Here is a 61,632-nt window from a genome sequence, read left to right as displayed (position 1 = left end):
TGGAAAAACATTGCCGCCTCTGATGACTTTTGATTTCTGCTGAGACATTTGGATGGTAGGGGGAAGAATTTAGCATCAAGAACATGAAAGCATGGATCCACTCTGCCATGGTTAGGGGATATTTTCTTGGCACATTGGACCTCTTAGTACCAGCTGAACATTTAAACACCACAGCCTATTTGAGTATTATGAATGACACATCTATCCTGTTATGACCACAGTGTCCCCATCTTCTGATGGCCACTTCCAGCGGGATAACGCACTGTGCCACAAAGCTCAAATCATCTCAAACTGGTTTCTTGAACATGACATTGAGTTCGCTGTACTCAAATGGAGTACACAGTCACCAGATCTCAATCCAGCACAGCACCTTTGGGATGTGGTGGAACAGGAGATTCACATCTTGGATATGTAGCTGACAAATCTGCAGCAACTGTGTGATGCTATCATGTCAGTATGGACCAAAATCGCAGGAATGTTTACAGCATTATGCCATGAAGAATTAAGACACCTCTAAAGATAAAAGGGGGTCCAACCATGTACCAACAAGGTGTACCTAATAAATTATTCAGTGAATGTATTCTGCAGCAGTAAATCCAATTTTTGCCACTTTGTTACAATTTATGTTGATTTCTAGCTGTCTTCAAAATTGAAACTAAAAGTTAAACCTTGAAAATGCAATACAAAAACAGCTTACTGATTTTTGAGGAAGTAAAAGCTCATCCTCTTCCCACAAGTGTTAGTGCTGTTGGTCATATTTTTAAAACCACAAAGGGGAAACTAAATTGACTAATTCTTTCTGATGAAAAGCATTTTCTTAGCACGTGATCTGGACGTCACCCATCAGTATCCAAATTTTTCAGAGAAGCGATGTGAAGATTCTCTGGAAAGCAAAGCAAAAAGAGCTTTCCGAGAATGACTTATCAATACAGTGATGACTTAACAATGATCAGTCACCACATTAAAATCACTTACAAGTGAAATTAATTAACATTAATCATGTTCCAGTGAAATGTTTGGCATCATTACAGAAGTTACTTTGGCATATACTGCTCACCTACATATTACTACAGACCAGCATAACCTTCACAGCTGGCTCCCCGTACAGAATGACCTGCCACACCACAAAAACTGCCCAAGGGACGTGACAAAGTGCCTGAGGTGCTGATCTGGTTAAGTGTGCAGACAGAAAAATACTGACAAACTTGCAGTCAGCTCCAGCTTCCCCTCAAGCAGCTGCAACGTTGAAGGGGACCTCTTTTGTTATGCCTAAAATTCAATTTACCAGCAATGGAGGCTAAAACTCTCTGTATTATTGTAGGGTCTTTACCCACAATACAAAGCGCCTTGAGGCGACTGTTTGTTGTGATTTGGCACTATATAAATAAAATTGAATTGAATTAAAACATGTGACAGTGGCTCTGGAGTCAGGTGGTCCACATAATGCAAATGCTGAGTTCTAGACTTCCAAAGCTGTTAACCCTTCTACATCAACACAGTCTTAGTGCCCAGTCTAGAAAGAGTTCCACATATTTCCACCAAAAAAAAGGAAACAAAAAGACTGCTAACTGTGCCAAAATGCTGGTACAAATATATCACCACAAAATTTGTCGCCCTGAACCCAGAACTGCTGAGATCACTGGTTATGGGAAGGTGCTACCACAAGACTGGTAGATACATCCCACTGTCCACCATGATTTTTGCTAGTAATATTCAATGATAATCTGTGGTCAAACCTGTTGAAATGTGGGCTGGTTCTCACAAGGCACTGAGGCATAACAGGCTCAGCACCATGCAGGTGGAAAACAGGTAACTGTTTCCACCAGTAAGGTGGAAACTGGCTCTGTTCTGCAAATGTGAAAGTAGCTCTCTGTACATCAGGGAAAGACAAGTAAGATTATAGTTTAAAGTATTTAGCATCTAAAATTTAATTCAACAGCATTATATGAGCCAGTTCTGGAAATTCAACAATCACAGATGACTACGTGAAAGACAAATTGAACAAATATTTTATTCGGACACATTTTTCATTGCTTATTTTCTCCCACGAATGAGATGGAGCTGCTGCTAATGTTGTGATGGTTTGTGCTTACTATAATACTCTGATTTTGTAGTTTCCAGACGAAGCATCTGTCAGGTTTTGTTCCAGACCAGAACCAGATCCGTGCTGTGAAAAAGCCCCTAAATCCACAGAGATGCCTGGCAATTAGGCTTGTTGTGCTGTTGTCAGTGAGAAAATCAAATCACAAACCAGTTTCTCTTTGTAAGCATAAAAACAATTTGTTTGACAGCAATCATTGGATTGGCCCATACTTAGAACAATGGGAAAGTCTAAGGACCTCTAAGCAACTGCAGATTCCAAGATCATCAGTTCAAACAATTGTATATAAGTACAACTTATTTGGATGTGTCACCATTTTACCAAGGTCTGGAAGAAGACCCAAACTGTCACCCTCAGTTGAGAAGAATATGGTTAGGATGTTCATGAACAATCCAGGAACCATCAAGGTTCAAGGCTGTCATGAACTGAAAACTGCTAGAACACCAGTGATATTGACTGCAGAAAAGCGAAATTTACATCTCCATGGACTGAGAGGGTGCTGACCAAGAAAGAAGCCCCGGCTCCAAAATCAACCTTCAAGCCCAACTGAAATTTGTAGCTTCCCACTTGGACAAGCCAAAAAAAAAAAGTTTTATGGTCAGATGAGACAAAGGCTAGGCTATTTTGCCACAAATAAAGATATGTTTGGAGGAATAAAGGTGAGGCTTTCAAACCTAAGAACACTGCACCATCTGTTAAGCATGGTGACGGAAGCATCATGCTCTGTTTTGCTAAGAACTACCTCCAATTTCTTCAACTTCATTTCAAATCAAGAACTAGATGGTTGAACTAGGAAGACACAGTTGGGTGTTCCAACAGGACTATTATCCCAACCACAGATCAGAGCTGGTTTTGAAACAGATGAAGCAGGCTAACATTAAGCTTCTGGAATGGCCTTCCCAAAGCCCTGACGTTACACTGTTGGAAATTTGTGGACTACGGTACACTCGAAATCCAGGTCCATGCCAGGAAACCAAAGAATAGTCAAATATCCAACCAGAATTATGCCAGAAGCTGTCTGGTCAAGGTGCAACTTGCTAAGGGACATTACCAATATTATTGGGGGTGTACTGCATATATCTGAGCCTGCATGCATATTTTTGACCCTGTGTGGATTAGAGAAAATTCAAAATAAATTCAAACTTGTACACCTAATTCTTGATTTTTTATTTTTTTTAAGTCATTAAATATGTATGCTGTACAGTCATTCCACCCTGGGAAAATAACAGTTCATTAACTCATTAAAAGCCCAAAATTACCATGACATTCACACATATGATGAGTGTCTGTAAACTTCTGACCACAATTGTAAGTAAACTTACAGAAACAGTAAATGAAAATGACACTGCTACACGGCTTCTTTGCCACTTTAAATGAATTATGGCAGTAGAGGTAGGTCACTTACTACTCACTAATCAGGAAAGCAGACCCACGGCTCCTGCAGCAGGTGAGCTCGCAGGAACCCAAGGTCATCTTGAATGAGTGAAGTGAATCACACTTGGCACCAGTCTGGCGGTACGTGTAGGAGCTGGTATTTTAATGAGAGTCCACCAACTTTTTGGAAGTGTGGTGCCAGTTTGTTGAAGTAACCCTTTAAAATACTGTTCACATATTTGATGCAGTAACAGCTAAGCACACAGAAAGAAGACTGCCTGTTTTCTCATCACTGACATCCTCTTGTTTGGACTCTGATGTTTCATTTAAGAACTAAATGTCCAGCAGAGGCCTGTACGATGTGACCTGACCCAAATGTTTACCTCTCACCCCAACTATGTGACCGGAGGAGTTATGGAGTGGGTGTGCCCCCATGATGATGTGTTCACAAAGTCCACACTGTCCAGACAGTCCTTCACACACCTAGTTCCACCCACTAGCTCTCTCTCTCTCTCCCCTCAGCTGCCTACCTTTCTCCCTCCTGCACTCCCCTGTACTCTTCTCCTGCTTCCCTCATAGAATCAGCTACTCGTTTGGAGCCTCTGCTTGAGGAGCTTTTGGAGACACTCATCATTTGCAGCCGCCATGGTTCACAGCAGCAGCAGCATCTGCAGACTTCTCCTGCTAGTACTCTTCAGCCTCTTGGTAGTCTTTGTCCATGCAGGTAAACCTCCTGTTGTGTATGATTGATATTTCTGTGGATGGTTTAACACATATATAAATAAGTTCACCTGTGTGTGCTGGAGCTAATCAAGGTGAAACACATGCAAAACCACAATTTGTCAAATTTGAAATGTGGGCAAATTAATTTTTCAACAAAGTAAGTTGAGGCAATTTTTTTCCTAGCTATTAAGACGTTACACTAAAGAATAAAGTAGTTTTTATTAATTACAGCTCAGTTTTTTTCATATATGAGCAAATTTTTTAGGGTTTTAGACATTGTTCCCCACATTTCTCACAACTATCAAACAAAAACTTTGTATATTCATGCCATCTTTCCCACAAAGGCACATCAAGGGCCTGATGTGTGTGTTGGCAGCCTGATGTAAATGATGAAGTTGTGAGAACTGTGAGAGCTGTGAAAGCTGCTCTTTGAAAAACAGGATGACTCAGTTGCTGAGCCTGATGTTCGTATGAAACTCAAACTCACCGCCCTCTCACTCGAGCTAAGCTGAAGTGATTCAGTGTAGTACTGCTTTGGATTTTGGTGCTCTGGAGTGCATTTCATGTGTGTGAAGAGATTTTAGAGATGGTAAGAAGAACATTTCACACAAAACCTATTAGTTCTCTGAATAAGTGCTATTTCAGCTTGTCAGACTGCCACATCATTGCTCATTGTTTCACTTTCTCTTACTTCTGTCAGTTTTTCTTTGGAATATACATGTATGTATCTTATATCCATTTGAGAAAATCTCTGGAGTCTGTAGGTCAATTCTCAGGCCTAGAGGTCAGAGTAGCTGTCAAGAGGGCAGTGGGACAACAAGGTCCTCCCTGTCCTGTATTGAAAAGAGGAGGGTGTGTGTGTGTGTGTGTGTGTGTGTGTGTGTGTGTGTGTGTGTGTGTGTGTGTGTGTGTGTGTGTGTGTGTGTGTGTGAGTGAACTGTCACTGTTTATATAACACCTACATATACTATGACAGAAAAGTCTGCAGGAGTTATGGTCCTAAAACAGTTTTCTAAATTTTGTGGGATTTCTCAAACTCTGGAGTGTGCAGTTGTAAGGTGTAAACAAATTTTCTATGCCTCCCAACACTGAGGAGACATTTTTTGTTGGATCACAGAAAAAAACGAGCAGTTTCACCAGCGAACAGAAGTGTGAATAAGTCCAGGTCTTTGCAGTGCTACGGTTGCAGTGTCATTGTTGTCAAATGTTGTCACAAGCCTTGACCACAACATCATCCAAATGAGCGTGACAGGCAATTGGTTGACTCAGCATTGGAAACAAACTGAGAAATCTCAAACAAGAAGTTTAAACAATGCAGTGTGATAATTCCTCACACACCCACACTCTCCTTGATCTTGAGAATCATGGCGTTGTCGTACAAGGAAGGGTTAGCAGTGTAGTTGTGTAAGTGCAAAATGGACACCAGTTCTAGGAAAGAAAGTCTCTTTATGCTGTCCTTGTTTCAGAGTAAAATCCAAAACACACACCAATTATTTCTCAAATATTTTACTGTGGAAAATGTGTCCACCACCCGTGGTATTTAAAGAGGGGGAAGCAAGGGTACACAACACCAAACATGTCATGTCTGGACTGCATTACTTGTGGTTTTCAACGCTTTGCCAGGTTGCTTTTCATACACACTCGTCTGCGTGCTTTGTCACCTGTCTGGCTGGTGTGAAATCCCGCGTAAGGAGGCCTGAGGCCCCAACAAATGGCTTTCTGTGTTTTTAGTGTCTGAAATCAGCCCTCCCTGCAGCCAGCCAAAACCGTAATGAGTCTGTGCTGGATAAGAAAGGCTGGCATCTAGAGTTATAGTATGTCTTAATTCAATCAGAGAAACAAAACTGACATTTTCTATATCCAGTATATACAGTAACACACACGCTATCACAACTTAAAGCTGCTGGTTTAACCCCTTAACTGGCAGCAAAAAAATCACCTGACAAAAACTACATAACACCCTCTGGTTATTATTGGCTCTGAACAACCCATTTCATAGCCTATTAACTGGCTGCGTCTGGTCCGCCGGCCGAATGAAGTGCATTTATATGGCAGGCTAGACCCGCCCATTTTGACTGACACCTCATTCGGCCAATCATGTTAAGAAATGGGTTTCCCAGAGCCAATAATACTCAGAGGGCGTCACGTAGCTTTGTCAGGTGATTTGTTGCAGCCAGTTACATGATTGGCCGAATGACGTGTCAATAAAAATGGGAGGGTCTAGCCTGCCATATAAAAGGGACTACAAACGGCCCGTCACCGGGCCCTTGCCAGTTAAGGGGTTAAGGCCCAATAAATTTGACTAGTTGAATGTTTGTTAGTTGAGTATTCTGAGGGCTTAAAATCAAATTCAGAAAATAACTTCTTTCTTAAACTCATATTTTTATTCTTAGAAATGAAAGCTCTTCCATGCAGGAACATTTATTTCAGACACTGGTGTGTACTACTCCTTCACAGAACAAAGCAAATTTGCTCTAACAAAAAGGACAACAACAAATAGGAGGCCCAAGTTCAGAAGTGAAGTACATTTGAGAAACACACACCTCACTTGTCTTTAACAGGCATCTTTATTAAATGGTATCCATATGAGCCAGACTGTGCTGGTTTGTGAAGGGAGCAGTACACATTGTGGTAAGGAATTGTTGGAGGAGGGTTGGCAGTTTCTCTTATGGAATAGTTTGAGTTTTTTGAAGGATATCTTGAGACCATAACTGATTAATTTATAACCAAGGATCCAGACACGCTACCATCCAAATGAATTACTTCTTTAATCAACAACATGTTTTTGTTTTGTTTTTTTTAGCTGTGCTAAAAGTATTATTTATCCTTTTAACATGAAAGCATGCATTAGATAATATGATGTGCTGTTGTAGTGAAGCTGGCTGGAACCGAGACTGTGTAGACATTCCTTAAAAATCAGAAATGCTTTATGATGAATTATTCAATTAAGCATTAACTAACTTTGTTGCATTGATGTATTGCAGTATAAGGCTAAATGTTGTGCATAAATGGTTACAATCTCCAACATTTCTCTAGTATAAATGCAACCTTGACTGAAGCCACCTAAATATCCAGACTTATAATTGTCATGTATGGAAAAAATACTATAACAATCACCACTTTTATATGATTAATAGAAATTTTTGGAGGGGTCATGTGAAAGGACTGTGGGTCAAAATATGCTGGGGTACAGACATAGTGGATAAGATTAATCTTTGTTTCTAGAGACTCAAACTCCTCCTCATGGAAACAAACCCAACAGAAAAACATCATGTTATTATTTTCTTTTTTACCTTCTTATTAAATCACGCTATCCAGAAGGCACAGCCTTTCACATACAGAGAATATTTAATAAACAAGTTTGTTTGACATCCAGTGCCCAGTCAGTGCTTGGTTAGAGCCTGTCCGGTTGCTACTGGTTGCAGCCTGCTGCCCTGCGTGACCGCACAAGCTGCCTTTTGTGCCCTCAGCTGAAGGCCTCATTGATGCATGAGCTGGCCACAGCCCCAGGCCTCCAAACTTTCAGCCAGCTACTTTCGCACAACTCCGAGTCAATACTCACATCAGACTGCATATCAGAATTTTCTGAGATACCACTGCTAACAAGATATGATATGATGTGCACTGGTTTTAGTAATTACGTCATGCCAATGCCCCCACCCCCCTGTTAGCAACTAAATAAGGCATGTTTAGTAAGCCTGAAACAGGGTGAAGACCTTTCCTGAGGGCATCAAAGACTACAAAGTAAATACGTAGTGTTAAATAGCTGAGTGCAAATATGTTTGCGTTACAGTTTTGTTGGTATGCGCAGAGTTGAGGACAGAATAATTGAATCCGTGAGGGTCTGAATGGGTGGGCTTGTCTATGACGAGTTTGTTTTTTAAGGAGAGATGACGATCAGTTTTTCCCCCTTGGATTTTTAAAGAACAGCTTTACAGCTGTTCAATTGCCAGAGTGATGGAGGCAACCACAATCACCGAGCCTTTAAAGTGGTTTAAACTCTCCAACTAAGCATCTTAAGAACTCTAAAAATTGGTTAAGAAACATAAAAATGAAGCCCAGTTAGACACCTTGTGTTTCTGGCTACCGTAGCGGTGTGAAAAGTCTCAGGGTGACTAGATGCTCAGAGCAGAGGAATGCCAGACAAAAAAGATTTGGGCTGGAAGGAGAACAGATGAGTGAAGTTGAGAGCAGAGTCAGTAAATTGCTTCCTCTCTTCCAGGATGTTTGTTTGTTTGCTCTGTTTACGTTTGGTTGAACCCTTTTGGGAAAAAAAAAAAAAGAGAAACATGTTGAGAGGCTACCTGGAGCTCAAACGGACAAAATGTTCATCCCCTACAAAGACATCTTTATACCCAGACCTGAGCTGTTAACCCAGTTAGACAAGAGAGACGCTGTTGGAGTCATTACAGAAGGCCCCATGCATGCAGCTCTGTATCCCACCTAACAAAAAGACAAGCCGGTCCATTAGCAAATCTGGCGCCTCATCATTAAAGGAAAAAAAAAAGACTGCTTCAAGAAAAACATGCAAAACATGCAATATATATATATATATATATATATATATATATATATATATATATATATATATATATATATATATTATTTATTTATTTATTTATTTTTTAAAGAGTTGGCTTTGTTGTTCTTGTGCTTCAGACACAGTTTCAGACACCATCTCAGCAACCAGAGACAACCAGGACACCCTGTCTGGAGAAGAGCCACCGAGTGACATCACCACCAAACCCCCCATTTTATCAGAGTTGCCCTTCACCTCTGGCTATGAGGATCCCACACAGGTCTTCAATGAAGAGGAAGGTAAAACCGTCTCTTTGATTGCTCAAGAGTGCACGACCACCAAATATGTTCACTTTCCTGACTGTGCGTGTATGTGTGTGCGCAGGGGCTCTGGGGCCGGGGGCCATCACAGCCATAGTTATAGCAGTCTTCCTGGGAGCATCTGTCCTCCTCGCTCTCATTGTCATCACGCTCAGGAAGTTGACCGCCTCCTAGAGAAAACACATCAATTTTTATGAGTGTATGCATGTGTGTGTGTTTGTAATGCATGACTGTTTGTGCATTAGCGCTTCTCTTCCGATTCTCAGCTCGATCTATCAACTCCCAGCTCGACCCATGTGTAAAACATGTTTTTTTTTGCTTTGCTTTATAGGCTGAAAATTGTGGCAGGTCCCTTATCTGACGATTTGCAGATACATGTAGAAACACTCAAGTTGTTGCTCAACACGTCCACTTGTTGCGCAAGGAACAATCTTAGAAACTGGCTGGCTCTTCCAGTACAATACCGTTGGTGTCATTTGTAGTTTTGTTTTTTTTTTTGGTTAAAAACAAATGGCTGTGAGCCATTTGTTTTCCAGTCGTCTCATTTTTGTCTTTTTTTCTTCAGTACATGCTCTTGCTTCTTTGTTAACAGGAAGTGTTTGTGGTTTTGTTTGTCTGTGTTTTAATTTTCCAATCAGTGAGACATGTATTTGAGCTTTTCAGCCCTACATGTGAGGTTTTTTTTTTTTCAGTCAGGTGACTGTGCCTAAATCATTTCTAAAATATTCTGTTGGTGTCACCGTGCAGAAGTTTTTAAAGTTTGTATTACACCATTAACAAACATTTGTAGAGTCAAATTAAGAAGAGAACATTTTTAAAAGGGCCTCTTTAATGAATGTAAATAGCAGGGTTGTTTGTACCTGCAGAGCAAATACGCAGCTAGTGCTTGGATGAATGTGTCTTTGCATGTTTGTGTGGTTTTGTTTTGTGTCTTTTTCTTTTTTGCAGGGGGGAAAATTACTATAACAGTATTATGAGATATTTTTCTGTACAACCCAGAGTCCTCAGTCATACAGCTGGATGGTGCCATTGTATTATCACATTAAATGAATGAATCTGATCTTAACAGTCTGTGACTAACTCTGTCTTTGTTTGCATAGGATTATTGAGTCAGCTGTGATATTTTTCGAGATTATGCATTTTTGTGTATAGTCTTAGACCATATGCAAAGGATGGGCATCTAGGTTTGAATATTTAAGCCAGTTCAGTTGGGTCTTAAAGTGGTATTCTTCCTTTTCATTCTTCCATTTCAATCACTAATTTTCACTCATATTTACTAGAAGATGGTTTTCATTTTGTGAATTATGGTTCCATTTAGATTAATAAACGTGATGAAGCATGGTATGGTTTATGTCATGGCTACCTTGTGAATGACAAGTCACTACCATGTGGGCAAGCAATGTCCTTCAGTTCTTATTCATCCTTTGCTCATCATGTTCGGTTTCACAAAATAAAGAAGCGACAGTCTTTCCTCGAGGCGTTTCATAAACCACAGTGAGTCACATCATCAGAGAAGATTTATTTAATTTTTAACTTTTTGCTATATATCAAAAACCTTTATAAATTCTAAATATTAATTTTTAAAAAATGTGATATGTGTCTTTAATAACTATAGTTTTGATAAAGAAAGTATATCCTCTTTCATTTCTGATGTTTTATATATTAGTACACAATAAATGAATTAAGAGGCTAAGTACAAACCAGGTGCTGCAAATCAAATACACTTGATTACCTGGTCATCTGCAAGTGTGAGCACCTTTATAAAAGCAGAGGGTTTGGAGGTTTGCTGATCTGCTGCGTGTTAACACAATGCCATGGAGGAACAATATCAGCAATGATCTTAGGAAACAATCGTTGCTGCCCATCAGTCAGGGGAGGCTTATAAGGCCATTTTGAAATAATCTGAAGTCCATCATTCTGCATTGAGAAAGATTATTCACAGCTGCCAGTCTTCCCAGGAGTGGACATTCCAACAAATACACCCCAACGTTAGACTGTGCAACATTCAGAGAAACCGCAAAAAAAACCCCAAGAGCTACACCCCAGACTCTACAGGCCTCAGTTAGCATGATAAATATTAAAGTTCATAATGGTATAATCAGAAAAAGAATGAATAAGTATGGCTTGCTTAGAAAGGTTGCCAAGAGAAAGCCTCTTCTCTCTAAAAAGAACATGACAGCACAGCTTAGCACAGCATGGCAAAGTTGCAATTTCAGCAACTTTGCAGCACAAACAGTTCATACCAGCTGTTAAGCACGGTGGTGGAGAGGTGATGATTTGGGTTTGTTCTGTAGCCACAGGGCCCAGGCACCTTGCAGTCACTGTGTCAACTATGAAGTCCTCTGTATCCAAAATTATTCTAGAGTCAAATGGGAGGCCATCTGTCCAACAGCTACAGCTTGGCAAGAACAGGGTCAGATAACAGGACAATGAAAAGAAAGAAAATAGTCCAGGTGCTGCAAAGACCCAAAGGCCAAACCTCAACCTAAGTGAAACGATGAGGCAAAACTTTAAGAGTGAAGAAACAAATGCCCACAAACCTCAATAAGCTGAAACAACTTTGTTAAGAAAAAGTGGGCTAAAATATTTCCACAACAGTGAGAGTGACTGATAAAGTCATACGGAAAACACCTACTCCAAGGTTACTGCTGCTAAACGTGGCTCTTCAAACTACTAAATCAGGGGGTGTACTTAGTTTTTCACACGCTGTTTTTGAATTCTGGCTTAGTTCATGTTGAATAAAAACTCGGTCTAATATGTCATTTGCTGCTGTATTTACATGGAAAGGACCTGATTATTTATTTTTTTTAAATGCCCCGACATGTAAAACCTTACAACTGAAAGCAGGTATACTTTTTTCACATGACTTCATACAAAGAAACTTTATTTACAGAAAACGGTCATATGGTTTCACCAAAAGTGAAAGCATTTTTTTTTAAATTTTCAAATTTAAAACTGAAAGTACACTTCAATCTTTTATTTATTTAACTATATTCCTGTCTTGCCAGACAAAAGCGGGCAAGAGCACATTCTCACACTTTAAATTCAGTCAAGTCATGTCAGTACTTGAAACCAGGAAACCTTTAAACATAATCACAGTCTAAATCTCCTTCTGCAGCTTCTCACACACTTGAAAGGAAAATCGCTTTGAAAGCGGGTTCAGAAATTTTCTTTCACATAGGACAACTCAGAGCAGTACAGTTACTAATAACAGCACTACTACTGAAATCACAGTACTGGAGGCATCATGCTTTATTAATAGTGACTGCCAAGAAACTGTAAACAAACTACTTATTGCCCCCCCCCCCCCCCCCCCAAAAAAACAAAAACAAAAAAAAAACAGAAAGCCAAAATCTGACACATTACATTATATAAATTACCATTCATATTATATTCAAATATTAGGAGCCTTTCACAATTCATGCAAGCAAATTTAGACATGGAAATTCTAGTCTGAGGAAGCCCAAACCACAATCACTCTTGAGAAATTTGTGGTATTAGGCAATACTGTATCAATAACTGTTTCCTCTGCTTGAGTTTTATTTTCATCAGTCTGTGTCTACATCTGATATAAGTGTTTTTCCTTTTAGCCTTTTAGCTAATGCTAGAGTGCTAGAATTGAGGCACTTGAGATGGTTAAGTCGGTCTGATGGTCATTGGGTTGGTTTACCACTTTGGTTCAGCCTGAAATGTCTCAACAGCTACTGGATTTGTCCAGTGGTTGAATCCCACTAGGTCACTGTCGCTGCCTCTGATGCTTACTGTGTAGTAAACAAAGACAAGAATGGCAAAGGTGGCTTTACATGAAAGGTCTCGGCCGCTTTTGGATAGATTTCCATAAAAGTTACAGATATTTAAATTTCTTCAGGATTATTAACAATAACCATCACTTCAGTGACAACTTCCATAACTTTTACCGCCAGTTTTGCTAGTTTTGAGTAAAAACGAATAGAAAAAAGCTACTTTCAGCTGCTCCCTTATTCACAAGTGGCTAGATTTGCATGTTTGATTTGGCAGGGCTTTTTCCTTTAGGCTGAATGCTATTCCTGACACAACCTCAAAAGGATTTGTCTCCTCCCAGAATCAGACTGGGGAATCATTCAAAGGTGTAAATCACTATGTTATTTATCATCTTAGTTTAGAATTTTAGCCTGCTTTAAAGTGAAATATACCAAGAAGACTATAAGATACAAGAGCTTCCTAATGACAGTCCTTCACCTTAGGCAGCTGTGTGTGCAGTGTTTTCTGCCAGAGAGTTTTAGATAATGTTCAGTGTTCAGGGTAGATTCTGGCAACAAAAATATTTGGTTAGGTTTAAAAAAGATCATGTTTTGGGTTGTGGTCATAGAAAGTGTAAAAAAAAAGGGGGGGGCATAGCTATGATGACATCACCCATTGGTTTCTGAAGTCCCAATTTGCACATTTCCAGTGTCGCCATCTTGATTGCAAAGAAAATGGATTTAACATGAAACCACAAGCTCATTGGCTCATCGACTTATCAATCACAAGTTTAGTAATGAGCCACACTTCTTCCACCAACTACTTGCATACATTAGCTCATAATGTAAATTAGCTTATACTCCATGTTAATTAACCTACCCCTTAAAGATATATTCGCCTACAATTGTTATGACTGACGCAGTGGGTGTGTAATATCGCAGGCCAGTCATGGAGCACTGCAGGTCTACTGCTACTACCACTATACATCAGCATGCTGTCACATTACATCTGTGAGCAGATGCTGGCATAACATTCAGTTTGAAGCACATATTACTCTTTTGTTTATCGTGCCTGCAACTAACACTGAAGAATTTTTAAAAAGGGTAAAAGAATCATCTAGACTTAATCTTTCATCCAGCCGCCAGTCAAAGTAAAGAAAGCCCATTAAGATAGAGAGAGGAAAGCAGCCTATCAGAATAAGCCACCCAGTCATTTCAGGAAAATGTCTCGCACTACTTAAACACAGACATAATTATTTCGAGTGCTACTGTTCCTCTCTTCAGATGTTTACACACAAATACAGTTTCAGCAGACGTGCTCGGCAGGTTCACGTCTGCTTTGATTTTAAACAGCTATACTGCGCATCTGAACACATGCATGATGTGTGGCATGACTCAGGAAGTGGTGATGAAACAACAAAGGTTGAAAAGCAGAAGTGCGTCTGGCACAGCACAGACAGTCAGACACTGAAACTTGACAGAGACTGGCATGAGGTAAGAGCACAGCTAGATTTCACATTTTCCACTGTACTGACAGCAGATAGTAAAAGAGTGCCTAGACTTTTAAAGTGGTGCAGTTAAAATGCCAATGATGAGCCAAACATGAGCAGCTTAAATTAAGACATATTTCTTCTTTTTTTTTTTAATATTTATTTTTAATAAATTTTTACGTTACAAGTCAGATTGCCTTATAGATGATATAGAATAGATGCAAACAAGATTCTTCTTTGTAATACAAAAATATTTTGATCTAAGAGGAAAGGCCCTTTCACCTTGATCAGTGCAATAACACGTATGTTGCCACTGACACTATGTACACACAGTAAAAATGCGCCTAGCTGTGTAACCTTAGTTTTATTTAAGGAAATGTCTTCTCAATACACAGACATTCATGTCAGAGATATATTTTTAGTTTTTGTGTTAAACCATTGCTTCACTCAGAATAGCAGCAGGTTTGGGGGGTTTTGTCCATCGCAAGCTGACACCATTGCAGTGCAGAGAAGCGCGTTTTATGAAACACCTGCTCATTTGTTGTTAACTGATAATAAATCAGTAAACACAAAGATGCAAATGGCACTGTTGTTATTATCTAACCAAGTAATATTATACAGAGAACCACTTGACTGCGTTGTTGCAGATTCCAAATCTGATATAGCAGCAAAGGTATTTCGTTTGAAATGCTGAAAGTTACAGTGAAAAGGCTCAAATACAATATGGGTAAAATGTGGGAGTGGGAGTGTAGCTCCTGCTTTCAAGAAAATCAAGAGCCTGAAGTTTAATAATGTTCAGAAAGCTCTTATGTTTGCCATGTTGTTTATACGAGAAACAAAACAAAAAAAAAAAGTTCACAGTTCCTGTACCCACAGCTGAGAGGTTTCTAGTGGCTTGGTATAGTGGCGTATCATACACCCGTTTCTGTGTGGGAACGAGTAACAAAACAGGAAAGGCAACTTTTATCTGAAATCCTGCCAGAGGTGTTGAAATAAATTGCAACTATTATTTTGCAGTGCCAACATGACAAACAACATGACATGTGATTTTTCTCATGTGGATGAACTGATGAAAGTTTTGGAGCTGGTCTTCTACATTCCTATATTCGTCTTTGGTCTGATTCTCAATATTGCGGCGCTGGTAGTGTTCTGCGGCCTTCTGCGCAAAAAGACTGAATCCACTATCTACATGATGAACTTGGCTCTGATGGACCTGCTTCTCCTGTTCCCTCTTCCCTTCAAAATGCATGCCACTAATAATAAGTGGGATCCCAACCTCCAGGGACTGTGTTCAGTTTTGGAAGGGCTTTATTTTTATGGGATATACGGAAGCATATACATCATTATGTGTATAGCTGTAGATAGATGGGTGGCTATCTGTCATCCGTTTAAAGCAAAGGAGCTGCGTTCACCCAAAATGGCTGTGGGGGCTTGCGTGGTTGTGTGGGTGCTGGTGTTTGCAGCAATCTTTCCAGCCATGTCCCAGTTAAAAAGGCATAAGGATCCAAAGGAGCCCTTTCACTGCTTTCACGAGTTTTCAAAAAATGGCTGGCAACCTGCGATCATCATCAGTGTGCAGGTGTTTGGATTCGTTGTGCCTGCATTGGTGGTGGTTTGCTGTTCAGCTAAGATCATCTGGGCACTTCAGCAGTCTGGCCAGCACAGCTCCCAGAGCCGGGCCTGTGTGAAGATCATCTACAGCAGCCTGTGCGCGTTCCTGGTGCCTTTCACTCCGAGCCACCTGGGCATCTTTCTGCAATTTCTGGTGAGCTAAACTGAAAACTCATTTTAGGCAAATTTTAAGTGTAAAGAAAGAAACTGAAACAAAAGTCCAAACAAATCACCTTATGGTTCATTTAGTAGCTGTTCTTTATCATATTTATCTTCAGCAGATATTATCAATATTAAATTTTTAAAGTTATCCAATGGATAGCCTGAATCTGAAAAATATATTATGTGCTGAATAAACCAATTTAGGAAAGTTATTGATTTCTTTATTAATCACTTTAATGAAATAATGAGCTGTGATTATTTTGTCATTAGAAGAAACAGTTTTTGGTAGTTTTCATGCTAAATCAAACGGACACCTATCGTTAGACCAGTATGCATCCTGGATCAGGTAACAAACATGATTTAAGAAATACAATTTAAGAAATACAATAGACTGACAATAACAATAACAATAATTATAACAATTATATATATATATATATATATATATATATATATATATATATATATATATATATATATATATATATATATATATATTTTTTTTTTTTTTTTTTTTTTTTTTTTTTATTTAATCTTTACTTAACCAGGATGATATGATGACTGTACAGACATGATGAACTTAAATGACAAAAAAGCCTACAACATTAGTAAAAGTCATTGTGTAGGGCCAAAAAAAGAACAGGGTTAGTAATATTCAGGCGCAAACATTTAACTGTCCCCAGGTCATTTAAAATCCCCTTTAATTGATTTAGTGAGACAGCTCCTTTACTTCGATTTGAGCATTACATTGATTTTGCAGCTGAAACTGGGGGAGGGGGAAAGAAGCAGTAAATTTTATGACTCAGCAACATTTTGCTTTTTATTTTAGTAGAACACACGATGTGACAAAAAAAGGTTAAATGATTGTAACAATCAAAATACTGAGAGGTGTCCTCCCCAGGGTGCAGTGTGCCTCACTTTTGTGTCATTTTGATATTTGTGGATAGAAAAATGTATTCAAACGTTGATGATAAATGATTAAAAATGAATTATCAAATAAGTGTAGGTACTGCAGATGTGCAGAGAGATGATCTTCATAGAAAAAAAAAAAAGCCAGACAGTACCTGCAGTTCACAATGCAGTGCTACCTCTTAAAAAAAGAAACAAAAACCCTGAATTGTCATACATGCTGCTTTGATGGTAAACATATGTTTTTTGTGACCCACATACTTGCAGGTGCATCGTAAAGTAATTTACGACTGTGGTGCCCAGACCAGTATCAGCCTATTCTTACAGATTGCTATGTGCCTGTCAAACATCACCTGCTGTCTGGACGCCATGTGCTACTACTTCATTGCCCGTGAGGTGAGGAGCACCAGACACAGCTTCAGGATGTCAATAATGAGCCAAAGAAGAGCCACCAACAGCACTTCTGAACGAGACAAGGGCGACTCAAGTTAAATTATGATTTGTCCCCAGAGGACTGCTGCCGCTAAACACAAGATCTGGCCTCATGTTCCAGCGGGGTAGTAAAACTGGAGACCAACCAATTTTGGTCCCAGTAACTGATAAGCAAAGTGTCATACACTAAGAGCAATTACCTGCTAGCAAGGAAGCAGGTCAGAGTGTAAAATAAATTAACCACACAGCTGAAAGTAAGGCTGTATGATTTGATCCAGCAGCAGGAAGCCAGTAGGTACCTCTGCAACCTCAAAGTGCTCTGATACACCAAATGAAGGCTGCAAAACAACCAATGAACCAACAAGCCACCATCTGACACGTTTCTAAAATCATTAAAAGCGGGAAAAGGTCACTCTGTCCAGCAAACTGACAAAGTGACAGCCAGCATTACTCATTTTAAACAACTAAAAGCTGGTACTGGCAGCTAGCACAACAACTTTCTTGTTGATATCATCTAGGACTGAAATGAAACATGCATAATGGGGGCTTTCATTGTTCAAAGACTAAATCATTTATTTGAATTTAAACATTTTAGATGGATTTTAGATGATGAACTCATACACTTATTTATATAATTAGTTGTTTTATACGAACTAATTGTAATAAGCTTTTTTTGATGCATCTCTAATATATAAAATGCACATTTACATAAAAAGACAATTCAAATATCCAGATATGAACTTGGATACTTCCTTAACAAGGACATGAAAAAATCAGGGTTTCTAAATCACTGAATCAACAATATTTTATAAGCTGTAGTTGATTTATTTCTTTTATGAACATTAAATAATACCATGGATCCTTAAGGATACTAAAAAATTCTCACTGCAAAAGAAGTAACAATATTTTATATAATTATTAAATAAAAATTTTATCAGAAAAATATTAACAAATCAAATAAATAAATACGGCCCAAGGAAGAGTAGAGAAGTTTTTTTTTTTGTGCATTGTACATAGATTTTACATTTGTTCTTGAACTTAATCAGAAAACTCAAATAATATTAAAATATTATTACGCCAAGAGGATTTTCTAATTATTGCATTAAGAGGTCTGTTTACAGTTTTAGTCGTAGCATCTCATTTACCTGTACTGAAGTTTCTGTTATTTTTTTATTGTAGCCTTAGATGTAGTTTTCTTAAAGCTGTCTGAAAGCAGCGTATGCAGTCCAGGCCCTGTGCGCATCACTGCAGGAAGAACTGTTTTTGTATTACTGTTTTGATTTATGTAAATAAAGTGACCTCAAAAGTGAAATGTAAAGATGCATCGGAGGTACGCTGCGCTGCCGTCGGCCGAATATTGCCAATGCTCAGTGGACATCTCGCTGTTATCTTGTAACAGTGGAGGATGTTCAGTGACATTGTGATGGCTTAACTGTACTTTTATGCTGTATTTATTGTATAAATTAATATGTGAAAAGCTCTCTCTGAAACTATCACTCGTTGGTTTCGTTGATTTACTCATGTCTTAAACTTTAATACTGAAGGATTCGGTTTGTTTATAGTTTCACTGGTGTTTCCTTACCCTCAGTTCCATTTAGTTTTTTTTTAAAGTTTCTGTATTTTTGGTGTTGCTTTTTATTTTTATTTTGTTTGAAATATATTTTTGTGATACCTGTAGTATCTTGAGCAGACCCACGCAGCTGGCTGGTCTGGGCTTTTTTTCTTTAATCTCTAAGTATGAAATAAAGACAAAAAGAAAAGTGATTTATGGCTGAATATTATGAATATAAATTGATGAAAAGCAGCGGGATACTAGAGACTTTTATCTAAATAATGTAGGTAAATTCAGTTATTCTAAAACTAATTTTTTTAAAACATTTATTTTACCAGGTAAAATATTTGAGTACAAGCTCTCATTAGCAAACATGACCTTAAATTATAGCTGACCAAATTACAAATAACATTATTCAACTGTTCTCAATCAGAACAGCATCAAATCTTAGTTTTCAGTTTTGAAGGTAAATAACCTGAAGAGATGATGTCATGTAATTGATAACAGCACTGCAGATTAAAGCTTTCAGACGTAATCAGGCTATCTTTGTTCCATTTATGTAAAGCCACAAAAGACAGTGTCGCTTCGTTTTTCTATCCCTTCTCTTGATCAGTATTGCTCAGACAATCTCCAACCGAGCTAACCCACAACCTATACAGTGATTATGAGCCACCGAAACTGTTGTGAAGAACATGCAAAACAAGATCAAAAGTTTGATCATTTATTCTTAAAGCAGCAAGATTTAACAAGAAAAATTGACTGTACAGCAAAATACAGTACCGAAGACAGTGAAATATGAACAGATTTCACAGATCCCTCTCGCGCAATAGAAACAGATTTGCTCTGGCTTATACATCAGACAGACACCCCAAATCTTTTTTTTTTTTTTTAAAGTTGGGACAAATCAACATCAGAGAACATCATAATGCCAAGAAAGGAAAGACTGGTAAATGGCAAGAGCTGAAGACAACAGGCAAATCTGAGTGAAGAAGAGGAAGAGCGAGACAAAATGAGTTTTAGCCTTTGATATAATCTACAGTAAGTGATCTAGACTATAAAGCATTCTTTATAAATTATTCATACATCCTTAAAACCAAGCTTGTAGCATCACTGACTGCAGACTTTGGTTCCTTCTGTCATTCTACAGCACTGCTACTAATTACAGTCTAAAGCCATTTATATCCAAGGAGTACGAAAGTGTGAGAAGAACGGAAATAAAAAGGCAAACAGGAAAGAAATTATCCACAAAACAAGTTGATTTCAGATAAAAATCGATGCATGTAACAATATGAAATTAAGGAGAAAATCAATTTACAGTATATATTGCTTAGGAACAATCAGTTATATACACCACTCATTATGATATCAACCAGCAAATTAATATCTTAACTACATGAGGTATGTTTTGCCATCTTCTGACATTCAAAAACAAACAACCCCCCACTGCCCAAAAAAATTAAAAAAAAAAATAAATAAATAAATACAGACAAGTATAAAATGAAATGAAATCAAAACCATTGATGTAAATGTCACAAACTTACACAGGTTAACATCTTCTGCACAATATGACAAGCTACAGATAAATCTAAACACGTCTATAACATCATCCAGGTATACATTTAAATTAAAAAAGACACTAACATAGTACACGAACATTAAAAATAAAGGGAAAAAAAAAAAAAAAAAAGAAAAAGCCTCTTAAAGTTTAGACAAAATCATCCAAACTGGAAGTGAAACTCAAACAACGAGACAAAGGCTTGCTCTTAAAGTGCAGTTTAACGCTTAAGGAATTCAAGAGGTATGGTTTAAATTGGCTTCAGTGTTGGATGGCTGTGATTTCCACCTCAGATTTAGAACCGGTCACAGATGACAGTCTCGACCACAAAAGTGTTCTCAAAGTGGCGTATGTTGTGACACTTCTTAGTCTCACGCCTTTCAATACCTGGAAGAGAAAAGCAAGATGCATTTAGAAAATCTGTACCGAAAGCGGACATTTATTCATCTGGCTTCTGCTGCTACTGTGCCTACAATGTCCATTTTGAATCAGCAATAGTGATCCCCACAAATCACGTCCATATATGTACTCAGGGGGAAGTTTGCTGCATCATTTCTGAAGCTCTCAAACCAATCAAAGGCAGCGACGACAGAGATATCACTCATCCGAATCACAAACACCTCCACAGTGTGTGTGGATGTGTCCACTGCACTACAAGTGACTCACATAGCAGGAAGTTCCCAGGCTGAGCCCACACAAACACATGATAATCAGGCTCCCAGGCTGGTACAGCAGCACGTTACACTGCAGACACACTGTCTCAAGTGTTCACAAGGAAGACCCTATATGGTCCTGGTTGTATTTGCTTTTTGTCACTCTCTCTTTGTTCCTACACACCAAATCTGGACACTGGATTCCCTGTGACTCAGTGGAGGAACATCTTCCTCCTCAGGTACAGAGTTTACACCAAACCAGTACACGTCACATCACTCAGCATCTCATAAGAGCTGGTGTGAAAAGAAAAAAAAAAAAAAAAAGAGGGTGGCAAAAAGCGGAAGTGATCCAGCACATGTCACTACATGATTTAGCATTTCATATAGCCTGAACAGACTGGAAAAGGAAGCGAATGTGTTAACTCACGTTGGCGCTGGCTGCGACGTTTGAGGCGGTAGGTTTCTCTGCCGTAACAGAGCCTGTGAATGAAGGGGCCCAGCTGCCTCATGTTCCTCACCCTCCCCGTCACCACCATCTCCTCCTGGATGATGTACGTCTGAGGAAGGTATGTCCCTCTCTGTGGCAAAGAGACACAAATGAATCACTCGACTGATCTGTCTGTGGGAGGAACGCTGCCAACAGGAAAGTGGGAACACACTGTCCTTCACTCTCAGACAGCCATTTATCTCTTACAATGCGTTTACAACCAGTGGAATGAACAGCTAATGCACTGCGTGTCTCACCTTGACATTGACGAGCAGCTCCCACAGGTTGCGTGGTGGCATCACTAAGGTCGTGTTCAGCTCGGTGATGTAGCATTTGTCCAAGGCGATGTCATGATAAGCTGTGAGGCCCTGGAATGAAGAAAGACATAATGTTATGCTGCAATGAAACACTTACAAGGAAGTGTAATAAAAGGAACACACGTGAACGCAAAAACCTACCCTCTGAAAGTCGTGGATGATATCGGCAGGATCGCTGCCACCAAAACGTGGCACGGGTACGCTGATCTGCTCGTAGTTGTCGTCAAGGTAGATGCCGACATTTTCCTCGAGTTCTTGCCGCCCCCTCAGAGGAGCGTACACCGAGTCCTCGAAGATAACCCGACAGTGGAACAAGCTGTCTTCTGGAATCTGCTAATGGGATGCAACAGAGCTGTGTCAGCATGTGTCATTTACCGGAGGCTGCAGGATTTTTACCCACTGCGCTCAGGATGTAATGTAAGAAAAGAGGGGTACTGCTGACTAACCTGAGGTATATAGTAGTGGCGATAGATAAAGACAGATGCCAACACCAGTCCTAACAGAAAAACCGCCAGGCCGAAGGCGAGGCAGCACAGGCCGGTTGGAAAAGGCTTCTTGGGCCTGACTGGATGAACCGTCTGCCCCTGTAAAGAGAAAAGCAGACTGGTTAAACGGCAGGTCAGTGTCAATAAGGAAAAAACTTTATCCTATACCTTGGATCTTTCTGATGGCGCTGCTTGATAGTGTGTGAAAGTTTTACTTTCATGGCACAGATCATTATTTAGTTCTTCATCTCATGTTTTAAGTATTGTATAGTTTAAATGATAAACTGCAACTCTGAATCTGTTGTGAACTGTGCAAAATATTTGTATGTAGATCTGAAGTGAACCTCATCCATCCCTTCTGATGTGGTACTGATGGCGGCAATATCCACTCACACTCCTTTACTTTCGTACCCCAAACCCAAATTGTAACAGAGCTAATTTTGATTAAAAGAGAGTGCCAAGTCGAGATCTGGTAGACGTACGACGGACATGAATAAGGCATGCCAGATGCCCACCCACAGTCTCTCAGTCAATCTGCTGCCTCTCCCTACTACTGTTGCTATGGTGAGCGGAAGCAGGCTCTGACGAAGATGCTGGCACGTGGCCGTCTGGGTCTATTCTTAGAGGCCTACTTCCACGCTCCATATTTGCAGATATTAAGTCTCAGCTCCCTCTGCGGTTGTTAAAACGAGGACAGTTGCGTGGAGCAGGAGTCCCTCGGCAGAGGCGGGCGTATTAATAGATCTACACACATTGGCTCTGACGCCTAGCCTACCATAGCAGCCAATGAAAATCCACACAGCCTTTCACATCCTTCTGTTGACGTAACGAGCATTGGTAAAAATGTGTTTGCTGAAGTGATAGGTGCGTCATCTGTACAGTGTGCTGGGGTGGGGTGGGGGGGTGAGCCTTACAAAGGCGAACATCCATTATGTGCCAAATATCTAATTATGTTCAACTCTGGGGAAGAGGTACAGAAAGGAGGCTAAGAAAAGCTGGTGACAGATCTGACTTCCTAATCAGTTAACGCAGTTTCAAACCAACCAGACTAAATTCTGACCTTACACGAGCAAGATAAAAATCTGTCTGAAAAATATACCTAAGATGTTGTGGTTGAGAACTGGAGCCTAAAAGTGTTGCAGAGCTGACACTATTACACAGCTGAACTCCCTGACTTTTTGAAATACAGTCAAAAATTTTCCTTTTACCTGCTCAGTTCTTTTTCTGTTCACTGAAAGCAGGAGCCATGAAACAGCTAAATCAGTCACAACTTTTTATACTGCTACTTTCAAGAGGGTTAAGCTGCCTTTATACAATACTCACACACAACACACACTTTCCTCCTGGATCACTACCACTCATTCTCGCTACTCTCAGGCGCTCTCTGCAGGATACGCGTGGTATAACACCTTGTGACATTACAGACTGGTGCAGTCCCCACATCTGACAGCTCTATTGTTTTCCTCACAGCGACAAAAGCTTAAACAAACCCGAGGCTATCTGTACGCTAATAGTGAGAAGGCTGGCATTTTATTTTACACACGCATACTTTATGAACAACTTCGTGAAATGGTGTTCAAATTTCTGCTAACTGCACACACAAACACAAGACTGCCATCTTCTCCAGCGTCTCCTGGCTGTGGCTAAACAAGGTGATGTAATACCAGCATCCCATAGCAGGGATTGTACGCAGTGTTGGGGCTGTTCCCTTGTTGTAATATCAATGCACGATAAAACTTTTTGGGGTCAGAAATACTACCCTTTAGTAGCCTTTAAGTTTATAGATAAGGTTGTAATTACATAAAAAACAAAAAACAAATGCAATATAGCATTTTAAGCAATTACTGGCTTTCTTTATAATCATGTTAATCACATAAAATCAAATCCCATGGACAAAGAAATCAAAACTAATTACATTAAACTTCTGTTGTTTTTTATAAGCTTCAACCTATGCAGAAGTAAAGCTTATTCTTGCAACAATGAGACAAAAGACAAATGCCGCAGCATGAAACAAAGAAAGACAAAGTAGGCAAACTCACGTGAGCCTGAGGAAAGATGATCTTGTCCTCATCGTTGTCTTTTTCTGGCTTCTGCGCCGACACTGGCTGGAAAGTGATCTTCACCATGTCTGTTTGTTCAGTGTGTGCTTGCTTTGTCTCCTGTCTGATTCAGTACGCTGGTTTCGTCCACCGGACCGGGAAGATTATATAGTGCCGGACCAGGCTCGCCCCCGGGGCTCGGTGACCTCAGAAGAGCGTCTTCTCTGACGAACAAGCACTGTGTGGGTCTCAGGGAAAAGCCGCCTCGCCGCTGTCAAAATAAGAGCCGCTATCGGGCTTCAACTTTTAAAAAAACGTTAAAAAATAACAGATTGTGCCCTTACTTGCTTCCTGGTGAGTATACCTAAACGTTTAAAATGGCTTAGGTAGAAAAAACATTAATTATACCTCAGCTTTAGGAATATTAGACTACCACGTGCCCTTATTTTGAAGGCAAGCGCCCAATATGGAAGTGCTTTCCGTATTTTATTTAAAGCTGAATCTTCTATTCTCAATGTTCTCAACACTATCATCCGGAAATATTGTGATGTTTCAAATTGGCTGATCCAACTACTATATTGCAATAAAGTTATCAATAGGTCAGCACTACTTAGTAGTAAGAAAAATAATGCTGTTCACTTATTCATGGGCTCATCAATACATACAGTGTCCCACAGGATAATTGTGTATGACTTGGTTAATGTGTAATATAATGTAATTTAGCCTTTAGTGTAGTATAAAACTGAATGTGGTTACAAAGTGGGGTTTAAGGCAGACTAAGTACTTGTATTTTGCATAAAACAGGCTTGATGTCATGAATACTTTTCAAATATGCACTGCAATATTCAATTTATTTCATGTTAAAGTCACTTCAGTCAAGTCCGCCTATACAAGTACATGTTTCACATGTGCTAATCAGTAATTCATGCACATTTTTACAGTCATGCTGTACATACAGCTCTCATCTCCCCATCTCAGTTGTCATTACAGCATCTATGAGTCATTACAGGCATAAGCACACAGCAATATATTAAACAATATAGGAAATCTGAGTAGATAGTCAATGATAGAAGCATATTCTGAAAAGGTTGCAAATCACACCACAGCAGAATGAAATCATAATGCAGCAGAGATGATCTACTTTTTCCACAGTGCCATCACTGTTTTCAAGGCTTGTTCACTTAAAGAGGCTCCAGATTCCTTATACATCAGAATAATTTATTTGGTAAGTGTTGCCCAGTTTGTACCTATGTGCCCCTTGTACTCGGGATAATGCTTCACAAGCTAAATTTAAAAAAAAAGAAAGAACTAATGAATCTGGGAAGTGGCAAACATGGCCTACAGTCACGGGTAGGCTTTAAAAAACAACAAATTGTCAGCTGTGGCTCAGATGGTAGAGGTCAGTCCTCGGCTCCTCCAATACACATTGTCAAACATCTCCTTGGGCATGCTGAACCCCAAATAGCCCCTGATACGTCCATCAGGGTGTGTGTAAATTTTCGAAAAAGTGCTTAGGCACAGAGAAAAGCACTGTATACGTGTGTGACTGGGTGAATGAGACTTGTAGTCTGAGTGCCCAACTTGAGTAGGAAAGGTGATATGTAAGTAACAAAATTTAGTACATAAAAGAAACTATAACTATGGTTTTGTTTTACTTGTCCAGCATAAAACTGCTTTTTTTTCATCCACAATGAAATAAAACCTATTTCAGAGTTGCTGATGTTATCTTTGCACCCTTTTTGTTCACATTTTGCACGCTTATGTCTACATGCTGCTCCACATTGCTGTGGCAAAACTTAAAGAGACCACATGTTGGGGGGGGGGGGGGGGGGCTGCGCATCCTCGTCGCCCGTTCACCTATTCACATGCAAATTAACCGACATACAGGCTGCACACAGGGCACCCCCCCTCTCCGTGCGTTCTGCCGCAGGGATCCCCCCGGCCATCTGTCCCACTGACGGCCCTCTAACGGCTCTTTGGATTATACACCAACCAACCAACCTCCAGTCCAGTTGGCTCCTGGCAGCGCCTGGGTTAAACTCCACCAACATGGCCCCCATCAGCAGCAGCAGCACAAACGGCCAGGACAGAGTGGATGACTGCAGTGGGGTCAGACCTGACAGAAAGGTAGGAGCCCATATGAGCACTCAGCACGAGTATTCATGCTTTTAAAGGGGGAAAGAAACTCCATTGTTCTTACTGTTTTGGCAGATAAGGAAACCTCTGGTTGAGAAAAAAAGAAGGGCTCGCATCAATGAAAGTTTACAAGAACTGCGAGTTCATATCGCCGACGAAGACGTAAGATGATTTAATTTATGTAGCGCTGTTGCTCAAGAAAAACTAAACCCATTGGTGAGCTACGGCTAAGCTAGCTTGTGTTGCCAACGCTTGTTGCTGATGTTTGTTGCTGCAGTTACAATCAAAGATGGAGAATGCCGAAGTGTTGGAGATGACAGTGAAACGAGTGGAAAACATTCTTCAGAGGCGGACTCATGGTAAACATTTCATATAAACCTTATTTACCTTTATTTACGTGAGAGTACGGCGTTGAATCTAAGTTCAGTAAAAAAAATAAAAAAAAATAAACGTAAACAGAAATGCAGTGTACAAATCATTCATCCGCCAAGCGATATAGTTCTTTTTTTTAACTAGTCAACTACTGATTAATTCATTACTGTTAGCGGATTAATATTTTAATCAACTGTGCTGTGGCAGCCACAGGTGCGCTTCGACTGTGGTTTAGCCAATCAGAGCACAGAGAGTCTGTTAGTAATTGAACGATAGAAACTAGCATTTAACGGTCGTTTCCATCTGTCCGTCTGCAGAGGCGGAGGTTTTAGACCGGGAGGCCTGTGAGCGGTTCGCTGCCGGTTACATCCAGTGTATGCACGACGTCCACACATTTGTGTCCAACTGCCCAGGGATTGACCCAACAGTGGCTGCGGAGCTGCTGAAACACCTTCTCGAAAGCATGCCACTAAACAACCACGACTGCCACCGGGATATGCTCCGGGACACCGTCGCGGACAACCCCGGTACTTGGCCCCAGTTTGAGAGCATTCACACAACCCTTGTGTCCCCGGCACCCTCTGTCACCTACAGCGATGACCTCTGCTCTGACCTGGAGGAGACCGACTCAGAGCAAAGCCAGGTTTCTTCTTCAGAGGAGGCAGACGGCCAAGACATAATGCCTTGCATAACTTGCTCTAAGGCTTTGTGGAGACCGTGGTAGACTATTTAAAGCGGAGCATGGTGTTTATAGCCAATGTAATAGCTTGTTAGGCTCTGGGATAGACCAACACTGCTGGAAAAGGCATCAGATAAACTATTTGTAAAGATATTCTCAGTAAAATATAGTAATTACATAGTAAAATATGTAATTAAATATTTTTGCAGAGCTTAGTGACCTTTTTCGGCCTGCTTTTAGTAATGGGGTATATGCATGATGTAAATATGTACTTGTTCAAAATAATTGTTGTATAGGAAGTAGACTCCACCAGAAATGCACTGTCTCTGTCTGTGTGTGTATAAATTATTTCCTGTTTAGAATCTGTTAAACTATTTAAACATTTCAATTGACTGTTAGTAGGCTACCTCATCTAACTTAAGTTTAAACTTTTTAATAAATGAATTAAAAAAAAAAAAAAAGACTTGTACTCCATTTGTGCAGCAGACTCTTCAGGGGAAAAAAAAGCCTCATTTCACACACAAGGATCCCACTAACCACCCACCCACTGCTGTTTCCAAGATATTTGTTATTACTCTGCAATTGTGGGCCATTTGTGTGCATAAGCTCTCCAAGATCCCTTAGCACGTCGTAGGCATTTGTGAGGTGTGAAATGAGTAATCCACTCACTCCCTCCTTATATAGTCCTGGTTGAGAACTTGACAAATGGAATTTATAACTCTGCTTGACTTCAGCTTTTTCGTGTTTTTTAAATAACGTGGGCACATAACCTGCACAGTCATGACTCTGGAATAAGTTTGGCTTTGTATTGCGGTATGATATCTAACAAACTGCGCGGCGCACACGACTGTAGAAACGTGCACATAATTTAGGCCTGTAAAATCTGCACGTCAATTCATAGCAGCGGGTTATTTTGAAGTCTGCTAGTGCCACTGTTACAACTTACCTGTTCTCAGACATCACTTATGTGGTCTTGGTGAGAGCCACAGACAGTGTTCTGCATCTGCACCACCAGTTCCTGCAGCTATACATGAATAAGAAAAGCCAGCAGTCTCAAGACAAGTCTGTTCATATGACACGTGTGTCACGTCTTTACACCCCCCCCCCCCCCCCCCCCTCCAGTTTAGAGAGCACTGGTGAAATGAGTAGAAAAGCTTAATATACCGTGCACTGATTTACGGTAGAGCCCCCCCCCCCCCCCCCCCCCCCCCCCCCCTTTAGAATACAGAATAGTAATTAAACAGAGGCGCTGCAATCAGGTCCGGTTTTGAGATGCTTTAAAAAATGTTCTTGTTATTTCGACCTGCTACGAATGAGAGCGAAACACTGCTGTATTAACTACCAAACGGTGTGTGCCTACTGCATATTTATTAGGCCCCCATATTAAACTGTCACTGGTAAGATAAGACTTTTACGCTTTAAATAAAAAAGGCGAAATTACATTTCAGTGTTGCTACTTTAGTTGATATCAGTTTCCTCAAGTTAAAAAAAAAAGTCAATAATGATCACAATTCAGTAGAAAGTTTTGCATATTCACTTTGATACACTACTAAACAACGATTCATAACTTCTAGCTATTCTTATTATTCCAACTGAACTTGATGTACCGGGAAAAAAAAAAGATCCCCGAAGGTGGAGACAGCCGCTGCAGCAGGGGATCTTTTTTTTTTTTTTTAACAAACTTGTTTCACACCTTGTACTCAGCTTGAGGTGTGAATAAGGGTCCCTTTGATCAGGAGGATGTGCCCGTCTGCAGAAGTCTGTTGTTTCAGTGATCGGGCAGACAGACATTTGCATTACGAAGGTAAAAGTCAGGATTTCGGGACAGGGAAGTTTAAACTTTAGGCATTTTCTCTAAAATTTCAATTTGTGTAAGAGGCTGCAGCCGGGGTGTTTCCCCCGTGTACATACTGTATAATAAAAAAATATGTAAATTACCTAAATGTATTCATTATGTAGAATGGCACGTTGTATATAAATTATATTACTGGATCATTGCAACTACTGAAGATTTTAAATATTGCTGGGTAGCTTGATCTATAATGATGCAATTTATTTTTTAATAAATTGCATCATTATAGATAGTATTATTATAGTAGTATGGAGTCCCAAATACAATATTTGGATCCAAAAGTAGAAGTGCATTAAACCTATCCTTCAATAATTTACTGAAGTAAATATATTAGGTTATATTCCTACTGTTCCTATCCATGCACTCATTCATGTCAGGTATTGCAAGTTTAAGCCTAATTCAATGGCATTGGTGGGGTGCACAGAGGTCACTCCTTTTGCTGAATTGATAAAGAAGCTGCAGGACACACTTGGCTTTAAGTTATGCAACATTTTTATTTTGAGAAAAGTTACCAAACTGAATAATTTCCTTTGAAAAATAAGAAAGAAGCAAAAAAATAAAGGTGTATTATGTCAGTGTCTGTTTAGAGACCAAAAACACAAATTCAGTAAACGTTCAAGTTCCCAAGGAGACTCAAACTACAGCATGGACTTCAAAGTGAAGGAGCCACCTGACACGTGTAATAACCCTAACATCTGAAGTGTTTTGTTCTGAACAGTAAAGAGCTTCAGTCTGACGCTCAGGATGCTCCTTTCCTTGTTTATGAGGGCAACATCAGACCACGTCGCACATCATGCAGCACACTTCAAAACTGGGGAAACCACAATAATCTCTTTACAATAACCACCCACCATAAACATACAGTTTGGTACTTTTCAGTGATGAGAGGCTTTCCTGATGTTGATTACGCACTTCACATTTTCAAAATAGAGCTTACAATAAATATTAACCCTTTTTGGTCTCATTTGCTTTTTAAACTGTATTTTTAAAATATAACTTAAAAACATATGGACTTGTTTACACAGAAACAGTTATTTTATGTAAAAATATAGCCTATATATATGCCTAGAGCCAGAGTGTTGCAAACACTAATATTAGCTTCAAAATACATTAAATGATTTCTTTAAAAGAGGCTTTTAAAAAAAACAAAAATGTCAGTAAAAGTTTCACAGCTGAAAAAAAAAAGCTGATTTTCAAAAGAAATGGAAGCTGGGTTTGGTAACCTGTCACAAAGGCAGCGCCAAATGATGAGCGAAAGAAAACATACAAATTTGAAATGAGATAAAAAAAATGCATGAAATTATGTGACAAGAAGGGTGGATGAGTAAGTGTTGCATACGTGCCTTACATTTCCACATTTCCTCAGTGCAAACTCAACCACCTCCATCATTTTGGATCAACAATGCAAGGTACTTGCAAATTTCCAGGTAATGCTACATTGGACATCTTTCCCCACTACATATACTATATGTTTGACTGTCGGGGACTGAATTCCTCCAAGAGACAATGTGCATCAGCAGAATAAATAGCAGACCCACAGGAGTCCCATTTAAATTCTTCATCCAGCCCACAAAGTACACTTGTGTTTATTTGGTGCTTGATGTGGATGAATGACAGAACTGACAGAAGCTGACGTAGAGTGGTGCCGTCGTAACTAAGGAAACGCTGCAAAATACTGAAATTGTTGAACACAGCAGAGCCACTGAAAGCGGCCCCCCCAGCTGACTGATGTTTGTTTGACCTCTACTGTGCTGACTGACATATCAGCACACTTTCTTTTTCCCTTATTGGGCTCTGTTCCCTGTAATGAGTCTATAAAACACTTTAAAGCCACACATGGCAACATGCTACAAAGAGATGATGACAATATAAACAGGTGCAGTCTTTAGAGACAGCAATCCCCCCCCCAAGCAACAATATGGTGAAGGACTTAAAGTACATTAAAATATAATGTCATGTCATATCTACTACATATATTCACATTCTACAAAAGTCTTGATTGTATTATCCAGTTTTTTTTTTTTGCTGGCATCTACACAGGAATACCTCACAAAACAGCGAGAGAGAAACAGTAAGAGCACATTTAAAGCTGGTCCCTCTTCAAAGGCTGCTTTTCACAGCTCTGAAGAACAACAGGCCAGTGGCTAAAAAAGTCACTCTGGAAACCTCGAGAAGTTTAATGTCCCGCTGTCTGTGTCTGAGATCCGGAGCCCGAAGGAGAGTCGTGGCAGGATGTGTCAGTAGGGTCTGAGGGCTGGTAGCCGACCTCCCCCGTCTCACATTCACCGAGGTCTAGGTCTGACTGATCCTCTGCTGCTGCAGCCTCTGATGCATCATTACAGCAGGAGCACATCTGGAAAACATGCCCAGGTGTAAATGAGGTGTTAAGGTTATAAGAGCAGTGTGTACACATGATCTGAAACAGGTATTTAATTCTACCTTGACATCTATGGCTTTGGGTAGACCTCCCTTCTTGATCCAGGGGTGGACCTCTATCAGCTCCTTCTTCTGCTCCTCAGAGAAGCGTGGCTGGCTCTTCTGCAGCAGCCTCAGCTTCTCTTTGTCCTCTCTGAGCACTTTTTCAATATTGCTGCAGACATAAGCAAACACACAGACATGATCACATTCAGGAGACACATCTGACAAACACTCAGACATTGGAAGCTTTGTTATTACTTTTATGTAAAAAGGGGAAAAAAAGTCACCAGTGATCTACAGTCATTAGCCAAAATAGCTTTTATTGTCAGGCTCCTCACACACACAAGGTAGCATATGTGTCTTATTGTCAGGCTGCCATCTGGTGGTCAAAAATCTCACTGCAATCATCACACTTTGAGCCTGTCTTTCAGGATTATAAAAACAAAGTATGATAGGTCTATACAAGGCTCCCACTGGGAAGATGGCTATTACTGCAGGTCACTGAGCGTACTGAGCTTTAAAGACCTGCTTTTAGCTTTTTTGCTCCAACAATCAGAAACTCTTTGCAATGCATCATTTAAAAAGCAGCCCTAGCTGAGGACAAACCCTTTAACTTCAGTTTACCTGCACTATTTTACTTGATTTGGCTCTGGAATCTTTTTTGAATATATTTTTATTTTATTGTAGGTTCTTTTTATCTAGTTTCTTTTCCATCTGTCTTTTCCCCTTTTACCTTTTCTCTAATTAAAATATATCACTTGGTCTCAAAGTTATACTTAGCAATGGCATATGATTCATTATTTTTGTCTTATAAAGAATAAGATCAGAGCTCCATAGTTTTTAAATAACCCGATGAATCATTTTATCCATAAATTTTTTTTTTTTGAGGGGGGGGGTATAATATTGTTACAGCTTTGTTGCAGTAGAGCTGTTTGGATGTAGGAGATTCAGTGTGCTAGTCAGTGATAAATGTGAAGCGACTTTTACGCTTTTACTTTTACTTTATAGGTTGGGATTAAGTATGTTATCCGGATGCAACGGTCTAAATGTGAGCATGTCAAACAAAATTACTTAACAATTTTAAAAGTCTTCTAGCAAGCTGTTGCTTTCAGGCATCATACACAGTGGCCAGTCTCCCGTGAGTGCACACATACATATATGCTCTGTGTATTACTGAGGTACAGAGGATTTCCTGCTTACCCTTCGCCTTCTCTTACAAACAGTTTGAATAACTATCAAACCACAGTGTCTACAGGGCCATTATCCTACTCCTCACTGGCTGAGCCTGTTCTCTCATTCACCGCGAGGGCAGCTGATAGGTCATCATGACCTTCTCATCTGTGTTAGCCATGAGCAGCCACAGCGGGTCCTGCAGTACATACTTGATGAAATGGTCGCTCTGCTCCATTTCTGTCGGTCTTCCCGCTCTGCAGCCCGGATGACCTTTGACCTTCTGGCTTTGCTGAGATGAGTCCACACTGCCAAAGTATTTACTACTGTTGGTGCTTTCTGAGAACAGTCAAAGAGCAGAGTATTGTTAGAGGGTAAATAAGTGTGCTCCAAAGTTGTTGTTTTTGTTGTTTTTTTTTTTACAAAACATTTAAAGTAAATTCTTTCTTTAAATCTTGTGATTTGCACAGATATCAGCCCTGAGACCTGCCATTGGCCTGTCTATTAATACAATGACATTTACTGTGGAGAGGACAATGCTTATTTGTGACACTCATTTTAAATGTGCTAAATGTTCAAAGGAGCTAAAGACCCTAATAGATAGTAGTGTAGGACTACCTGAGACTCTGCTGGCTGACGTCCTGCCCTCAGATGTTCCACTGTTCGACATCCCACTGGCTGAAGTTCTATAGCCCATGGACCCCGAGGTGGCTGACCCAGTGCCTGAAAAGGAGTCCTCTTGGAGGATAATGTTCAGCATGTCACTGGATGAAGAGTTGGCATCGCTGTTGTTACAATCACCATGTGAGCTTGTCTGCAAAAAACAAAGGAATACCACTTCAGAGGAGCTTGACTTTATAGCGCTTGTCCTCACACTGAAGCATGTCCTCCATCTGCTGCAGCTTTATAATACATGCAGGAGCTGTTTCTCTGGCCGTTTCACATCCTGCCTCAGATGTTAAAGACTCACCTGGGAGCACATTTCTACTTGATCATGAAAATTGTCCCTCTCAGCAACCTGGTATGTTATTGAGATCCTCAGTAACGCACCAGTGTAGTTGATTTATATTAGATACATGATCCTGGTCTTTGTCCAGCTAATTTCAAGTGGGAAACTCAATTCATAAATGGCACCATATATATTATATTTAGAAAGGCAGTACATTGGAAAAATGTGAGCTTATGTGTAACAGAAGATAGCTGCAAACCACTTTTCCCTACTTCCCTGGTTAGATCTTAGTCCAACTACAGAAATGACAATAGCCCCCCCCCACAGTTTAATGCTAAAATAGGTTCCCATAACTGTGGAGGTCCTGCATGCAAAAAAAAAAAAAATTATATATCAGAGTGTATGTGCAGTGGAAAAACACAAAGGTGAACCATTTGGAAGAACATGCAACACCATGTGCACTGTGTGGTAGAAGGAACATCGTGATTTAGGTCATTTGGGGCCTGGAAATAAACCTCCTGCAGAATGATTTTAAATAAAGAATATCTGGATTTTGCAGTCCAGTTAGAGCCCAGAGACACAGAGAATGACCTCAAGAAAGCAATTAAATTCACACATCTTGTGAATCTGGCTGAGCTTAGGAACAAAAGGCCCAAAATGTAGCTGAAAAAAAAAAAAGTGCTTGTCGATCCACAGCTACATTTAAAGTTTCTGCTGCCAGAACATTTCTGATCTGTTCAATGTAACATTTTAGGTTGTTTTTCTTCTGGTACTCCAAATGTTTAAAGATACTAAAAACTGGAATCGTTAGTGTTTTGGTGTTTGTACTGCTCAATTAGATAAATATCGATCCCATTTTATAACCAGTTAGAGCAGAAAACCACACAATTCCAAAGGCTGTGCATATGACTCTGTGCACATACAAAATACTGTCCCATTTTTAACTTCCCCAACAGTGCAGTTGCTTCCAGGTATTATTATGCTTCTTAAAAGGTTTTCATTCTTATGCTTTAGCTAAACATCAGTGTCTACTGAACAGGCAACAATAGTACTCATAATTCATGGAAAGGAAAACAATAACTGTAACAGTTGACGTGGAATTGGGAAGAAATGGGATTTGTAAAGTGTGGAGGTTTTACGATGATTCGCCTACCTCTTTGCTGAAAGCCCTCAGCCTAGAGCACACTTTATCCCAAGACAAATGCTCATAGACACAGGCTGTACCCCCGAAATACAAGGGTCCTGGTGGACCAAGGAGACTGAGAGATGGCTAAAGGGTGTAAGGAATAATAACATGATTAACACACCCTGGGCCACATTTAATCTGAGGAGTTTTGAGTGATTTGACTCTACACATGGTACAGCAAGACAATAGCAAAAACAACATCAGTTTATTTTTATAAATTATTTTGGATAAATCACTGTTATAAAATGTCATTACATCCCACAAATTGAGATGTATCACTTGAACTTCATGGGGGAACATGCCATGGCCTATAAAGGGAGGTTTCGACAGCCCACAGTGTTAAAGCTCATTAACACTGTGGGCTGTTTAATTCAGACAGATTAACAAGGATGGACAGGAGAATTTTTTTTCCTTGTTTACCTGATTCAGCTCCCTCGCCTTAGCCTGGTTGGCACTTGCTCCTTGCGCCCTCTCAGCCGTATTATTCCCTTGTCCTCCAGAGGAGAGCATCGTACTGTCCTGCCTGTCCACACTCAGCTCCAGCTCCAGCAGATTAAGGGGTGAGCTGCAGCGTGACTGGAACAAGCAAGGGGACGCCTGGCCTTCAGCTCTTCCAGACTGTGGCGTTGAGGACCGAGACTGTGCTTCCACAGAGGGCTTCGGGGTTTCCGAGGATGGAGGGACATAGAATGATGGAGTTGAGTTGCCTGCTTGAGGAGTAATATGGCTCTGGGTGTTGAGCTGACTCTGACTGCTGAAGGAAGATGGGAATGGAAAGGCAGCCTGACCAAAAGGCAGTATTTGGGTGGGGAAGACCCCAGTCTCTGCTTGGTACATTGGCTGTTGTGGTGGAGGACCAGGGCCCATTATCGGGTACATGTAATTGGGCAGAACTAGAGCTACAATAGGGGTGACCATTGGGGAGGTGTAGGGAACAGAATGGATGGATGAGGAGCTGGGAGGGGCTTGAGGACCCTGGTTGTCCCTAAAGTCTTGTGGAGTGGCATCTGTCCGTGGAGCTATGGAATCAACTCTGGGGTAAACCTGGAGAGGGTAGCCTGGCATGACGGCAGGATAGGCCATGGGAAAAGCAGACTGTGAGGCTTCAGAGGGGGACCAAGACGTCTGGTTAAGGCTGTAGTTGAGAAGAGGAGGCCGTAGCATTTGCAGTCTGTGGTGTGACACCGTGCTGTCTGAGGACTCCACCTGCTTTGCGCGCTTTGACTTGGTTTTCTTATTCCGTGTACCTCTCCGCGTGGTCGGCTCTGCAAACAGTGCACCTTGTTTGGGTCGAGCAGCAGGTGCAGCTAGACATCAAGGTGGAAAGAACAAAAAAAAAAATCAGTGATTTATTAATTTAAAAAAAAGTGATTATTCTTGAAAATTGTCAGGAAAAAGTTTTCTCGTGCTCTTTGTCAACTTAAATTTATCATTTTGTTTTTTGGGGGAAAATCTATAGTAAAAGACACCTGGGGTCTGGGGACCCCCAGATGTGATAAAATATTAAAAATGTGTATATCTACAGATTTATGACAAAGAAACAAACATGCTGTGCCTTTTATTCCCATCACATGCATTGTAATTATTTAAGCTGAAAGGTATTTTAGGACAAATAGTTCCAGTGGCAGTGAAAAGTAAGCCAGTAAGCTTTCACCCCTAAGAGTGTTCCTGGAGTTTGATTCAAGAGAGCTGGGAATACAGAAACATTGCTGCAACAAAGTCTGACCTAGTGGTTCCCAAAGACTGGACAATTCACTAAGTAACATGATGTGACTAATAGGATAGAAGAGAGTAAAAAAAAAAAAAATCCTTGCACTGCAATAAAAACACTGTACAAATATAAGAGTAATTTGGTTACTGTCACCTATTTATTTTTCTCCTAAAATAATTGACTAATTTGGGGATTTGTTTGAAAACTAGCTTGTCTCTTAGTCTTTTGTAGTCATGTCATCATCTCCCAAGATCCTTAATTAACAGAATTATTCATAAATATAAATAGAGATTGAAAGAGTTATAAATAGACGTGGACGTAAATTACAGTGAGCCAAAATTATCCTTCCTGTGTCAGTATGGGGTTGGTGTTTAGTTGTACCATTGCTGCCAATCTGTTCTTTCTGCCGCTCCAAGTACTCAGAGCAGCTTGCTTCGAGTGGTGAGAGCCTGCGAAGCTCTCTGAAGCGATACAGAAAGGCCTGCTCCTCCTTCTGCGTATGCGCTGCCAGAACCTGCTTGGTCAGCCCCAGTTTCTTGTAGGACTCTTTCTCCTGACTGGGAGGTGAAACTGCAGAGGAAGAAGCTGCAAGATTCTGGCTGGATTCTGCTGCTTCCCCTGTGCCTGGTAGATCCTCTATGATCTCTGCATGAATGACAACAAGAGAGGAACTTTAGAATGCTGTAAAGCAACAAAAGTTGGGACTCTAATGCAACTCAGTGTTTTATCATTAGCAGTGACAAAGAGAAAAGCGATGTAGAGGAAACACTGTAGCAGTCAGTATTGGAACAGAATGGATAGCATAAAAAATGCCTTTAGAGTAAAAAGAGGAAGAAATTTTCAAAGGCTCACACAAGTAGGACCCACTCTCAAACCCAACAGTCTGTAAAGCAACTGCACAGTTCGACACTAACTGTAGTACAACTAGAAGTTAAGTAAGGATTACTCTGACTATAAATCATGCAAAGCTACTCTCCAGTTTAAAAATAAAAATATGCACAAAAATATAACACATGCCCAGTAGACATGTTGGGATTTGGTGCAGACCTCAGTTTATCCACCACCATTAAAAAATAAATAAATAAAAATGCAGTTTTAGCTCCTCTCTTTTTAATCCAGTTTTCCTCTGAATGCCTCTCCTGTGTAAACCAAAAGTTTGAAGAGCAGGTGGGTGGAGCTTCTGTGCACCTGAGGCGAGCGTATTAAAGACATCACCCTCTCGGTGACATCAAGAACCAAGAGTAGAAGAAACTGAAGTAACTCTATCCATGTATCTATCTATATAGAAAATAAAGAAAAACATTATAGGTGAAGTATCAATATCCTTCAAGTTTTTCAAATAGAATGAAAACCACATTTTCAGTTATTTTGTTTTTTTCTGTGTTGGGGACTGTTGGGTTTTCTCTGTAATTATTATATGGTCTTTGCCTTACAATATAAAGCACCTTGAGATGACTGCTTGTTGTGATTTGGTGCTATATAAATAAAATTGAACTAAAATTTTAGCTGCCAAGTACCTGCTGATAAACTACACGCACACACACACACAGACATAAAGCCACATAGATATTAGCGCGTACACATGCAGACTGCATTTACAGTGCTGTGAGAAGCCATTTTCCTCTGATTTCTTCTATTATTGGATATTTCTCACACTGAGTTGTTTCAAATCTTTGAAAGGGAGGAAGAGATTGTTAGATAGCCGAGGTAAAAAAAGCACTAAAAATATCCATAACAATCCATAAAAAAAAAGTTTGTTCACTGTTTTCTACTAATTTGGTGCATCCTGGTTATATGTTAAAGTCACCAATGTCAACCCAAATCGGTGGTTTTTAGTACCTTTGTTGCTTAAATAAAAAAAAACAAACAAGCTGAGCAGTGTGAGAGATTCACGTCTAACCACATTTTGTCCTGTAGCGTTCCAGCATAATAAATATGCAACAATAGAGGGAATCTGGTTGGAGGTAAATACTTTTTCACGTCACTGTACCTGACTCGGGTTGAGGTTTCTTGTCCCCAACATGCACTATGGTGCTACTGTAGCTACACTGGCTGGTTATGGACACCACACTTTCTGGTTTGTTTGGTACGGGTAGGGGCCGCGAAGTGCCCACTACCGCTGTGGCTGCATCAGTGGTCTTTTTGTCTTGATCATCCAAAGCAGAGAGACCAGACTGATCCTTCAACAAGGATGGTTCTGCCAAAGAGAACAGAGAACAGAAACTACTGACAACGAAGCTGTATTGTAAGTCTGATAGAGAAGTTTAAAAGGGAAGAGTGGGAATGCCTTATGAGGCTGTAACTTTGCATAAGAATAAGAGGTCAAAAAAGATCAGAATTATCTTAATTATTAATCATTAATTATTAATTATCGGAAGTAGCGTCACACATACCAGCAGACACCTGCATGCAGTTGGATCCTTTCTGTTTGTCCTCATCTGAGTTTGAGGATGTGGTGTTAGAGAGAGACTGGCATTTCCTCTTCATGGGGATGGGAACATTACAGCTCTCCAAGTACCTAAAGAATTTATCAGTCACAACATCAGTATTTTACCATCAGGTATCATCAGCTAGTTATCTGCACAAGTCTCAAACTTTAAGGTTTTTGCTGAGGTTAGATTTCATTGGAAAAGCCTCTGTTTAATTCCTCACTGTGTTTCAGACAACTAGCTGAACTTCCTCTTTTATCCATTACGTGTTACAGGAATAACGTAGGCTACATAAATTACCCCTACATGGGATGAGCAATGCTAATAGCTGGCATTTTTCCAGTGATTCATCTCTGTACCTGATAACACTGTCCAGGCAGCTGATCTGCTGGTAGGAGTGGACAGTCTGATCATTGAAGGCCAGCTCCTCCTGGAAAGAAGCTCTGCTCTCCTCCATAGTTGACCCCACCTCCCTCCAGTTAACAGGAGCAGCTGAGTTTTTGGGTCGCACCACGGCTTGGCTCTTCTTCTGTACAGATTCTGCAAAAGACAAGTTAGGCATTAGGGTCCAAGTTTAAGAAGAAATTATCACATTTTCGCAATGACTGAACAAATTGCAAGAATTAGCACTGCAGCTTAGCAAATATACAAATAATTCTCAACTGGACTTACTGGCATTGCTTTTCTTGTTGTCTGGCTTGGCTGTCTGATGCTCTTCTCTCTTCTGAAGATGAATTCCTTTACAGATTTCCTGAAAAGTTCGCTGTTAAATAGAAACACAAGAGTCAACTATTTCTAATTTGCTCAAAATTCTCATTCAAAATAATAATAATAATGATAATAATGAAACATTCAGATTAAATCATTCGTTTCAGTAAATATTAAATAATTCTGAGGCTAAAGCAGTGCTTCTTGTATGGCCATGTGACTGGCTTTGAGTCTAAGCTCTGCACAAGGTTACCCAGCCCCATTGCATGTGTACAAATGGCAAATTAAGATCTTATGTATTTGGACCGTGTTTGCTTTGTCAGCTGTGCATACACACATACTTTTGTTTTCATTGTGGAGTTTGAGGGCATTATGTGGAGGATAAACTCACACACAGAATGTGGATGCTACAATAAAATGCCAAACAGTGAACGTGATGCCAGCGTGTAGCAAATAATGCATGATTTATGGTGTACTCACAGGTCTGGCTTTGCCCCTCACTTCCTCTTCTGGTTGATGCATCTTGCTGCTGTAGGTTAGGCTCTCATTGGAGGAGGCCACGTCCAGAAAGTGGTCATTATTGTGCAGACTACCATAGGCACTGGACCCACTGTTATGAACCGGCTGATGATTAAAATAAAAAAAAAAAAAACAGAAGAAAGAGATTAAATAGGCAGAGATAAACAGATTCTGCCAAAGGGAAGAGATGATATTGCACCTAAAATTAATCACTCTCCTTTTTCTTGTTAGCTCTCTAGGCTCTTTTGGATCTTGAAGGTCTCAAGGTTGCTCTTTCTTCCACCTCGTTATGCTTATCTGCATGTATAACCAACTACATTTTTTTCCTTGAGCTTCTAAGATTTTTTTTTTCTATAATTTTGTGTCCTCACTCACTTGTAGCAGGAGCCGATGGATCTGCTCAGTAATTTCCTGGACATCAGAGTCCATAGTCTTCATCTCTCTGACACCTGAGGCTGGGGCCATGAAAATGTCTTCATTAACGGGTCCCCTGGTAGACAAACACATCAGATTAGTTCTCAAAGCAGCTTTGGTATCTGATTAAAAATGTCTACGATTTGGCATACTAAGTTTGTGAAATGTGTTCTAATATTAGTCTAATATTGATCTAGATGCACGTGTCAACTTCTTTTAAATATTTAATACTTACATGCGGACTTTGTGTCTCCCAATAACAAAGGAGACCTTGCGGCTCCAAGGGTTGACAAAACTGGACCAGCTGGTGTCCAAGATGATGTATTCTCCATTTCGTGCACAGAACCGGACGGATGAGTGGTCAAACGGTTGCCCTGCGTACTGAAGGACTGCAGAGGAAAAACAGATTGAGACAGGGGCTGATTTCCTGTGTAAGCACAGGATGTTGATGCTTCTTATTTTTTACTTGTGTGGGCTCACTCTTTCTGTGAATGGCCAGCATGATTGGGCGGTCATTGGGATGCAGGTGGCAGAGGACTGGGGTGCCAATCAGGTCCTGGGGGAGGTACCCAAGAAGAGGTACTGCCCTGAAATGAAGCGCATATCAACTCTGTTAGTCAGCAGCCAACAACACCAAATGTCTGCACCTTTTTTTTTTTTAAATTCTTCCAGCGCTTACCTCTCATCCACATCCTGGAACACACAGGTTGGAGAGTGAGTGGTGGTGAAGATCCGCTTGTCTGGTGGAATTCTGGGTGCTGTAAGGATTTAAAATAAAAAGAGGGGAATACAAGTAAATAACTGTTTAGATTTTGGTAACACTTGACAGCTGTGTTATTACACAAAACATCCACTTTTTTGTATTTTTTTCTCCTCCCCCGATTCATAACTTGACTTCTGTTTTAACTATACAATACCGAACCACAACAACAACCATCTCAGCATGCTTTCCATTGTAAGGCAAAGATCTCACAATGTAAGAGTAAAAACACAGACTAATGGCATGCACTAGTGGCTGGAAGTCCCCCAGCAGCCTGACCCTATAGCAGCATAACTAAGGAGGGGTTCAGGGTCACCTGATCCAGCCCTCATCAAGGTTCTTACCATCATATCCAGAGTGAACCCTCTCAGCCAGGAGGAGGCAGCAAAACTGGTCTTCAGTATGCACTGTGTCCTGGACCTTCATCAGGTAAGGCGTCATGCGGAATGGATAGTACTGCAGGTCACCCTCACACTCCTTACCACCGCTGGATATTAGAAAGTTAGTTTAAGTAAGCTAAACGAAGGCAAAACAGGCTACATGATTCAAGTATGCACAAATACCCTCAAGCTTAATCCATTTTGGATTTTCAATTCTGAACACATGGGGGCGATCTGTGGCCATTTTCCATCATTATCTCTGTACAATAACTGGGAGTGAATGTTTGTACGCACATCATTAAATCGCTGTTGTTCTGTTAGGAGTTTCAGACCTCAGATGTGATGGCAGATTAGTCACATACTCAAATATATAAGTATGTAATAAGTAATAGATTTTTTACAAATTCTATAGAAGTCTGTGGAACATCCTAACAAATGCTAAGTGTGTTGTTAATGTGTAAATGTGTCTGTTTTCTATATGTATAATGCTGGCCTGGAAAAAGCATCTGATTACAGCCTTTGCGCACATGATGTCACAAACTCATTGAAAAGCATCTAGACTGGAATGAAAGTGTGAATATTAACTAAAAGCAGGTACGAGCGGCAGATGGCCCGACACAGTGTTTGACCCAGCAGCCACCCACCTGATACGACAGAAAAAGGACTTCTCCTGCATGCAGTCAGGCGGGGATGACTCTGAAATGGGAAGAGAAATGTGTTCATTCAAAAGCAACATGATCTGGCCAAATGGCAGTGAGAGTCCAGTCTCCTGTAGGTGTACAAAGGTTGATTAATTCCATGAATAAATATTATTTAGAAGCCCAGCCCTGCATTTACATGCAAATACATTTAAACGTGCATATTCTTTACATGGGACACTAGCCAAAATAATTCCAGGTCTAATGGGGACAAAGGGTAAAGAGCATTTTTAGTCTTATTGAGCACTTTGTGCTATAAGCACCACATTTACCACCATTCCATTCCTGACACAGAGGGCTCATCTGGGATTTTAACACCTTCTGAACCCTAAAAAGGGTCTGTGTGATTAAACAACATTTAAGGCAGTACACCAACTGGTGAAGCCGGCCATTATCAGTCACACAGACTGTTTTAGGAAAAATGAAATGAAGAGAAGAGAAGAGAAGAGAAGAGAAGAGAAGAGAAGAGAAGAGAAGAGAAGAGAAGAGAAGAGAAGAGAAGAGAAGAGAAGAGAAGAGAAGAGAAGAGAAGAGAAGAGAAGAGAAGAGAAGAGAAGAGATTATCTGAATTCTAACTGTGTCTTGGACATTTGCACATTTTGTTCTTATGTGAAGTTTTAAAATCTTCCCCATTTGGTAACCCATTATAATGTCTTGATTATATTTTAACAACTGAGACAGCTCAGTCAATCATGGGGAAAACATCGCAGTTTATGAAGACGTTAAATCAGGTGAATGTGAACTGACTGCTTCTAAGCCTCTTCATCACAGACGCGCAGACATTTTTTCTATCTTCTGTGAAGTCTTCATATAGGTCCGGTTTATACAGGTCTGACATCATCCTCTTATCACTTGGCTTTTGAACTAAATACAAACATGCATTTTCTGATAAACATATTTGTACTTAATTGCTCTCTTTTCTATACTGTAACTGTTCTGTCAACTGTGAATATCTGTCCTTATATTAAGGTAGAAATCCCTTCTGGTGGTCTTATTTCTATATCCAACCCTTAAGGATCTTAGCGCAGAGGGTGCCATCTATTGCAAAGACAAACTGATCATTTCAATAAAAAAATCAGCTTCAGAAGCACATTTGCTGCAGCGAGCTATGTCATTGATGTACCTGCTCCAGTGCACATGCTCCAGGAGGGCAGGCGGTAAGGCGTTGTGAAGCTGTAAAAGACGCTAACATCCTGCGGCGTCAGAAACTCCACAAACTTGCTGTTTTTGAACACGTCTCTTTTACAGTTGAGGATGGAGGCAGCCTGATCAGAAATGTAAACTATCCTTCCTGTAATAAGAGACACTGCCACTGCAAAAATATCCTGTTGAAGACATGAAATTGTAGGAAAATTGAGTGGTGGCTTTTCATATCAATTACAGTAATTGCTCAAGAGCAAAAATCAGAACTTCATTTTTTTTCCTCAAGCTGCTTCAGTGTCTCACATTGTTTTTGAGGGTATATTCAGAGGTGATGCTGTCTATCTCCTCTATTGTGTATGAAGACACATCCAGGCCTGAAGGCAGACTGTCATTGTTCATCAGGAGCTGGTAATACTCTTCATTGGCTGAAAGAAAAAAAATATACAGCAATTTTTGTCAGAAATTGGCCAAAAAAATTAGCACAGAATTGATGAAAATGAACAAAAACAATGAACTTTGGACTCCAAAGATAAAGATGATGTAATTGTGTTACTGTCTGTAAAAATGTCTCGGTGCTATGCTGAAATGAGTCACAACTAAACATCTACCCACCCATTAACATCTGCAAACCTTTCAACAGCAATGAGGTGAGCATTTACAGAATGCCCCGAAACTGCCTGCGTAAATGTTCCCTCCTGCTCAAAGTTATGCCTTTATTTCTTTTGTGCTTCAACTTTTGCCTTGGTAAATTGCACAGAAGACATTCTTGTGGAAGCCACAGGAATCAAATGAAAACATTTATTCATGTGTTCAAATAAGAAAGTAGCAGAAAGCAACAGACCGTGAAAACAGAGCATTTTTTTTAAGGGGTCGCAAGAGAAAAACAGCGATGCTTTCAGGCAGTACACACCTTCCACCTGCTTCACACAACGAAGTGCGTACTTTAGGGTGTTCAGTGTAGTTGACTTTTTATTGTGTCTCTTGTCAGCAGGCAAGTGAAGCTTCAGCTCTTTCAGAGTTTTAATCACTTCCTTCTGGGTCTTGGCTTTGGCGGACTCCTCACTACTGCAAGTTGCACAATCACATACATGCACAGCGGCAAGTCAGATACTGGAACAAGGTACAAAAAGAACCCAAAGAGTGAAAATGTCCAGTGAAGTGAACTTCTTCACTTACACAGTAATGGGCGGTGCACTTACCTGCAGCCGCTAGTTGAAGGGTTATCCTGCTCTGAGCTCATCAGGCTGAAGGCGTTTGAACTGCTTGGAGGAGATGGACTCTGGGAGTTTGAACTGTGTAGGAAAGGAGGAGAGGGGTGGCTTTGGTTATATTGTAGATGGAAATCTGCATCATTTTTGATGCCATTGTAAGTGCTGATGTATATGTTTTAATGTTTGTCATTAATTTGAATGATAGGATAAATCACTTGAGGAAGGTGGAACAGACCAACTCGTAACCAGATAACAAAACAAATATACACAACTGACAGGAAGACACTTGCCACTGATTGTAAGTCAGTACATTTAATTTTAATTCCCATTATACTTAAACAGCAGTAAACTAGAAACAATTAAAAAAGAGTTCATGCTGACTTCCTAGACGTCTTGTGCATACATTTTATGTGTGTCTAGACTGTTCATGTCACCTAACAGAATACCATGTAACTAATAAGAGAACAATTCCTGTGATGGTGCGCTTATACTGCATCTAAAGTTTGAAAGCTTTGCTTTCTTCAACCTGTCTGTGCTTAATTGTGATGTGATGGTCACGTCTACACAGCTGAAATAATTTGGCATCCAACTGCACTCCATATTCATATAAATCAGATACAGCATGAAAGCTTCATGCTCCCATCTCATTCTCACATGCATTTAAGTTCATTTTGCAGCCACTGAAGTTGTACAGGGAACAATTACTGTAGTCTCATTGATTTGGTTCATTTGTTTTCTGATGGTGCCCACATCTTGTTTACATCATTTTGTCACTGATTTATAGAAGTTGCATTAATTATTTTTTTCCTATTTTCTTTCTTTCTTTTTTAAAAAAGAGGCTATTTGAATAATTATGTATTTTTTTATATTATTTGTGTCCTGTCGTTGCATTTAGTACTGCGAACCTTAGTTCTAACATAATTAGCTTTAACGTATGTTTACTAGATGATGAGTTTTCAGTTTATTCTTGAGTTTTTATTGTGACTTTGTTATTCCTGCCTCATGTTTCACGTTATGTTAGGGCCTTAATTCTGCACACCTTGACATAGACTACTGTAAGTGTGTGATCCAAGGTGTTAACCGACAAGCTTAGCATTGCACTAATGCAATAAAATCAACAGCCCTTACAGACAATGACTCACTACAACACAGCTTACTATGTATAACAGGCTTACCTTGCCAAGAATAGAAATCACCTTTACAAATAGCCTCTCCAAGCACAGGTGGGTCTCTAATTCTACCAAATATAGACTCCAGCACCCACAGCTGGTTTTAGATGGGACAGATTGAACACGTATTAGTGTGTGAGACTTAAAGTGTCTTTGAAAGCAGGCTAGCAGGCAAAGTAGCACTAAGTCTGTGTGCCACTTTCTGTAAACATCACAGCACATGCTTGAAGCACGCAGTTCATTTTAGTTCCCGCTTTGTGCATTTTCATTTTGAGTCACTGAAACCCGAGTTGTGTCCGAATTCCATATTATTAGATTTAATTGTACACACTAAGTTTCAGATGGTGCTCCATGAAGGATTCATTTTTTTTCAGTGATAAATAAATAAATCTACTCGGTTTTAAAAAAAAAAGAAGAAAAAGCTCTCAGTCAATCTAGGCAGTATTTGAATTTTAGTCAGTGCACAAATTGTCATGCTAATGTAAAACTGTTAAGTCACTTTCTTATAACTTGATTATGACTTAATAAAACGATGTCCAATTTGCAGTAGCCAAAGGAAAACGCTGAGCGCCAACCTGTGTGTGAATAGGAGTAATTAGTAAATCAAATTCGTGAAGTATAGTGAAAGGTTTATGCAAATCTCTTTATTGAGAGAAACATGATTAGAAATTATTATATCAGAGGGACAGCTCGGGTTGGAGACAAAGTTAGAGAGGCAAGGCTGAGATGGTTTGGATGCGTGCGGAGGAGGGATAGTAGATATATTGGACAATGATGTTAAATATGGAGCTGTCTGCCCTATATATCAATCAGCTGATATTGGTCTGTTACAGATTAACTGGTATCACAGCTCAGGACAGAGTGCAAGTAATTAGTCAATCACCCTTTAATTGTATAGCACCTCTAACACCAGTGAGTGCAGTTCAAAGTGCTTTGCAGAAGACCAACGTGGAAATTAGGACATAATCAGTAGTAATACCACCTCACAAATAGTATGCAATAATAAATTAGAGAGAGTAAGCCAGACAATTTCCCCATCATTTTCCCATTTGAATATAACTCAGCATATATATGCGTAAATATATACAAAAGGTAGTATTACTAATGCTAGAGAATGCTATAGAAATATGTGGAGAAAATATTTAGTAATTACAGTGCAAGTCTATTCTTTGCATGAATTACAATCAGCACTTTGAATAGAGTTTTTACAGCAATCCCGATGAATGAGAAACTGATTATTTCATTATGCCAACTTTAAATGCACCAATACTGTATTGTTCTGCACAATTTGCAGGCACCAGCGCAGGCCTCCTTTTCCATAAATTTGTGTACCAAGAAACAGGATCGCAAAAGGCAGAAATAAGAAAAAAACAACAACTCTTGATCAATTTAAACATTGTATCTGTTGCAATAACACTACAAAGTCAGACGCATACACGCAGTAGTCAGTACAGCGATTATGTGCATGTAGTCCACTACAGAGCTTATCTTAAGACTATTAACAGCTGTCTCAGAAGCAGACTCTCCTGAGCTACAACAGCCTACTATGAATAACCTCCTTACCTGGATAAGAATAGAAAACATATTTATAAACAGCTGCTCCAAACACAATTAGACATCTAATCCTGTCAAATATAGCCTTCAATATGCAACATCTGGTTTTAGACTGTACAGAGTGACCATGTATTAGTGTTGAGTAAGCTAATTCACAATGTGGCAGTAAGTCTGAGTCATTTCAATTAGTTACAAAAAGAGCGCACTCAAAGAGGCTGCTTTGCAGCAGGGACACGAGGTGAAGATCAGGGTAATGTCGTCTTGTTTAATTAGCAACTGCACAATGACAAAGTGTGTGTTTTATTATGTTTAACAGACATGAATAAGCCAGGGGAAAGTCTAATGCAGGGCAGCGTAAGCTCCAGTGGGCTTAAAATCAGATGTGTTTTACCAATTCCGTGTGATGAATATACATGAAAAACGCTCATTAAAATTTCGTGACCAAACTGAGCCAGTCCTGTTTTTCCGTCAGGGTCAGAGTATTGATGGAAAATAATCGCTGCATTATTTCCACTCTCCTCCACGGCCTGTTTCGTAGACACAAACCTTCAGCATGATGCTGCAACAAACATGATTTATGGTACAAGTGTTATAATTCTGGATTAATGCACAGTTTAGCATTTAACATAATGGTCCCAAATCACAGAACTTTCTTTTCTACCACGTACCTACAGGCAAAAGCTAACCCAAAAGTAACGTAGGATATATATATATTTTTTAAATAATTTCACACTTTTTCTTAAGCGGCTTAAAGGCTGCTAAGAGCATCATTTTGCTCAATAGCTGACAGCTTTTTTTTTTTCTAAATCTAAAAAATAAAAGGACTTTAGTTTAATTTGTGATTCTAAATTGGCTGTAGGTGTGAAAGTGAGCATGTGTGGTTGTCTGTCTCTCTCTGTGTTAGACCAGGAAGTACCATGTCTCTCACCCAAGGTGAGCTGGGATAGACTCGAGCTAAACAGGCAGTGAGTACAGAGGGAGAGACAGAATAAACAGTAGTCCAGAAAAGAGAGAGAGACACAGGAAAAAGAAACTGGAAGGGACCCAGAGGAAGCAGATTGTAGTTTGCAGTGTGGATCATTTAATGCAACACTTAACACATTTCTCATGAATTAGTTTTTGGGAGAGAATTTATGCCTACTGCTCCTACAAACATTGGGACATAACCCTGAATCCCCATAGCATAATGGTTGCTCCCTAAATATTGGTATTTCGGGTGCTGGTTTAGCTCACTGGATAGAGCAGGTGGCCCATATGTTGTAAGACATTAGTCTTACAACATATGCAGGGGCCTGAGTTCAAATTTGTCTTCTCTCCACTGTCCTATCACAATAAAGGCTTCAAAAGCCATATAAATTTTATAGAGAGAGGCATTAAAAAAAAATCAGCTATGCAATCTATAGAAATTTGTAGTCCACTACATTGTATTAGCCAAAGAGCTTGTCTAAAGAGTATTAACAGCTGTGTAAGAAACAGACTGTTCAAAAGACAAGTCCTAATTTTTACTCAGCAGGCACACAAGGTGAAGGTCTTGTTTAACTATAAACTGCACAACGACAAATTGTGTTTAAGCTTAAACTTAAAGGAAAGTTTTGTGATTGTATCAAATAATGTGTTTTTGTTGAAGGAAAAAAGACATCGTTTTAAATAGCAGCATACAATTGATGCTCAGTTCTGAAACTGCACGCTGGTTTATTTAGACGGGGGAGTATGTGGACATGACGCGTGTGCATTTCTCACTGGGCTACAAACTCCTACACAAAGAGTGATTGTAGAGAAGTTTGGTGAATGAAAATATAATGCATTTTAGAGCCTTTCGCTGGACAGTTAGTCACGCACTGATAGTTGTGCGGAATCTTTCTTTCATCAGGCCTTCCGGTCCAAAGAGACGTATGTCTTAAAGCTATTTCTGATGAACTCTGACTTCTTGTTTGGGGTCATAGTCTTGATGGAAAGTAAATATCTATACACCCAAGGCCAGATTTGTAACCTTTTTATATCTAAAATCCTGTGTACATCCATGTAAATACCTGCCCTTCTCCTGTTATCATGATAATGATTATAATATGGGAAAAATATTTATAAAAATCTGAATTTGTATGTTATGTATTTGTACAATTTGATCAATTTTTTTATACACTGGATTCGATTTTTATATTAGATTCACAGAAGGCAGGACAGGTGTCACAGCACAGCCAGGTGACATAAAAGTGGCTCTTCTGTATTCAGCTGTACCAATAATTTATATTCTTTTTACACCTATGGTTTTAAAGTCAACATGTCTGCTCTAACACTAACATGTATAACACTGGTACTTAAATTCCATCATCCTCCTTGCTTCAAAAGTGAGAGTCACAGATGGATAAAGTGGGGATAATAAAGGGGAAAACTGTAGGATACTCACAGAGGTACACAGCCCCCCTTCAGATACTGCACTCCAGTCCTCTTTTACAGCAGTAAAGTAGTTAAGGAACCATTTGGTTGATAGTTGGATTTACTGGGATCATTTGGACCTCTTACCAAGTAAGAACATACCTTGGAGCTAAGAGCTCAGATAGACGTGTATACAAAGACACCCCCACACCCCCAAAATTTCCACCTACTCTCTTTATTTGTAACATAATATTACTTTACTGCCATTGTCATTATTTGTTAGCGTGGTTGTGTGCTTCAGTGTATTAGAAGTATTTGGATTTGACTTGATTTTTAAACTGTAGGAACTCTATACAAAATATGGGGTGAAATACTGACACGTGATCAGCTGTTTGTTTATCCAAATATCTAATCAGCCAATCACATGGCATTGACCCAATGCATTAACCCAATGTACAAATGGTCAAGAAAATCTGTTGGAGTTTAAACCAAGCACCTCAATGAGGAAGAAAGGTGTCATGGAAGTGCAGCTGACAAATCTGCAGCAGCTGATGAATCTGCAGCAGGTGTGTGATGCTATCATGCAAATATTTGGTTCATATCTCTGATGTTTCCATCACCTTGTTGAATCAGTGCCTTGAAGAACTAAAGCAGCTCTGAAGACAATAGGGCGCCAACTCGGTTCTAGCAAGGTGTACCTAATAAAGTGTCTGATGAATACCCAAATTCAATGCAAATCATTAAATCTTTTTTATTTTGTATGTTTTGGTTTTACAATGCAAATTAAGCTCCAATTAAGCTATCTTATGGCAGATGCTACGCCATTTGCCTGCAGGGAGCTTCAAGTTCAACCAACAAACCAAACCCTACAGTTGGCTTGATACAGTCAAATGGGTCCATTTCCTGTCATTTAAGACTTCATCAGCCAAAAATATGACAATCATGAGTGACACACTTTTCAACATGTATCTTTTGTCATTTAAATAAGGACAGTGAATGGGGGGGGGCAGTATTAGATGCTGGTGGCAAGGCTCTAAGCACAGAAAAAGTGTATAGTTTCTCTGTGTTTAGAGGCTGAGGAAGTTATCTAGAGAGAAAAATGGTACAAAAGGTTAAAAGTTCAACTGAACACAGCGAGGTGAGTGAGCAAGGGAAAGAGAGAAGGAAATGAGAAGTAATCAAATTTTTCTAGGGAGTGAGCTTATCGCGTGCGAGGCCTACGCAGACAGGAAGAGGAGCAGCTTTTTTAAAAAACAAACCAAAAATCTATATTCAAAAGGCCAAGTGAGGTAAGCCAGGCAGGGCTGAAAGTGAGGCAGTATAACGTCAAAGCATGCCACTTGGCCAGCTCCACCCAGTAAACAGAGACAAACATTTGGTTGCCATAGAAATGTCAAGGAGCTGGAGAGCATGACAAAACCCATCTGCTATGAAGAGACAGCCAGAATCCAGCCTCCAGTTTTCCTACTGGAAGCAACATTCATTTGATTTGTTTTTTTCCCACTGTTCTAGTCATCTGTTGGGCAGGCTGCATTGCGTCTGAACATTTTTGAAATCACGATGAAGTCACGTCTGCACTTTTGTGGAGAGGACAGAGATTTTTTCTTTTTTTTTCCTGTCCTTTACCAATTTATATTTTTACTTTAGAAATGCAGCCGCCTGTAACTCTTCAAACCATAAGGTTCAGACAAGTAAAATGCGCAAGAGTTGGGGCACGTGACTAATATTAAATACCAAGCTAAACTACAAGGTGTGGCACAGACTGTGAATTAATATTAACTCTCACTCAGAGTGCATCTTAAGGGAAAGCGCTTGACTGGAGAGAAGTGAGCAACAGAACACATTTGTAAGCATAAATCCACAAAAAGACACAGCATGCCAGCGTGTGACCCTTTAAATTCTCTACAATCAGAGGATCAACTTTAAATATTAACCTGACTCCACCTCTTTTCACTCTCATTTGTTGGCCAATTTTTCACCATAAATGGCTGAAAACAGACATTGCCAGGACTGCACGAAACACCAACCACACACTATCCCCGGAGAAGTGTTTGCAAATGAGGCAAATGAGGCAGAATTTAAAGCATTTTACCGCAGATTCAACAGAAGCATGAAGCACATGAATGCATCCGGCCAAAACATGTTTTTATTTTTGTCCTACATAGAAATTGGATCATGTTTATCATGCTGGATACTTTCATAGAAACTGCCAACAACAGCCACCAACTGCTCCTCGCAAGAGCACAGTCTGACTCACTTCTATGCAATGTGAGCTGGAAATGAGATTTGGTTTAGGGAGTGATAACATGATTGTGGAAATAGTAAATAATGTCAAATTATTCCTCATTTGGCAAAAGCCCCAAAGTAAAATTTTGTGACAAATAGGATTTTAATGTCATTCACAGGATGTGCTTAGCTGGCCATTGAAAGTACTGCCATTTAAGAGCCATTATTCAAATCAGTTCCCATTCACATTTTTATTTAATTTTTTTGTGTGGGAACACTCATATCCAGGTGCATCTACATTTCAAGTGGGCTTCCGGGCCAAGAGCATCAGTGAAGCCTTGACTCATTCATCTACAGACGTTAGCCAATGCCGACAGACACATCAGCTGCTGATAACTGGATTTATTATGACCAGGTCACAGTAGTGGTGGAGGAAATGATCTTTTTTTATGCTAATTGCTGTCACTCAATAACCAATGCCAAGCGTAACTACAAGGGCAAAAGGAAAGGGCATAACTAAAGAAGAACAGTCTTTTCCATCAGGAAAGCTCATGTTGTCTTCGGACTGGCGACAGCTCTAATAATTCTTTTTTGCTGAACTACTGGCAGATCACTGAGATAGTAACCTATGATATTCACCTCATTTAATATCTCCTGCTGATGACTTGTCAAACCAGCTTTCCACTGGTGGAGGAGGAGCAGAGGGCAGAGGATGGGTTCTTGTCAGAGTACTCTGATTTATTGTCTGTAGGTGCTATTATGCAAAGAGGAAAAGCAGCCCTCTCTCTCTATTTTCTTTACTCATGATCACATGCCAGAAAAATGCTGACCACCTATTTGGTTTTGTCATTCCCACAACCACCACTGACCTCTTATTGCTCTCAGAAGATTCAAGCAGTGCCGAGTCTTTGCTGTTACCACTGGAGCTGCCCACTGACTCATGGCCATTGCTGTCATTTCCATGACTTTCATTGCCGTGGCTTTCATTGCCATGTGACTCAGTCCCACTCCCACTGGATCCGCTACTCTTCATCTCCACATCCTCCTCGGCGAGGGATCGAGAGCGAGCGTTCTTGCGAGGGTTATCTGGCGAAGCAGGAGGGTCCTGACCGCTGCTGTCGCTGCCCTCTGAAGGGAGGCCTAGGTCAGGCCTACCTTGGCTGTAGGCACCCATGCGGTGCAGCTGTGCCAGGGAGCTGCACCCTGGGTCCCCTCTTGGGATAGAGCTGCACGAGGTGGACGCTCTGCACCCCAAGGCTCCATCCTGATTCTCCAAACCCAGGAAGCAGTAGGGCTTGGAGTCTGAATCTTCTGACATCAGGAGATCTACACAGGCCTTGTTCCAGGTCAGTTTACTAGATGATAAAAAACACAATCACCCCATTTTTACAAGGGTGATGTGGAGGGAATAAAGGAGGAAGTGGACTGATCTGTGAAGAGAAAGAAAACATGCATGTTAGCAATGAAGCCTGTCCATTGCAGATTATACATATTTTATGTCAGCAATAATTGTAAATAAATAGTTAATATATGACAGAATCAAGCAATCGTTCAAACGAATTGTCTTCTACTGAAAAAAAATAAATCAAATTCAGCTAATTATAAACGCATAAATCTCTTTGAATTGACAAAGACAAGCCCCCTGAGTCAAGTTTTAATGTGCTACAATATTATTTTTAATACCAACAGAAACTGAAGTCAATAGATGCCTGGGTGAAGTAAGGTCAATCTCAACATATGCTCGTGAAATTGGTCAGGATTAATGCAAAACATATGTAATTTGCACTTAATTAGTCAAAGCATGAAAACCCACCAGCACTGTTTTTAAACATGCAGCAGCATTTCATTTGCATGGACATAAACACACACAAAAGAACAACGCTGTTAAAAAAAAAAAATCTTTGTGAGACACAAATCAATGCTGCACCAGTCCTTCAAAAAGCTGTCTCGTCTTTTATCTGCTGTGATATCAGAGCACACAGCGTACTTTTACCCCTGATCTGCAAAGATCCCTGCAGATTCTTTTGTGATGTACTGTAAAAATGACTCTCGGGTGCAGACAGTGTGGCCTTTAAGAACAGCGGGTCTGTCTCATGTGAGCCCTCCGACCCTTTCAAAGGATCTTTCACTCTGGAACACCAGACAACCTGAATGCCAACACATGCTGCTGGCCTGCAGTGAGGGACTTTGGCCTGTTTTCTGTGGCTTCCAACCTGCACGTGAAACAGCAAGCAAGACTTTAAACAAGCTGTACAAAATTAGTGCTGTGTCAAATAATGATGCCACACAAATGCCAGATTCCCAAACAGCAGTGGCTGGAATTACATCTGGTTACAGTAAGTGATGCAGAGTTTGTTGTTGGGAACATCAACAGTGGCGTGTTTGGAGTAAACATGAGGAGGCCCTGGAGATAGCCATGATCAGAAGACGTGACTAGAACTTTTTTCTTAGACAGGCCAAATCTAGAAAAGGATTTTTCAGCAGTGATGAAACTCTTTCTGAGGGAAGTGACTTGAATCACAGCTAAAAGCTCAAAATTTGCAAAAGAATTTGCACAGTCAAATCTATCAAGGGAGAACCTCTCTGAGAGTCACATGTACTACATGTGCAAGACCAAAAGGCAGATTAAAAGGCTGTATGTGTTTCTTCAGTCTGTAATGATACAGAATTAAACTAATTACACACAGTGATGCAATATAACCCATGGTTTACACGATTGTTTCAGTGTGTAAATACATTTCAGTAAAAAAAAAACAAAAAAAAAAAACAGGTTCAAATATTGCTTTTTTACATTTGGAATAAATGCTACAACACTACAATGTTCCCTGTAACATACAGTCAAACTTGAGATTTAGAGTCACTCAAATAAAATATTATCACTCACACAGTCCTGTTTCTGGGCAGCATGTTGAGGTTAAGCCAGGGTGCATCTGTGTTTAACCTCTAGTCTTGGATGCCTTCCAGGAATAATCTGGCTCGTCACTAGAATGTCTTTCCCTCAGCCGTGCAATGGAAAATGTCTATATTCTACTCTGACTGAAGACACGCAGCTCTGCACCCTCCTTAAGTCACTAAGCCCGGAAGGAAAAGTGTATTTAGCCTCACCAAGTTAGTCTTTCAACGTCAAGCCTGCACAAGCATTTCTACGTAGGCAAGTGTTTGAATGGCACTGTTTGTTGTCTGTTGATCTCGTAATGACCTGTTTAAAGGTGTGTGTACAGTATGTGTATGTATGTAGCACCTGACAACAGACAGAGCGAAGGGAAGCTGGCTTGACAAAGTATATTTTTGCGTTGTTTCTGAAGAAGATTTGACCTACTTTCTACTCATAGTGGACTCGATCAATAAGCTCAGGCTTCAGTTATATACCCACCTTCATCTGTTGCTCTTTTATTTTAAATAAAGCACAGGCCAAATTATGCAGACTCCCAAGCAATGAGCAAGAATGGAGGGATTTGAGTTTTTTTTCTTCCTTTTTTAGTACAATACAACTAAAAATATGAGGACTACACAAGCAACATGACTCAAATTCTCAAACTCACACTGTTAGAATTATTATTTAAAGTACAAAACTTTTTTTTTAATTGCTTCACTGAGCAGTGCAGAGTTTAAGGAGAAGGCTGCACCACTGACCTTGATTTTTGCATCAAAAAGCTTATCACCTAGTAAACCTTTAGTGCACGTGTATGCACGTGATCAACTGGAAATCGGGGTGGCCCATTGATTGCACAACATCTCACAGTAATGAGCGTATCTGTTGGCTTTTTCAGATGGCAGGAAGCAGTTCACAGTCAGCAGTCACTGACATGCTGAAAAGTAGGCATATTTTCAGTGTCTGTGCGTGCTGTGTGAACTGGGTCAACATACAACCAAATGACAGGGACAATCAAAGGACAAGTGAGCAACTTGTGTTGTAGTTTTTGGGGCTGTTTGCCAAGCTAAACTGGAGCAGTGAGTTTGGCAATGACTTGTCTTCGCTGAAAACTGAAATGAGCTATGTGTTTTGTTTTGTTTTTCAGCTTTTTTTTTTCAGCATTACAAAATAGCCCTTTCACAAAAAGTCTAGTATAATGCAAGGAGGACGCTATAAATGGCAGATCTCACTAACCAGACACAAGTGTACATACTGAACATTCTTCGCTAACTGCTGGCCAGTTTGTTCTGTTAAATGGGCGTTTTCTTTGGCAGGCGGTGCTGCAAAAGCAACCATTGTGAAAGCAAGTCTGGCCCAGAGTTAAAGAGCTGACTGGCAAGGTCTCCAACACTCACAAAGTCCAAGAGTTCACACTGGTTGCCAACTACCAAGGAGACATTGACCTCTTTCGCTCATTGTCATGCCAGTTGTCTCAATACCAGCAGACAGTCAGTTGAGAAAGATACTAAAAGAGACTGTGACCAAACGCAAACATACTCAGAAAGGGTAAGAAAGATATAGTTCATCTCCAAAAATATTCTTCTTAGAAGTAAAACATTCCCTCCTGGACCTGATAAATTGGTTTAACTGTTTCAAAGCTGTACAAAATCTATTCTTAAATCTAGCATACACTCTCTGGCCACTTTGTTGGGTACGCCTAATAAACAGCTTGTTAATGAAAATATCTAATCAGCCAGTTCCATGGGAGCAATTTAAAGCATGGGCAACTGATGAAGTTCAAACTGAGCATCAGAATGAGGAAGAAAGGTGGTTTAAGTGACTTTGAACATTGCACGGTTGTTGGTATTAGATGGACTGCTCCATGGTTTACAGAGAGTGGTCAGAAAAATATATCCAGTGATCAGCAGTTATCAAGGTGAAAATGCCTTATTGATGTCAGAGGTAGATAGGAATGGCTAGACTGTGTTGGCAACAGTAACTCAGTAAGTGTAAACAGAGACTCTGGGGTTCTCAGCTTTTTGGAATGCACGTATGTTTTAGTTTGCTGTGTACTAATAAAAATTCCATCAATTCCATTCAGAACAGTTTTTTATGGGTGTGTGTGTGTGTGTGTGTGTGTGTGCGTTAAAGGTAAAAGAAGAACAGTCACTTGTCTGAAAGTCGACTACATAGTACATGATGCTCCAAAAATTGCAATCCAGTCTACTCTGGCAACACCAAGACGTTTATGTAATTTATTGCACAGATCCACTACACTTTTATGTTTATGAAAACAGAGGACTTACTCAAAATAGATCCCCCCAATCTATTTTGTCTTTACTTAAAAGACAATTAACAAGAGAGATTCAACAAACACATGCAATAAAACTCATTAACGGTGGTTTATTTTCAGCGTTTACGCTAGGTCAGCCACCTGTTAACTGTTTCTCAAAAGAGCCCATGAATGTCCGATCCTTCTCTGTAGCCAGGGTTACCTGAGGCCACTTCAACATCTTTGATTGTTCCTTTGTTCCTGTCATTAACCAGGTCTTTTCCATCCTGTTGGGCTGCTGAGGAAGGAAAGGAAATTTCCTGTTTCCCTACTGAGAAACTAACCATCATTTTTAACTGACAGGGACCTTGACTCATACTGTTCACCAAGATGACATCTGGGCAGAGTTACCTGTTAGTTATCTTTCAACGGCTTAGCATAATCAAGAAACATGGGCCGTGACACTATTAAGGGTGAGTAACAATGCAGGTCTAGTCAAAGGAAGGGCTGGGAAGCAGTTATATCCTCCAGTAAGCAAAAGAGGCAACAGGTGACAAACAAGGTAAGCCCAACAACATAACACAATTACAGCCTTTATATTAGCAAATCTTCGTCAACAACTTTCTGTCTGTTTAATGCAATCGAAGGCTCGTTCTTCCGGGAACATGACGCTCACTTGGCCTTTCAGAATCTTCGAGGACAAAATGTCCCATTCAGAAACGTCTTAAGACATTAAAGCTAAGGTTGTAATCAAGGTGGCAAATTAAAATTTGATTACATGTGTTCAGTCCCTTGAATCAACTCAAGCTGTAAATTAATTTCATAACACTCCATTATATTCTGTGCTGCTTGCTCACTAGATTCCCCTTCATGTGATGTTTTATGTAATTCATCTTTTTTATTGGAAATAGTCAGAAGGATTGCACAACAGTGCCAAATGAAAGACCTTCTAAGGATTCATTCATAATTTATCTTTAAACACTACAATTGCATCATTTTTATGTATATTACACACTGTAATTGCACTCAAAACATCACAACTGTGCAGAATTAGCTGCAGATTTCTGTGCATTGTGTAAAAGGAATCAATTCCATTTACATTATTATCATGTAAGTAGTGGTTCTCAAACCTTTACTAGCACGCCCCCCCCCCCCCCTTTTTTTTTACATAATCTGCAGCAATGACTTCAGGAACTTAATATGAAATATTAACACTGATTTAATATATTTGTCCCCCAATTTCCTGATGATTTTTGTACTGTTTTGTATGTAGGCAAAGTTCTTACACCATCATTTGTGTTACTACAAAATGTAACTGCATGTCTTTGTTATTCAAATTAGCAGAAGAAGACAGAAAACCCTCATTTCTAAATTACTGCTAAGTAGTAAAACAACAGCAGAGTCTATAAAGGGATTTAATGTGTGGGTATTTTGTAAATCTGACCACCACTGTCTATGTGGCGTGTGAGTGCTGTACACTTTGCTATGATTTTCCAGTTCTATTTCAACACTACCCCCACAGTCTCCATTCTTGTATGCATGGAAAATAAGTGCGCAAAACAAGCGCTGTGACTTCATTCACGTGCAGACATGACTGGGGTTGCTCTGTGGGATTATTTCTTAATTTGCTGACCTACATCTGTCATGAATGACATCGCAAAAAGGTGCAATAAGTACACACATGCACACACACACACACACACACACATGGACACACACACACACACACATATATATGTATATATACAGACACATACACAGTATATGGCGCCTGCAGATACCATGGCTTTTCTTTGTTCTAGACCACAGTTCGGGCAGAAAACTCCAGTGGGACTGCAACCACACAAAAGTGCTGCATGTGTGCTTTGGAACCTTTCCCAGTGAGATAACAGTGAGATATCACTGCTTATATGGACAGGGAGTTTTGTGCCAAGGCAACCCTTCCTTAATGCAACAGACAAAAGACTAAAAGACATACATGACTTCTCCACTAAGCCCTCTGTGCGTCACTCTTTCTTTCTCCTCCTTCCTCAGTCACAAAGGGCAATACAGGCACATTATGCCACATTATGCCTTTCACACACTCCTATTAAATAAGCTCCATATTTGGATGCTACATGCAGATGAATGGGAATGCTGCATTTGTCTTGTCTTTATCCTCTTTTGGGAAAACTAAAAGCCATCATTTATTTTGTTTTTGCTTATAACTACTACTTATAATACTGCAGCACAAAAAACATATAAAATATGCTGTGAATAGATATTATGACAGTTTTGTATTAAGGTAGCTGGGTATAAGCAGTTCCTATTTCAGCCACACATACAGCAGATCATGATGAATGAATGCTTTCATATAAGGACTGTCTCCCTATGGTAAAGACAAATAGTCTGACTCGGCCTATTCAGAAATCGCGTGGCTCACAGCCCAGAGGCTGTCTAATAGTAACTGCGTGTGAACTTCTGACATGTGCTGCTGCTGCAGTACCCTCTTTATGTAAGGCGGTAGGAGTTTTCATGTGTCAGTGACTCCACGAAGCGCGTCCACAGTGACTCTGCTTTCTCCACCACGGTCACTCTGTCACCGCTGCTCTATGCGTCCTCCATCGCTTTGAACTATCAATAATGCATTCAGTCGGCTTATGTAAAGGTCCTCTGCAGGTGGTATTTCACCTTAAAGTGCGGTAAGTCTGTTCCCTCACGGATGGACTCATGTGGGCATGCCGGCAGAGCCGGTGTCCCGTTGGAGTCTGACCAAGACTGACCCTCACAGTAGCACTCAGTTACGAAGCTTTCACCTCTCACGATCCCACGGGAGAACATTTTACACATTTAGAGCACAACCGGTTAATAACTGGTGGTGTCCGCTTCATCCTACACCTCTAAGACAACCTGGAGAATCGATGATACGTCTTACGGACACAATAAAAACTCCCACCAACCTGACAGAAGGCTGATCGTCTTTAGATCCGGGTGTCTCCGTACAATAAAGCCTCGGTGCTGGTATAGTTTTATGACTGGATCCCTGCTGCGATGATGAGCGGTTGTAAACGGTCCTGCGTCTGTCTGACAGCGGTGCTCTCCCCCCGTTCTGGTTTCCACTCACACCGGGACTGTGCCCTGGATCTCCAGCGCTTGCAGTGACCTCATTTCGAAAGCCTCCTCCGGCTCCTTCGCTCATTAGCCCACGAACCTGTCCGTCTCTACGTCACAGCGCTCACAGCGCATCAGCTCCAGCCGCCCCCGCAGGGGCGGGAGCTACAACTGCCGCTCCGCACCGTGATTGGTTCCCTCTTGTGCCACTCCTTTTATATAAGTGTGTCACTGCTTTCACGTGGAAACCCACGGCTGGAGCCGGCGTGAGAGAAGCGAGAGCAAATCACTACGTCGCAGCTGCCGGTGAATGAAGCAGTGGCGATGGTTGGCTCACAGCGGCTCAGAGCGGCCGACTGTTATCTAAACGGTTATACAAGTGTGTGTATGACCAATGCGGGTGAACTGCGCAGTCATTCGCCTAAGCAGAAAAGTTCCTTGACTCTCCTCAAAATGTGATATAACCCAAAGTCCCATTGATTGTGGCTGTTATCTAATTTATAGTCACCCTTACATAAAAAAAAGTGGAAACATGTCGCTGATACTGCTTTTAAGATTTGTCGTAATACAGATCTGTGCAAAATCATCTGATGATGATGCATTCAAAAATAAAGACATGTTTTATGTTTCCAAACTAGTAATGCAATTCAAGTAATGCATTCTAATAAAAAGAGATAAATAATAATAATAATAAAAATACCTCAAACAAGTTAATATTTTGGTGTGACCACACTTTCTCTCAGGGTTAAATACCACCAGTTAGGAATACAAGCAGGTCACATAATGACTTGATGACGTTGAGGTCAGGGCTCCGTGGGGAGCCATACACGTTCTGCAGGACTACCTGTCCCCCTTGTGGCTGAACGTATATTTTTCTGACTAGTTTTATTTTGGTTTCATTATCAGAATGA

The 61,632-nt window shown here is 40.2% G+C and overlaps 5 protein-coding genes across 9 annotated transcripts; 3 read left to right on the top strand and 2 right to left on the bottom strand.

The window, feature by feature from the left end:
• Window positions 1-3,992: 3,992 nt before the first annotated feature.
• Window positions 3,993-10,048, top strand: snorc (secondary ossification center associated regulator of chondrocyte maturation). Its single transcript, XM_030752874.1, has 3 exons — window positions 3,993-4,199; window positions 8,858-9,016; window positions 9,102-10,048. The coding sequence occupies exons 1-3, from the start codon at window positions 4,121-4,123 to the stop codon at window positions 9,209-9,211; spliced, it is 348 nt and encodes a 115-aa protein (XP_030608734.1). The 5' UTR covers window positions 3,993-4,120; the 3' UTR covers window positions 9,212-10,048.
• A 4,181-nt stretch (window positions 10,049-14,229) lies between these two features.
• LOC115796407 (G-protein coupled receptor 55) lies at window positions 14,230-17,887 on the top strand. Its single transcript, XM_030752809.1, has 3 exons — window positions 14,230-14,250; window positions 15,264-16,011; window positions 17,196-17,887. Exons 1-3 carry the CDS (start codon window positions 14,246-14,248, stop codon window positions 17,418-17,420), a joined length of 978 nt encoding a protein of 325 aa, XP_030608669.1. The 5' UTR covers window positions 14,230-14,245; the 3' UTR covers window positions 17,421-17,887.
• Window positions 17,888-19,620: 1,733 nt separating this feature from the next.
• itm2cb (integral membrane protein 2Cb) lies at window positions 19,621-26,860 on the bottom strand. Its single transcript, XM_030752269.1, has 8 exons — window positions 26,649-26,860; window positions 26,450-26,564; window positions 24,449-24,719; window positions 22,371-22,508; window positions 22,066-22,257; window positions 21,865-21,975; window positions 21,548-21,698; window positions 19,621-20,854 (listed from the first exon to the last, which is right to left on the bottom strand). Exons 3-8 carry the CDS (start codon window positions 24,533-24,535, stop codon window positions 20,763-20,765), a joined length of 771 nt encoding a protein of 256 aa, XP_030608129.1. The 5' UTR covers window positions 24,536-24,719; window positions 26,450-26,564; window positions 26,649-26,860; the 3' UTR covers window positions 19,621-20,762.
• hes6 (hes family bHLH transcription factor 6) lies at window positions 26,303-28,039 on the top strand. Its single transcript, XM_030752270.1, has 4 exons — window positions 26,303-26,575; window positions 26,660-26,746; window positions 26,862-26,943; window positions 27,274-28,039. The coding sequence occupies exons 1-4, from the start codon at window positions 26,498-26,500 to the stop codon at window positions 27,678-27,680; spliced, it is 654 nt and encodes a 217-aa protein (XP_030608130.1). The 5' UTR covers window positions 26,303-26,497; the 3' UTR covers window positions 27,681-28,039.
• Window positions 28,040-29,961: 1,922 nt separating this feature from the next.
• per2 (period circadian clock 2) lies at window positions 29,962-60,776 on the bottom strand. Of its 5 annotated transcripts, none has more exons than XM_030752767.1 (24): window positions 60,571-60,776; window positions 53,375-53,935; window positions 45,172-45,264; window positions 44,883-45,037; window positions 44,276-44,397; window positions 43,953-44,154; window positions 42,776-42,827; window positions 42,096-42,238; window positions 41,671-41,749; window positions 41,472-41,578; window positions 41,227-41,380; window positions 40,953-41,067; window positions 40,539-40,682; window positions 40,023-40,113; window positions 39,710-39,890; window positions 39,315-39,439; window positions 38,912-39,118; window positions 37,303-37,566; window positions 35,631-36,517; window positions 35,178-35,294; window positions 33,694-33,889; window positions 33,288-33,414; window positions 31,927-32,077; window positions 29,962-31,840 (listed from the first exon to the last, which is right to left on the bottom strand). In XM_030752767.1, the coding sequence occupies exons 2-24, from the start codon at window positions 53,821-53,823 to the stop codon at window positions 31,664-31,666; spliced, it is 4,338 nt and encodes a 1,445-aa protein (XP_030608627.1). In that variant the 5' UTR covers window positions 53,824-53,935; window positions 60,571-60,776; the 3' UTR covers window positions 29,962-31,663. The 5 variants fall into 5 exon arrangements, with proteins under 5 accessions (XP_030608627.1, XP_030608631.1, XP_030608628.1 ...); XM_030752771.1 differs by lacking the exon at window positions 35,178-35,294 and having other exon boundaries at window positions 35,631-35,714; window positions 35,844-36,517; XM_030752768.1 differs by lacking the exon at window positions 60,571-60,776 and adding an exon at window positions 55,390-55,552.
• Window positions 60,777-61,632: the final 856 nt, after the last annotated feature.

This window comes from Archocentrus centrarchus, chromosome 17 (assembly GCF_007364275.1).
Source record: "Archocentrus centrarchus isolate MPI-CPG fArcCen1 chromosome 17, fArcCen1, whole genome shotgun sequence".
In the NCBI taxonomy this organism is placed as follows: domain Eukaryota; kingdom Metazoa; phylum Chordata; class Actinopteri; order Cichliformes; family Cichlidae; genus Archocentrus; species Archocentrus centrarchus.
The sequence above is the reverse complement of the archived record's forward strand: the minus strand, read 5'-3'. Positions and strand labels throughout refer to the sequence as shown.

Coding starts and splice junctions, on each gene's coding strand:
- snorc (XM_030752874.1), top strand. CDS start 4,121: ATGGTTCACAGCAGCAGCAGCATCTGCAGACTTCTCCTGCTAGTACTC. Junction 4,200..8,857: donor GGTAGTCTTTGTCCATGCAG/GTAAACCTCCTG, acceptor CTTGTGCTTCAG/ACACAGTTTCAGACACCATC. Junction 9,017..9,101: donor GGTCTTCAATGAAGAGGAAG/GTAAAACCGTCT, acceptor GTGTGTGCGCAG/GGGCTCTGGGGCCGGGGGCC.
- LOC115796407 (XM_030752809.1), top strand. Junction 16,012..17,195: donor GCATCTTTCTGCAATTTCTG/GTGAGCTAAACT, acceptor ACATACTTGCAG/GTGCATCGTAAAGTAATTTA.
- itm2cb (XM_030752269.1), bottom strand. CDS start 24,535: ATGGTGAAGATCACTTTCCAGCCAGTGTCGGCGCAGAAGCCAGAAAAA. Junction 21,976..22,065: donor TCATCCACGACTTTCAGAGG/GTAGGTTTTTGC, acceptor TCTTCATTCCAG/GGCCTCACAGCTTATCATGA. Junction 21,699..21,864: donor AGCTGCTCGTCAATGTCAAG/GTGAGACACGCA, acceptor TCTTTGCCACAG/AGAGGGACATACCTTCCTCA.
- hes6 (XM_030752270.1), top strand. CDS start 26,498: ATGGCCCCCATCAGCAGCAGCAGCACAAACGGCCAGGACAGAGTGGAT. Junction 26,747..26,861: donor TTCATATCGCCGACGAAGAC/GTAAGATGATTT, acceptor TTGTTGCTGCAG/TTACAATCAAAGATGGAGAA. Junction 26,944..27,273: donor TCTTCAGAGGCGGACTCATG/GTAAACATTTCA, acceptor GTCCGTCTGCAG/AGGCGGAGGTTTTAGACCGG.
- per2 (XM_030752767.1), bottom strand. CDS start 53,823: ATGTCAGAAGATTCAGACTCCAAGCCCTACTGCTTCCTGGGTTTGGAG. Junction 39,891..40,022: donor CAACAAGAAAAGCAATGCCA/GTAAGTCCAGTT, acceptor TGTCTTTTGCAG/AATCTGTACAGAAGAAGAGC. Junction 39,119..39,314: donor CTGCATGCAGGTGTCTGCTG/GTATGTGTGACG, acceptor TCTCTTTGGCAG/AACCATCCTTGTTGAAGGAT.